The 72,089-nt window shown below is 39.3% G+C and overlaps 1 long non-coding RNA gene across 1 annotated transcript; it reads right to left on the bottom strand.

The window, feature by feature from the left end:
* Nucleotides 1-31,376: 31,376 nt before the first annotated feature.
* LOC128744439 (uncharacterized) lies at nucleotides 31,377-31,699 on the bottom strand. The gene is made up of 3 exons (XR_008412389.1): nucleotides 31,623-31,699; nucleotides 31,489-31,557; nucleotides 31,377-31,434 (listed from the first exon to the last, which is right to left on the bottom strand). It is a non-coding gene; the product is annotated as an uncharacterized LOC128744439 (long non-coding RNA).
* Between the last annotated feature and the right edge of the window lie 40,390 nt (nucleotides 31,700-72,089).

Here is a 72,089-nt window from a genome sequence, read left to right as displayed (position 1 = left end):
TTCTTCGTCATATAATTGCTAGAAATATTTATAGATGTATGTAACAAAATGCCCTGCTGAGAGTGAATTTCTTAGTACAGTAATTTGAAATTTTCTCAGCATTCACATGTTTAGTAGTTTACTCAGCAATCTTTAACAACTCTGGAAGTGCTTCATGTAAATAGGCGCCGGGCATAATAATGTTATTGTGTTGTGAATATGTTTGTGTAATAAGAGATAGACTCTGAAAACCTTCCCTAAATATTTGAAACAAAATAAACATAACCTTTTACTTTGATATTTAAATTTAAACCAAGTTTGCGAATAATTCATTACTTGTTTATAGTGACATAACAATCTATTAGTAACGAAAAATATTGAATAAGAAACTCCTTTAAAGCAATTCTTATATGCAGAGGGTATATAAAATTGCTCTCCGCGAACTCTCTGTCCGATATCCGAATTGCATATATCTATATTGATATCAGCGGATTCTCTCATTCAATGGCACCTAAAACGAAGTTCGAAACTTCGCCTCGAGATTTTCTCATAGGCAAACTGGTAGTCTTTTATAGAGAGTATCAGCATCCGCCAGCTGGCAGCAGATTGCCGAATAGAAACTTTATTGCATTGTCGAGTGTTGGCTGTATAAAACCTTAGAGAGAGACACGTTCGTTAACATTGCTAATTGAACCCTCGACCAAGTAACTTCTGTTGCACTTTTACGCGTTTGAATGAGTATCGTATATCAACGTATATCGTATATCAACGTATATCGTATATCTTCACAGAATGTTTTAAAGATAAAGTTAAATGCACAATCATATTATTCTGCCTCCGAGGGTACTGAATATATTACAAAACAGTGATCGACAATATCTAATGTACAGCCAGGAATAACTATAATATAAAGGAAATGTTAAATGTGATCCAAAAGTGTAAGTTGTTAGCTATTAATGTTTGAAAACTAGTAATGTGAGTTGATATAAAATGGTGTGTTCAATAAAATTAAACGTTCAGAGTTCAAAGTAATTTGAACATTCTTTTCCAGTGTCTAATAGTTATTCTGGTAAGTTTCAACCACATAACAAGTATGCTTCCCCATAATACACCACATAATTGTAGGTATGCTTCAATGTTTGTTCAAAATACATAGTTTAAGAACTTATATGTCATGAAAACAAAAGCAAATAGCAAATAACAAATTGTAGCATTAAATAATAACCCGAATTAATCCACCTAGCGGTCTGACCTGGCTTTCTTCTGAAACAATAATTATTTTTTATTTCTCAGGAACATCTTTACTGCCCATAAATGGAAGACAGTCACATATGCAAAAACTTGCAGCGGCGAAAAACGCATTTGAAACCGCTACAGTTTTTCTTTAATATTGAGTAAATTTTGGAAACAAATGGTCCAAATCATCATAATATTACTTGAATGTACATTATAGAATACTTTTATAAGCAATTTGTTCACAAGTGACCTCTAATTTGTTCCAAAACTTATAAAAACTACCGAAGTTACTGATATGCGTTTATTTGTGCTTGAATAAGCAAGAATAAACGCATAACAGTCACACTCACAGCATGCCTTGATCCTTGCGTTGCCGGTGAGCCGGTGACTGCCGGTGGAATATTTTCAAGACCACGTGTCGTTGTTCACGTTCACGTTTAATTCAACTGTTTCAAATGTCTGTACTGAACTATTTGAAATTTTACGGGAGTAAGGATAACTCTGAAGATAAACTTCCAGTTCCTAGCATTTTCTGCTTTTATATGTAATTTGTTATCGTGGGGTCGCATATGGGGTTTTGTTCAACTCAGAAACTGGTCGCTTTCCTGTGTCAGGAACACTCCCATAACGTGTCCGAGTGTGACCCAATGCAATGTGATCCTGGACATATTATATGACGACAAATGAACTATTCTGAGCTAGTTTTGCACCTTCGCGTACTTAGAGATGTCACATGTTGTATTTTAGTTCTATTCAGAAACTGATCCCCGTAGGGGTATCCGGAGCATTTCCTAATAGGTGGTTAGATATGGTCAATGACGTCTTGAACACTTTGTGCAACTACCAATAGTCTAGTTTTGCAAATTCGAGTACTTAGAGGTGTCGTATAATGGAATTATTGTTCATTATATTGTATTATATTGTATTGTGGTTCAAGTTCCATATATTCCGGAACTTGTTCCGACCATAGCTTCGGAACCGTCTATCCGCTCCAAATTTTCTTCAATAGTGTTCTTGTAGGCCATAAAATCTTTCGTTTGGTAGTTGTTGCAGTCAAATCGGTTCAGGAATTTCCAAAATCAAATGCTTATTCATATATTTTCACTACTGTGACTGTTATGCGTTTATTTGTAATATGAGACTGACATAGTTTAATATTTTTTTCCTCATTTTGGGAACAAACATAGCTTTTTTGTTTGAAATATTGAAAGAATAGGTAATTTAAAGATGATTCCCAGGTTTATCTCAAAAATGGTGAAAAGTCATTTGGGACTGTTATACGTTTATGGGCAGTTTAACACTAGTCAACAAAATAAAACAAAAAGCGTGAACTCAGTAAGCTGAAGGTGACTTTTCATGTAAAATTGGCCGCTGAATCTGAAAATGTGGTCAGAAAAATTTAAAGTAGGATAGTTTTTGAGATATGCATTAAAGTTGAAATTTTGCTTAAAGAAATGAAGTACATGCACTTAAATACAAATTTCTCCGGCTGAGGTGTACCAATTTCAAATCTCTTTCTTTCATATTAAAGAGAAGAGTTAGTTGAATATCATTTTTCTGTAAGAATAATAGTACTGTAGATATTTGAGAATTTGTTCACAACAAAACAAAAAAGAACGCATTTTTTGGAATAATTTCAAATTTATCAAAGGTTTTAGACAAGATTAACGCATTTCAAAAATTTCATTTCATGTGGGTCTCAAAGGCCGATAAAAAAACAAAGAAATCATGGGGTTAATGATAGCAATCGGTTGAAAATTGTAGAAGTTATGACCATTTTACTAAAACAGTAATATTTGCGCATTTGAATATCATGCTCATGATCATGCTTGAAGAGTGATTGAATTCTTGATAGTAAGAATTGTGAAAATAGTAAGAACAGTAAGAGAAATGAGCGTAACAAAGCATGAGTTTAAACGTGAAAATAATCCACAGAAACTCTGTTACGCCTGTGGAAACTATATTTTTACAACTCCGGTTAATTTCGCTGCTTCATTGCAAACTGCGTTTCCGATTGCGTGCGCATTTATATAGATGATAACAAGCAATTCGATATAGAGTAAGGCGGGGCATAAGTGCGATGTTTGAAGTTGTCATCAATTTTCGCGAGATATAAAGAAGAACAACAACAAAATATATTTTATAGTGATGCAGCTACTCAATGTCTTTACATTCAACTATAAATCATCTGGAATAATAGTGTTATTGAAAATAAATTGTTCATTCTTCTGATCAAGTGCCGATTCGCACTTTTACCCCACTAGCGGGGCAAAAGTTCGATTACCACGGGGCAAAAGTGTGAAGCTCGAATCCATGAAATTAGCACAGCAGTAGCTAACAAAACCATATTATCGTCAATCTGCGGTATGTTTCGGTAAGGAATATTCTCAATTTACACCTTTCCTATTTTGCGCTGGTGTATTGCAGCCTCCGACAGATCGAAACTTGTTGTTTGTTTCATCAGCGGAAAAACATCTTTTTTTTTTAAAAAATTAACCCTCCGCTCACCCCCACACCAAAAAGCTCACACAGAGAGCCCCCTGGTAATGGACACATTCAATTTAAAATAACAAAGTATAAAATAATAATAAGTGAGAAAAAGGAGTAGATTTCAATTACAACTAATTCTAATAATCAATGAGCACCCAGTGGAATTAAATTTCCTTTTAAGGGGCTCTAAATTACAGAAAACAACTAAGCTACTGGTTCAACAAAAAACAAAAATTGATATCCGGCTATCTTAATGTTAATTCTATTCTACGTGGGTTAGGTTGATGCGCTTAAATTATATAATTACTTATGTTTAACTTGAACAATTGCTTTAATTTGTATTTGAAAAGATCGATGTTGGTGATCTGTTTGATTTCATCAGGTAGAGTGTTATAAATTAAAGGGCCAAAAAACGAAATGCACGTCTGGCCAAGATTCGTGGTTGCTCTATTACGCTGTATAAAGTTTGCTCGTCGGGTATTTTGAAGTCTGTTGCCAACATTTAGAGACATATTATGATGGTAGTTTGGTTGGTGAAGGACCTTGTGGATATGAATAACCGTCTGCATATCACGTAACGCTAGGACAGGTAAGATGGTATGGTTATCATTCGAGTACAATTGAATAGTTGAGTAAAGCATCGGCAGTTGAAATATGGTTTTCAAACATCTGTTTTGCACGACTTGTATTTTTTTTTTAAGTTGTGATTTGCTGGCGTGACCCCATGCTAATGCTAGGTATTGGATTTGGGAATGAATGCAACCGTAGTAAAACAATAACAGTGTTTTTCTTGGAACGAAATAACTCACTTTCCTCATGGCTCCGGATAAAGTTGAGATTTTCTGCTGTAGATGTTTGATTTGCCGATCCCAAGATAACGTTGAGTCAAGGTAAATACCCAGATATTTAAAGTCATCAACTTTTTCTATCACAGTTTCATTGATACAGAGGCTTAAGTGATTAGTTATTTTTTTCCTAGGTGAATGGAATCTATACCTATAAATAAGGATTTCTGTCTGTCTGTCTGTCTGTCTGTCTGTCTGTCTGTCTGTCTGTCTGTCTGTCCGTATGTTCCTTATAGAATCGAAAACTACTGAACCAATCGGCATGAAAATATGCATGTAGAGGTTTTTTGGGGCCAGGAAAGGTTTTAGTGATGGTTAGAAACCCCTCCCCCCATTAAGAGGGGGGGCTCCGATACAAATGAAACACAAATTTCTCCATAACTCGACAACTAATCAAGCAAATAGAACAAAATTTGGCATGTGGGTGTTTTCGGTGACAAGAATTTATTCTATGGTAAATTGAGACCCCTCCCATCTTTATAAGGGGAATTATAACACCTCTCCTCTTTAAAAGGGGGGGCTCCCATACAAATTTCCTCATAACTCGAGAACTAATCACGCAAATGGAACCAAATTTGGCATGTGAAGGTTTTCGAGGGCAATAATATTTTCTATAGTAAATTAGGACCCCTCCCCACTTTAAGAGGGGGGGCTCCTGTACCAAAGAAACACAATTTTCCTCATAACTCGAGAAGTAATTAAGCAAATGGAACCAAATTTGGCATGTGAGTGTTTTTGGAGACAAAAATTTTTTCTATTGGGACCCCTACCCGTTTTAGGAGGGGGGGATCCTATACACATGAAATACAAATTTCCTCATAACTGAAGAACTAATCAAGCAAATGGAACAAAATTTAGCATGTGAAAAATTTCGAGGGCAAGAATATTTTCTATGGTGAATTAGGACCCCTCCCAACTTTAAGAGGGGGGGCTCCTATACAAACGAAATACAAATTACCTCATAACTCGAGAACTAATCAAGCAAATGGAACAAAATTTGGCATGTGGGTGTTTTCGGAGACATTATTTTTTTCTATGATGAATTGAAACCCCTCCCCACTTTAGGAAGGGGGGGCTCCTATACAAAGGAAATGCAAATTTCCCCACAACTCGAGAATTAATCAAGCAAATGGAACCAAATTTGGCATGTGCCAGTTTTCTAGGGCATGAATATATTCTATAGTGAATTAGAACCCCTCCCCACTTTAAGAGGGGGGGCTCCTATACAAACGAAATACAAATTTCCTCATAACTCGAGAACTAATCAAGCAAATGGAACCAAATTTGGCATGTGAAAGTTTTCGAGCGCAAGAATATTTTCTATGGTGAATTGGGACCACTCCCAACTTTAAGAGGGGGGGGGCTCCTATCCAAACGAAATACAAATTTCCTCATAACTCGAGAACTAATCAAGCAAATGGAACCAAATTTGGCACGTGGGTGTTTTTGGAGACAAAAATTTTTTCTATGATGGATCGGGACCCCTACCTACTTTAGGAGGGGGGGTTCCTATACAAATGAAATTCAAATTTCCTCATAACTCGAGAACTAATCAAGCAAATAGAACCAAATTGGGCATGTGGAGGTTTTTGGAGGCAAAAATATTTTCTATGGTGAATTAGGACCCCTCCCAACTTTAAGAGGGGGTGCTTCTACACAAATGAAATACAAATTTCCTCATAATTCGAGAACTAATCAAGCAAATGGAACCATATTTGGCATGTGGGTGTTTTTGGAGGCAACCATTTTTTCTATGATGAATTAGGACCCCTTACCTTTTTAAGAGGGGGGGCTCTCATACAAACGAAATACAAATTTCCTCATAACTCTAGAACTAATCAAGCAAATGGAACCAAATTTATCATGTGGGTGTTTTTGTAGGCAAGAATATTTTCTATGGTATATTTTCTATGGATTTCCCAACTTTAAGAGGGGGGGGGGGGGGCTCCTATACAAATGAAAAACAAATTTCCTCATAACTCGAGAACTAATCAAGCAAATGGAACCAAATTTGACATGTAAGTGGTTTTGGACGCAAGATTTTTTTGTATGGTGAATTGAGACCCCTCTCTTCTTTAGAAAGCGAGTTATGGCCCATCTCCCCTTTAAGAGGGTGGGCTTCCATACAAATGAAATGCAAATTTCCTCTTATCTCGAGAACTAATCAATCGAATGGAACCAAATTTGGCATGTGGGAGTTTTAGATGGCAGAAATTTTTTCTATGGTGAATTACGACCCCTTCCCCTTTTAAGAGGGGAGCTCCCATACAAATGAAATTCAAATTTCCTTATAACTTGAGAACTAATCAAGCAAATGGAACCAAATTTGGCATGTGGGAGATTTTGGAGTCTTGAATTTATTTTACGATAGTTAGAGACCTCTCACCCCTGTGGTAGGGGGATGTGGACTCTCATACAAATAAAACAGAAATTTTTGCGAAACTCAAAAACTAATCGAACTCGAGAAATTCGAGACTCTTCCATAAAACATTAGTCAATACAAGACCACAAAAACTATCTATAGTAACACTAGATCATTCAGGACGAGACGGTCGCGAGTGTTGCCGGTGACCCGCCGTCGGAAGCGCCGCCCACTGGGGGGCTTGCAAAACTCGAGATTGTGACAAAGATCATCCGAGATTCATGATTTATGTACAACACAGGTTAATTTGTGGCAATACGAAGTTTGTCGGGTCAGCTAGTACCATATATTTTGTTTTTGTCAGGTTAAGTGAAAGTAAATTTGCATTAAAGTAGTGTGACAGAACTTGCAGATCATCTTTCATTGACGATAATACACTGCCAATGTCAGCACAGGGGTAAAACAGTGCCGTATCATCCGCGAATAACCTTGGTATCCCATTTAATTTTAAATTCCCAATGTCATTGATATAAATTAAAAATAACAATGGACCAATGTTGCTACCTTGAGGTACACCAACTTCTATTTTTTGCAATGAGCTACGTGCATCGCCGATCGTCACAAATTGCATTCTATTTGTTAAGTTACTGCGAATGATATTATTTGCAACTCCTCTGATTCCGTATAACTCTAGTTTTTGCATTAGAATATTATGATTTAGCGTATCAAACGCTTTTTTAAGATCGAGGAATAATCCCCCGACAAGTTTTTTTGATTCGATTTCTTTGATTATGCAGTCTACTAGCTCTGTGACAGCTATCATAGTCCCACACTGTTGTCTAAAACCGTACTGAAATTTATAGAGCACGTTGTGAGTTTTGAAAAAATCTAGAAGTCGTGCGACGAGTAATTTTTCTAGAATCTTGTTAAAAACCGACAGTGTAGATATTGGACGATAGTTACATGCGTCGAAGGGGTTCCCAGTTTTGAAGATTGGCACTACTCTAGCTGTTTTTAGGCAGTTGGGGTATTTTCCAGTTTCAAGGATCTTATTAAAGGCTTGACTTAAAATGGATGCAAATGCTCCGGGATTGCTTTTAATTGTTCTTGCGGTTACGTTATCTGGTCCACAGCTCTTATTTGTATCTAATTCTTTGATTAGAGAAACAACTTCGTTTAAGCTAGACGGACGAAGAAAAATTGTATTGGCTACACATCTGACATTACTAACAGGGCTAGCATTCGTTGGATTTACTATGTTGCGTGCAAGATTTGCACCAACACTCGAAAAATATTTGTTGAAAATGTCGCAAACTTGTTGCCTATCGGAAACTTTATTTCCATTTTCAGTTAGGTTTATTTCTTGCTTCCCTTTTGACCGCCCAAAAATTATGTTGATGTTTTTCCACATTTTCGAGTGACAAGTGGTACTCAGAAGTGTTTCATAATAAGATTTCTTATTCTGTTTTTTCGTTATTTCTACTTTCTTAGTCACGTGATTAAGCATCGTTTGGAGGTTTGCATCATGAGGATTCCTTTTAACCTTTTTCAGGTATTTAGTTTTTATTTTCATTAATCTCCACAGATCAAAAGTCATCCACGGGCAATACTCATTTTTAGCACGAATCTCTATGTTAAATATTTTTGTGCATGAGGTAAGCAGCTGGTTGTATTTCCCGATGATTTCAGAAAAACAAGTTTCAACATCATCCACAGACGCAATATTGTTTATATATTCGTTGAACATTGTAGAAAGTCTCAAATTGTCCACAACTTTTTTAGTAAGAACTTGCTTTTGTTTTTTGCCGGTAAGACATATTGTGGTCAAAATTTGCGAATGGTCACTTAAATTGGTAGCAATTGTATCGTTACGTAGCCGAAAAGCGTCACTTATTTTACACACAACATGATCCAGGATATTGTTGCTCGCTGGCCGAGTTGAGTTTGAGTTGGAGCATATAAAGCCATATGATTCAAGTAAATTCTTATATTTAACCACGACGTTATTGTTGGAAAGGTTTACCGGAACGTTCACATCCCCCACAATGTAGCAAGGTGTATTTTTATTAGAGTTATGCAACCATTCCTCCAAAATGTCATGATATCTGTGAAAATCAAAAGAAGGGGGCCGATAGACACCAATAACGTCAAAACTAGTCCCATCGACAGTTAGTTCAACGTGGATGGAGTGTAATCCGTCAGAACTTTGGCTGTTTTTGACGTTATAATCTAATTTGTTGTTAACGTATAACGCCAACCCTCCGTGGGACGTTTCCCTGCACGAGAATACAGAATAGTAACCGGGAATTTGGAAAATTGAGGTACTATCTGCCTTTATCCATGTTTCACCGATTACAATGACATCAATTGTTTTCTTACAATCATTCAGGAAATATAGAATACTATCGAATTTTTCTAGGACATTCATACCACGAATGTTCCATTGAAGGATCCGTAAGCTTCTACCATTAACATCTCGATATTGAATTTTCAAATCGTCGATGCATTCATGAGTGTAGTTTTGTATTTGTGGATTAGTCATTTTTTAATATATATTAAACAAAATTCATAGCTTTAAAATCATCCTATTTTTTATTGTTTTTGTTTATGGCATTACTTTTGCTTTTAGGAGAGGGAGACGAAACCGAGAAATTCATTAATCGTGCCATATAATTTCCCAAGTCCATTCTATTTCTTATGATCTCGGGTTTGGCGCTATCATCCTTTTTCGCAAAAACAACCCCACCTCTGCCAGACCAAATATATTTTATTTTGAGTTTTTCTTGAGATTGTCGCAGTTCTTTTATAATCTCTAACGAAAGCGGTGTTAACTCGTCGCGAATCGAGACAATAGTAGCATTCCCATTGGATAAAAGTGAAGGGTCAATCGATGTTGAAAGCAACTGTCCCAATAACTTTTTTACTGAATACCTCTTCTTTAGCCTCCGCGTTCTTTAAAATTACTCTAATCGGGACTAGACTGCTAGATTTGTTGCTGGCATAAATTCTGTTAGATGATAACACTGAGTCAGCACCTACCGACACTCCAAGAGAAGCAAAAGTTTTCTGTACAAGATCAGATATATTTTCATTGGGCCTAGCTGGGACACCAAATAACATTATGTTGTTGGAAGTAGCCGATTGATTCGATCTATCAACGTTAGATTCGAGTTTGTGGACAATTTCAGTGAGAGCGACATTGTATTTTTTCAACGCATCTACCTCGTGTTTTAGCAACTGGTTTTCGGCCCGAAGTTCTGTGAAATCTGAAACGATTTCATCGAACTTCGAGGATAAAAATTCTTGAGATGTTTCAATTGCGGATGTGATGAGCTTTACTTCTCTTCTGATACCTTCCATTTCACAAGCTACAACGTTTTTCAGTTCAGCAGCAATTCCCGAAACCATCGATTTATTGTTATGTTTCATCTCAATAATTCGTTGGTACGTGGCTGAACAATCCGATGTGCAGAAATAGGCAGATTCTTTCAAACGCCTAACTGCATTGCCGATTATATTCCGGCATTTGAAATGCGCACTAGAAAAGCAATATAAGCATGTAATAACTTTATTGGCGTCAACCTCTTTTTTTTTTACACTCTACGCAAAAAATTTCGTCTTCAGTCAACATCATCGAAACGAAAAAGAGAAACAAAATAAAAGCAAACACCAGCCAGTAGCTATTAAATAAAATAAAATCTATCAATGAGTCGATTCGTATGGCAGTATAGTATTTGCGTGCGGTCTAACAGATGAGTGCGGTAGCACAAAGCAGATGTGGTAAGAATGCTTTTTGTACGGTGTGGTCTATCAGCTGGGAACAAATTACCATTTCAAATTGCAGCAGAGATGCGTGTGATAGAAAAAACCTACCTTGTACTTTAAACCTGTGTAGTTTAACTTACAGATCCTCGTGCTATCATACCATGGAGGCCGCAATTCGCAGCTACTGTATTGCTGTAAAAATCAAAACATACGTTCCTTCCACTGTCGTCGATTTGTTCTATCTGGGACTAAACAGATTACAACCGATCTATTGGATGTATAGCCGCATGCAACTAGAAGTCCTCTCAGAGAGTGCAAAAACATAGACGAGTATTCTATAACACAGCGCTGCGTGTACAGAGTAACAGAAAATCGAGCACGCAAATTATTTATAGCAAACTTAGCTTAGACCGTATCAACAATGACAGTAGGCGAATTGCATCCGAACTATTGGATGTATAGCCGTATACAATCGGCAGAACTTGTCATGAGATACAGACACTACATATGCTTACGTAAATACAAGCGTGCGAAGTAATGCTACTAGAGTACATTAGTATACTCATTCACACTACTCGAACCAAAGCTGTGTTTCTCACACTAACGTACGAAATTATACCCAAACTATTGGTTGTATAGCTGTGTACAAAACGAATTCGTCTGACTGAGAAAAGCACCACTCACACTTACGCAACCAGATGCATATTAAATTCTCAAACACTCAATTCTTCCACCACTTAGCAAACGCTCTACACGGAAAACCAAAGGTACCCAACAGCTAAGTTTAAGTAACCTAAAATTAGGTACTATTGATTCATCTTCAGCGTTGGGTAGTTTTGATATGTATACATTGAGTCAGATTTACTTAATAAAACGGTAATATGCGCATATGCAATGTTGAGTACTACACTCCAACTTAACGTTGAGTAGATTGTACCTAACGTTGGATGAAAATATGTTGAACTGTAGCGGCGTGCTTTGTTGATGGTGCGGATCGTTTTATTTCGTGATTCGTTTTATCCATGGTGGCAGCATAACGTTCGCGGTTTTGTTTTTCTGTGCTGTGCTATGCTGTAACGAGTGTTCGAAATTGGTAAGTGAGTAATTTATGTGTAAAGCTGTCGATTTTAAAACTTTATTTTCTGAAGGACAGCTTAAGGATGATGAAATTATCAACAGCAGCAAATGGAACAACAGTGTCAACCTTCTCATGGCTAAGATGGATCATCGAGACAACCGGACGTTTTTGTACCGACTCATGTAGCTAATTATGAACCTCAACAGCATACCAAACTGGGGATCGAATCGCGAGGTAAGCTAGTTTCAAAATACTATAATTTAGATGGAATATTTTTTATGGAAATAAGCGTGAATTCATATACAAACAGTCATAAAGCATCTGCGGTTTTATCATATAATATAGCACGAAGTACATAGAGTAATGTTGGAACTTCTTTGAAAACAAAACATGTCCCCTCACATGATTTTACCGCTTCCTGGATCTTCCAATCTGGAATGCAACCGGGTTCGAATCCAATCGCATCCGCGCCCACAATATTTTTGACGTAGAACTACGTCTGATTTTTTATACTGAGTATCACTTTATGAAAATGAAAATAGAAGACGGAATTCACGCAAACTCAACAAGGGATTAGCATGACCCTCTCAGATTTCAATAAAACTTTTGTGTGTTTAAGGAGTTCATGTAAATAAGAGACTGCATACTTAGTTTTTCCAAAATTGGTCTAGACTAACTTTTGGAAAGGGTTCAGCTTTCTTCTCTTTATTTTTATAATTAATACGGATTAATTCGAAAACTAGGGTAACCAACGTATTTTGTACTCCATCAGCAACTGTACATAAGGTGCACACTTCCACTGGATTTCGCTGTAAGTGTCCAAATTATATACAACTGCTGGTGGGATCCAACATACAACAAAAAATCATCTATGTGTGGCTTTTAAAATATATTCTGAATTTTCATAAAATGGCATTTTTTCAGTGGAAAAGATTTGATAAGATAAGATTTGCATGCAAGGGTTTTGGGGGCCAGGGAAGGTTCTTATGATAGTTACAGACCCCTCACCCTCTAAGATGGGGGGGCGCTCCCATACAAATAAAACACAAATTTCTGCATAACTCGACAACTAATCAAGCAAATAGAACAAAATTTGGCATGTGGGTGTTTCCGGTGACAAGAATTTATTCTATGGTAAATTGAGACCCCTCCCCTCTTTATAAGGGGAATTATAACTCCTCTCCTCTTTAAAAGGGGGGGCTTCCATACAAATTTCCTCATAACTCGAGAACTAATCAAGCAAATGGAACCAAATTTGGCATGTGAAGGTTTTCGAGGGCAAGAATATTTTCTATAGTAAATTAGGACCCCTCCCCACTTTAAGAGGGGGGGCTCCTGTACCAAAGAAACACAATTTTCCTCATAACTCGAGATCTAATCAAGCAAATGGAACCAAATTTGACACGTGGGTGTTTTTGGAGGCAAAAATTTTTTCTATGATGAACTGGGACCCCTCCTCACTTTAGGAGGGGGGCTCCTATACAAATGAAATACAAATTTCCTCATAACTCGAGAGCTAATCAAGCAAATGAAACCAAATTTGGCATGTGAAAGTTCTCGAGGGCAAGAATATTTTCTATGGTGAATTAGGACACCTCCCAACTTTAAGAGGGGGCGCTCCTATACAAACGAAATACAAATTTCCTCATAACTCGAGAACTAATCAAGCAAATGGAACCAAATTTGGCACGTGGGTGTTTTTGGAGACAAAAATTTTTTCTATGATGAATTGGGACCCCTACCAACTTTAGGAGGGGGGGGGGGGCTCCTATACAAATGAAATACAAATTTCCTCATAACTCGAGAACTAATCAAGCAAATAGAACCAGGATCGCGGTACATTGAGGGTAGAGTGGGGCTCGGTGATCTGCGTGAAATAAACACAGATAAAACTGAATTTTTTACGTAACTCAAAAACTAATCGAACTCGAGATATTTAGACTTCCATAAAACATTAACCATAAAACATTAACATTAACCCCACACTTTTCCCAGCAGGGTTAGAAAGTTGAAACTTTCAGGAAAATTCTCTTTTAGGTCAACTAAGAAAAAGCATGTCTTTTTATGTATTTTAATTTTGACCCTGTGTTCCGCAACGCTACGTTGCGAAAACGCAACGCTGGGCGTTAAGCGTATACCGTTTTTGCATACCTTCATCATTATGCATATAAATACTTCATACTTTTTTACCGTTAAATCAAACTTGGGATTTTTATGTTTCCGGGATATTTAGAACAAGCGAAAGATAAGATTTACATTCATTTGTTTACTAAAAAGCAACGACTTCAAATGAAACATCTGCAGCGAACGAACGAAAAAAAAACGTTCCCGTTGCAAATTTTGAATATCGTTTCTTCCTAGCGTTGCGTTTTCGCAACGCAAAGCTTAGAGCCTTTCATAAAATTACAAAAGTAATCAAAATTATGAAACAAAGTGTTTATTGGCAAGCAACCGATTCTTACTAACACTGATTAATAGGTCAGACGTAAATAGAGGTAAAATCAAGTTATACGAGCATTTTTCCTTAACTGTCTGAAAAATAGCAAAACCTGTTGTTTTGTCACAGCTGTAATTATGTTACATGTAACATCTGACCTTTGAGCAAAAACAGGTCGATTAGATTTTTTTCCAATCTATCTTTGTTTTTGAGGGTCCATGTTGATATCTTAAACAGGGCCTTCTCTAGAATCAAATGAAAGTGCGTTGCGTTTTCGCAACTAGGGTTGCCAAGTCCGAAAATTTCAAAAACCGGCCGGTCGGTCCTGCCTTCAAAAATTGCGGGGGGTTGTGGCAGCATATTACTAGAGGATTTGCCTGGAATGTGTAATGTGCGTGTGCGGTAATTATGCGGTAGTCGTGGAATCGAAACCACAACGAACATTGCATGGATTATTGAAGATACACTCGAGTCTTTTTTTACACGGTTTGTTTTTTTTGATTACTCAAGAACGGTGCAATTTAGGGACCATTTACAAAATACGTGACGAATGTCGGGCCTCTCCCAAACGTATTGAGAAATAAATGAATGGTCCCTAAATAACCCCGTTCTCAATATTCGAAAAAACAAACCGTGTAAAAAAAGTACTTGAGTGTACTAGAAGACAACTAGTTGCTTCTGGTGCTGATGGACAATTTAATGTATATTACCGCCAGAAGCAAAGTATTGTCACTGCAAAACTGGCTATCTTCAATGATCCACTGCTCAGGATTGCTAATAAATTTATCAGAAAATTCAACAAATCAGGAAAAAAGTACCAATCCAGCTTCCTATGTCGGAAAACCGGCTTTTTTGCAGGATTGACCGGCCACCGGCTTTGCTGGTGAAAAACCGGCCGGGCCGGCCAAAAACCGACCACTTGGCAACCCTATTCGCAACGCTGGGAGGAAATGGGTTAATCAATAACAAGACCACCAAAAACTACCTACAGTAACATTAGATGATTCATGGCGGGTGTCGCTGGCGACCCGCCGTATAAAGCGCCGGTCACTGTGGGGGGGAGGGGGGGGGGCAGCCCGCCTCAGAAATCACCACTGTCTAGGTTTACTTGTTTTTCTAGGTCTACTAACCTCGATTGTTTTCCTTCAGTTGGGTCCGAACGACCGACAGCAAGTACCTTGCGAAATGATACATTCTACAAAAAGGTTTTCCGTGAAACGGTACAAGAAGGTTTTTCGCGAAATGGTATTCGGCGAAATGTTATACAATCACGGCGAATATTGCTATCTGTTTTATTTTATCTGGCTAAGAAAGTGGGAATTGTTTTGTTGTCGATTGTTTTTCAATAGTTAAATAGTGAATTTTTATAAACAATTGCAATTTTTTCAAAGTTGGAACTTTTTTTCTCGATTTTTTTTTATTTTAAAATATTTGTTGATCTTTCTTGAAGAAGCATGCAAAGTATGGAAATGGAGAAATGAAAACTCTAGAAGCTATCAATTTTTATATCGAATCGCGCACGTTAATGCAAACGAGCGCACGAACGCGCGCGCTTCAACGACACGTTACACTTAATAGCATCAAAGGCGGCCTCGTTATGAAGCTGCCCGTGACTTTATCTACCGTCTGTAGTGGCGACCACGTCAAACTTGTAGCGCTTATCTGTTCATTTTGACAAATTTGAAAGTGCGACTGCACAGAACCGCGATCAAACTGCGACATGCTGAAATCACGTGGAACTAGAGGCATACGGAGCACCACAAGATCGGCCTCGATGATGACATGGCAGGGGGCATGGTCTAATTCCACAAAAGGCCGGTAGACACACCGACTTTTCCCGGAACTAGCCGGATGGGTCAACAGGCGCCACGGCGATGTCAACTTCCACCTGACACAAATTCTGTCAGGGCATGGTTGTTTTAGACAGTATCTGCACAAATTTGGGCAGGCGGAGTCCCCCGCGTGTCCCGAATGCGTGGACGTTGAGGAAACTGCAGAACTTGCTTTCTTCATATGCCCTCGTTTCGCGGGCGTGAGAAGCAGCATGATGGCAGTGAGCGGACAGGACACTACTCCGGATAACTTAGTCCAAAGGATGTGTTCTAGCTCGGACGTCTGGGGAGCGGTCAATGCGGCTGCTACCCAGATCGTACTTGAGCTACAAAACCGCTGGAAAGCCGATCAACGGCGAATAAACAGCCTAACTACCATAGTCCAGTAGTTATCTAAGAGTGTGCGTTAAGCACAATAGCCCCTCCCTGAAGTAATACCGATAAGGTGGTGCCAGGGAGGATTGAGGTTGGAGACTCGAGTAGGGTTTTAGTGGGTCTGGATCCTCACGCCCCAGTAGGGGGGTCGGGATACCAAACCCCACTCCCTGAGTTGTCTTCTCAGGTGTCTGATAGCAGATTTCCCTATTCGCTAAAAAAAAATGCTGAAATCACTGTGGCAAGAAAGAGGAAGGGCAACAATGGCAATGTTGCTGTTTCGTTCTGTTATACACATAGGCTTTAGGAAAAATAATCCATATTCAACTACCAGGCACAATAAAGACTTCAACAACTTTTTAATAACCAGTAACTGAATTATATAAATATTCATATACTGAGAAATTATAAAACAATTATTGTAGTAGAAAGGCCAGCTAACACCGCTAGGTGGATTAATTTAGGTTTTACAATAAAATCTAAAAGAAAAAAATTACTTGTCTAATTACATGGCTGATCAATCGATTTTTCCTTTCACTTCTAGAAATCCTAGCATCACTGGTTGGGCACAATCGTACCAGGTCACTGTTTGCTGGATCAGCTGGACAATCATGATAGCATGATAGGCATTCAGAACTATACCGATGCAATCGAGCTTGTCTACAGGGGCCACAGTCTATCTGTTTTTGGGATTACAGCCACTCCAACGTGGTGCAGGTGATGGTGAACAATGTTTAATACCCAGGTATCCAATAAGCATTAGTATAAGCAGTAAATCAATCGTTTATTAGCATCCCTTGCGTTTTATACTGCATGTTGCTGTTTATCAGCCTTTTGCTTGCATAATTGTTGTAAATTGGCATCCACAATTCTATTTAAATTTTTCTTGTCGGTAACTAGCTGCAAATAAGCATTGTCAGCACTATAAGAGGGCTAGCAGTAAAGTAGCCGCATATTTTGCCAAAATAGCATTTAGGCCAACTTAAATGCTTATTGGCTTGCATTTAATTGCATTGGAAATGCTTATTGGTTACCTGGGTAGTATCTAGGTGTTAAGATAAAATGCGCAAGTATCAAATCACCCTTTACCAATTCTAACACCAATGATTCTTCTCGTAGCAGCAGCGTTGATCAGCATCAAACTTCACTGACGAAGTTAATCATTCTAAAAATCACTCGTTACTCGTATCATTTATAAAATAAATTTACCTATCTCACGATTGTTGCTTTTCGAATGAGTCCGAACTTTTTCGTTATCTTTATCATCAGTTCTTCAACAGTCTTGGTTCATTCCATCTACTCAAATATGAGTTCTTGCGTATAAGTATAAGTAGAAATAATTTAAAATGTAAAAACAATGTAATATAAATCCGGAGTGATTCGCGATAAGGGCGCAACTAACAAAGTGTAAACAATGAGGAATATCACTGATGATTTGCCAGTACATTTTCAAGTCTTAATTTAAATAAAAGTTACAAAAATCAAGGTTAAAGACATAAATTTGTGTAGAATAAATCAATCTTATAATTTCACAACAATACTGCATAAAATTTGTGCATTCAAGCTCAAAATCTAAGTTTTATAGTTGAACCCCTTGGAATGAGCCTCAAAGCATTTTGACAATGAGATTCGCCCAGCCTTGTTTCGCCTTGTTATGATTTCTTAATTTAGTTTCGCCTGTTTACAATGCGCCTGTGTTTTGAAAACAATGCAGTTTCGCTCTTTGCTATCGCCTGTTTACAAAACGATTTGCAAATAAACCTGTCACTTCATAACAATGCAAGGGGCTAAACTGCAAATTGTCTTTTGTTTTGATTAAACACTTCTATCGCCCATCACTAAAAACTTGTTTTAAATAATTCTTACGATTAAAACAGAAGAAAGGATTCTTGCCAAGGATATTATCAGTCTTTTTAAGGCTGATGGTGTAATAAAACGATTTGTTTACAATTTGCCAGTGGAGCCCCAATCGCGAATCACTCCGGAAATAATCGCTGATTTGACCAGATTTTATCCAATTTTATCTAAGAGAAGAAAATGAACAAAAAACGTTTAAATACAGCTTATGGTTCAAACGCGCGTCTTTGATTTTTGGGATTTATCATTGTGTTCTGACAGACATTAAGAGCTAGAGCACAATGATACATTTTCGTGAGTATATCCTTTGTTTTGAGTACCGTGGACCCCCGTTCGTTTGACCGTTTTTAATCTGAACACTTTTTAATTTGAACCCCGCTGGTTTGCACGACGTGCAAATTAAAAATGGTTCAAATGTCATTCTCAACATGACATCATTTACTTATGCAGACAATGCACATAAACACGATTTGATTGTACTTACCTTGAGAGTGTAATTTGTTTCACATTCCGTTTTCCCAACGATTATGATAGAAATCCGATCGCAGAATGAAAATTCGTTGCTAGCAACTGCAAACAAATCAAACCAACAAAGCAATAACAAAGAGCAGGGCGACCAGTTCACACAAGTTTCTGCATATTAAGGGTTACCAGTTGTTCAAATTAAAAATTAACCCCGTTAGTTTGCATGAGTAATCGTTCAAACGAACGGGGGTCCACGGTATAAAAACTGCTTTTAAAAACCCAATAATCAATTCCGCGTGTTTGACACTTAAATAGACGAATTTGGGTTCAATTTACGTTTTTTGAGTAATTTTAACTCAATATGTAGTTTCAAGCATAAACTTAATGTTGGGTAATTTTAACCGAACATTAAGTAGATTTTACTCAATAGCTCGTTAAAAAGCATTACAATATTTTGGGTAATTTTAACCGAAAAGTAAGTAAATTTAACCTAATGAATGGTTTATATGCTTCAACTCAATGGTAAGTATTTTGAACTGAACATTAAGTAAATTTTACTCAATAGACAGTTCAGATGAACAAACTCAACATTAAATAACTTTAACTCAAAATTATATTTGAAAGCCTTTACCTAATATTAGGTATATTGAAAATACCCAAAATTGGCTTCCTGCACGCATGATACGAATTGGGTTGAAGGAACTTAATATTGGGTACTTTCAGTTTTCCGTGTACTCAATCAGAACAATTTCAAGTTGCATCCAAACTATTGGCTGTATAGCAGCATACACAGAAGTTGATTCACAAAGGAGCGACACTACAGCGACTATGCTATGTAATCCCACGACTATGTGACGAGCAGCAGCACTTAAGCACGTTGGTCAAGAATTTTCTGCAATATTTTTACTGCTGACGATTAAGAGGCCTTTATAAGCACCATAGCACAAATCTGTCCAACACTACTATTTTATATTGCTACGATGTAAGCACCACCACTGCTGCAAAGCGATAAGGCTTTTGACGTAGGACTACGTCTTACGGCAAGTTTGGAGATAGGGCGTCATTCCAAAAAATCGAAAAATGCGAGCGTCACGAAAAATGAAAGGTTTTGAGCGCTAATAGCTCAGCGGCTTTCCGATCGATTTTCAATATTCTTACACCAATCGATCGGAAAATCTTCTAAGAATTGACCCAAATGAAGAAAAGTATGGATTCTTCATGTTGAACTATTGAAAAATTGAAAATAATGAACCTATGTTTTACCAGAATTCTCGCTTCGTGATTGGTTGGAAGATCCTTTACGATGATCTAAACCTATACCAATTTGATATCTGTGCTTGGGAAGTAAGCCAAAACAAGCGACAAAGTTTCCTCATTTCAACAAGATTTCTTAACACCGCGGTTAAACCTAGACCATTTTGATGTCCTTGCTTGGGAAGTACGCCAGAGAGAGTGACAAAGCCCCCTCGTGCCAACAGATTTCTTACGAACGCGATTAAACCTAGTCCAATTTGATGTCTGTGTTAGGGAAGTGTGCCAGAAAAAATGACACAAATTCGTTGTCCCAACAGATCGCGTAAATTCTTTACAGCGAGACGATTAAACCTCGGCGAATTTGATATCTGTGTTGGAAAAATGTGCTACAGCTGAAGTGTTCGGTTATAATTCGATTCTGTATGAATGGCAAGCATGCGTATTCATTAGAAGTGTAGTGAAAAGATGTGCTGTTGATAAAATAGGATTGAATTGGTAAAATCCCTTCAACGTGGGGAACCATGAGTAATAAAAACAATCTTTAATTTAAGTAGGGTAGCAGGAAAGCAATAGTTTGTGTTCTTGATTTTGTTAAATTGTTTTCAAATGAACAATCTTTTGAGGATTGAACGTTTGCAATGTTACTACTTTGATAAATGTTACATACAACGCATGTAGCATGTATATATGTTGCATATAGCATGTATACATCAAGAATCGAATGATTATTGCCCCTTTTAGTCTACTGTGATAATCATGTAATGCAACGTACCGCATTTTGCACTGTTAATCTGACACTAGAGTGGCTTTTAGTTTGATCTACTAATGCGTTTGACTTCTTTTTCCTTCTTCCCCTTCTTTTTCACTTCATTTTCTTTGAGCGAAATCGTGTGCGAGATTCGACTGTGATAATCGTGTAAATCGGGGTAGTCTAAATAGGGGCAAATGTCGCAATACAAGCATGAATACATGCTACTATCACTACAAAGAGACTTACGTAGTCCTGCGTCACCTATATATGCGGTCGTGTCTTGTACACAACCCCTCTGATTTTTTGAATTTGAACTATAGAGCACAATTATTACAAGAAGCATTCATTTTATTCCAAATTTTTCAACTACTTGCACTCTATAATTTTAAACTTTGTGGCATATTAAAAATAGGACACTCATTAATCACGACTATACTGCATATATGAACCAAAACTACCAAAAACACTATTATTTTAATAAAAACTGTAGGAGACTTTGAGAAGCGCGCATCAACAGTAACCGTGCTGCCAGGAATTGACATTGTTTTCCTTCGACCAACATCTGTAGAGCACAGTTTTCTGCAGATCTTCCATTTCTAGTATCTGTAATATAGTGCCAAAAACTGTATATAATTAGCCAGACATTTTTGCCTCGTCCGTGAATCGCAATTTTGCCCCGTCCGTGAATCGCACCTTTACTCCGCTAGGCGCTTGACGGGGTTTGATTAAATTATGGAAAAGCGAAATATATTTTGTAAACTCTTTTCACCGTATTTTCAAAACAGATATGCGAGTGATGTAAAACTCTGCTACAAATTTTCAACAAGTAATATCCTCCTGTTGATATCGTATTACCCGTATAACAAAAAATTACATCAAAACCGCCCTAAAATAACATTTGCACATAACTCAGCAACTATGCTTCGTAAGCAACCAAAGTTTACGTTAGATTCAAGCAGTGAAAGTAGTCACCAATTAATGCCAATCTAGTCAATTTACTCGGAATCTGCACCGATGAATCATTAAATCGCATCCTTACTCTATAACAAAGGTAAAAATGTAGTTTCAACCACATTTATGGTTGTTTTACGCACAAACCGAAATTTCATTTCGTTTCAAACTGATATGTATGATTGAAATGAAAATATTTATTTATTTATAAATATTTTTAGGTTGTTATAAAAAGTTCGTTTGAAACAAGTGAATTTTTTCGCTCCGTGATAGAAACGAAACCTTTCCTCGAACAACCCCGTTGAGAATCGCGGCTATAACGCTGACGGACGAACAGCGTTGCGCGAATGCGCGCAGTAGCTTACAATAGGATTGGGCGATACCGTATCGATACCCGCGATATCGATACTCGAAGGCCGATATTTCGATATATTTCATCGATACTTACGACGTCGATATTATGCTAAATCGATAATTTCATCCCGATACTGTTCTGATAAAGCGGGATATGCAGCTGAAAAAATATAGACTAAAACTAGGTCAGAAAATGCTCAAAAAAACAAAATTTTTAGGATTTTTTCTCGCACTGTTTTCTTTTCAGGTAGCTACTAAGCTTAATTCTCAAATTTACTTCATTAGAAATGACCTCGACACAGCCGTTTTCATGCTAGACGACTTGAAACGAGCCGAACTGTGCCGATTTCGGTACAAGTGCCGAACTGCAAGATTTGTTAAATTTGTTATAATCTTAACGATCTGGCAACCGTGCGAGATGATTTTGACACCTGGCAGTGCTCCCATTTCATATGTAAAATTGAACCGGAGATGTGCCGCTTGATATCTTTGAAGTGCCACGGCACAATGTGCTGAGTGTCCGACCACTTGGAATTGACTCGTATGCAACACCTTGAACAATGTCACTTACATGTTTAACACTTATTGAATAGTAAGTGCGTACGATATGCGATTTTCAGCAATTCAAAACTGACCAGAGAGCACATAGAGTAGTATTGGGCGTTGAAGGCATAAAGATTTTCAAGCTTTTTACGCGCCATAATAGCGGTGAAAGTGGCAGAGGTGGGACAGAGATCGAGCAGAGCTAGAACCGGAAAGGAGCAACTCCCGGCGGAACTCTGCAGGAATGGCCAAGAACCGCCAGCAACGACACATCACTGGATGGTTTCAGGGGTTTGGGAGAGAGCTGCCGGATGAGTGGATTGAGGGTGTGGTTTGTCCCATCTACAGAAAGGGGGATCGGATAGATTGCTGCAATTACCGCAGCATAACGCTGGTCAAAGCCACCAACAGATTTTGTTACGTCGTCTATCCCCGGTGGCTGGAGAGTTCGTAGGGTAGTACCAGGTGGGCTTTTGAAGGCCCGTGCTACTACGGATCAAATTTTTACTCTTCGGCATGTCATCTAGATGTGTCGGGAGTACAACCCATCATATTTTTGTGGATTCCAGGACAGCATACGATTCAGTCGGGCGTGAACAGCTGTGATGCGGTTTTCCGTACAAAGCGACGTGTCCGAAATAGAGATGTACTGGAGCGAGTGATGTGTTGCGTGCGTGTTTTGGGGGCACTCTCTTTGCTCAACTTGTTTTTATTGATTAATTTTTATGAATCCCTTTTTTTGAGTAGCATTTCCTAATCCCAGAATGCCGCCTTAAATAGTATCGATAAATCTAATATCGATGCTTCACGAGCGATATATCGACGGTATCGATAAAGCGGCGGATTTGATATTGATATTCAATTATCGATACTTTCGGGAATTTTGCCCAATCCTAGCTTACAAGTCGTAAGGACTTGCATAGTGTCGTCGTCCCGTCAGTAAAATGAGTTAGATTCTCGATCCATGAATCGAACTTTTACCCCGTCAATAAATCGAACTTTTGCCCCGCTAGGCGCTTGGCGGGCTTTGATTAAATTATGGAAAAGCAAAATCTATTTTGTAAATTCTGCTCACCGCAATTTCAAGAGAGATATCTGAGTGATGTAAAACGCTGCTACAATTTTTCAATAAGTAATATCCTCCTGTTGATATCGTATTTGCCGTACAACGAAATATTACATCAAAACCGTTCTAAAATAACTTTTACCCATAACTCAGCAACTATGATTCATAAACAACAAATGTTTATGATAGATTTAAGCTGTCAAAGTACTCACCCATCCATGCCAATGTAGTCAATTTACTCGGAATCCGCACTGATAAACCATAGAATCGCACTTTTACCCGCATCGCACTTTTACCCTTCCTTACTCTATGTTATGCCAATTAAGACAATGCTTGTTAGTGTTTAAATATAAAGGGGCTATTCGAAGTTACTGTTTGGATGTAAAGGGGCTATTGGTGAGCCCTTTGTCCCAGCTGAATAGCGTTTGTTTATAGACAGCATTAAGCAGAGTTTGAAGACGATATAGTATAGGATACAGCCTCTAGTTTCTGAAAATATAAAAAAAAACAGAAGTTGGCGCTAGTGTTTCATCATGCGTCATGTGTGAAAATATGTTTGAAACTGTCAATGTTTCCCTGTTGAATACAGCAGATGTCGTTGCTTGGTAACGCATATATTGCTTGGTAACGCATAATATTGAAAATAACCCAATTTTACGCAACAAAAAATTTACTCAGCTTGGCAACAACACTCTCTCTTTCATCTCTGTTTCTTTAGTGTTTACCGTTAAAGGCGGTATAACCTTTGACATTTAAACCAACAAGTAGTTGGTAAATATTGTTTTTGTTTATCGCGTCCATGTCACGATATTTAATTTTTTTGAAATGAAATGTCGCAAAAATATCCAGCTCGCGGCTCTCGCACGGTATCAAAATCACCTTCCCGGGTTCACGGAAGAATGAAAGTAAGATGCAATGGAGAAGTATAGGAAAAGTTTAATTTATTATAGTTAGGCAGAAGTTATGAAAATTAAATAATATTAGATTAGGTTAGGATTGGGCAAAATTCCCGAAAGTATCGATAATTGAATATCAATATCAAATCCGCCGCTTTATCGATACCGTCGATATATCGCTCGTGAAGCATCGATATTAGATTTATCGATACTATTTAAGGCGGCATTCTGGGATTAGGAAATGCTACTCAAAAAAAGGGATTCATAAAAATTAACCAATAAAAACAAGTTGAGCAAAGAGAGTGCCCCCAAAACACGCACGCAACACATCACTCGCTCCAGTACATCTCTATTTCGGACACGTCGCTTTGTACGGAAAACCGCATCACAGCTGTTCACGCCCGACTGAATCGTATGCTGTCCTGGAATCCACAAAAATATGATGGGTTGTACTCCCGACACATCTAGATGACATGCCGAAGAGTAAAAATTTGATCCGTAGTAGCACGGGCCTTCAAAAGCCCACCTGGTACTACCCTACGAACTCTCCAGCCACCGGGGATAGACGACGTAACAAAATCTGTTGGTGGCTTTGACCAGCGTTATGCTGCGGTAATTGCAGCAATCTATCCGATCCCCCTTTCTGTAGATGGGACAAACCACACCCTCAATCCACTCATCCGGCAGCTCTCTCCCAAACCCCTGAAACCATCCAGTGATGTGTCGTTGCTGGCGGTTCTTGGCCATTCCTGCAGAGTTCCGCCGGGAGTTGCTCCTTTCCGGTTCTAGCTCTGCTCGATCTCTGTCCCACCTCTGCCACTTTCACCGCTATTATGGCGCGTAAAAAGCTTGAAAATCTTTATGCCTTCAACGCACAATACTACTCTATGTGCTCTCTGGTCAGTTTTGAATTGCTGAAAATCGCATATCGTACGCACTTACTGTTCAATAAGTGTTAAACATGTAAGTGACATTGTTCAAGGTGTTGCATACGAGTCAATTCCAAGTGGTCGGACACTCAGCACATTGTGCCGTGGCACTTCAAAGATATCAAGCGGCACATCTCCGGTTCAATTTTACATATGAAATGGGAGCACTGCCAGGTGTCAAAATCATCTCGCACGGTTGCCAGATCGTTAAGATTATAACAAATTTAACAAATCTTGCAGTTCGGCACTTGTACCGAAATCGGCACAGTTCGGCTCGTTTCAAGTCGTCTAGCATAAAAACGGCTGTGTCGAGGTCATTTCTAATGAAGTAAATTTGAGAATTAAGCTTAGTAGCTACCTGAAAAGAAAACAGTGCGAGAAAAAATCCTAAAAATTTTGTTTTTTTGAGCATTTTCTGACCTAGTTTTAGTCTATATTTTTTCAGCTGCATATCCCGCTTTATCAGAACAGTATCGGGATGAAATTATCGATTTAGCATAATATCGACGTCGTAAGTATCGATGAAATACATCGAAATATCGGCCTTCGAGTATCAATATCGCGGGTATCGATACGGTATCGCCCAATCCTAGATTAGGTATTGTTTAGGCAGGTAAACATAGATAACCGACAAATTTTGAGAAAAGCGTCATCTATGAAAAGCAACGGTTCATCTGGTATCCTATTACTACATCAGGGATACAAATAATCCTCGATTCCCGTAGCCCATGTTACAAGTATGTGAATAAATAAATACTAAAAATACTAACCATGAGTCAAATGGCTCTACATATAATAAAATACAGTTAAACATAATTGGAAAATTTGCTCCGACCTTAATATTGATGCGTGTGTGTTTGAAAAATAAAGAGAGGAAAGTTAGATAGAGAGAGAGGTATATTTGTGGCATGTGGACAAGTAAGAGGGTAAAAGCTTAAAGTAAGAGGGTATTTGCAAGAGCATGTTATTTAAATGGGCAAACATTACTATTTCAGTAAAATGGTCATAACTTCTACTATTTTCAACCGATTGTTATCATTAAACCAATGACTTCTTTGTTTTTTATCGGTCTTTGAGACCCACCTATAATGAAATTTTTGAAATGCGTCTAAAACCTTTGATAAAGTTGAACTTATTCCAAAAAAATGCCTTCTTTTTTGATTTGTTGTGAACAAATTCTCAATTATCTACAGTACTATTATTCTTACAGAAAAATGAAATTCAACTAATCAATAGCAAATTTTCCTCTTTAACCGTTATGTGTACGGGAAATTTAACACCCATAAGTGTTCGGATGGGTACCCGGGTACCCACCGAAATGAAATGCTTCTAACTTTATCAATTCTTGACCGATTTTGGATCTTGAACCGTCAAAAGATTGGAAAATTTGTCTATTTTTAGAGCATGAGACTTACCAAGCCTGGGACCACATCTGGTTCCCGTAAATCCGGATATCCGGGACCATGTTCCGGATCCAAAACAAATGTGTACAATTGTCAATAAAACCACACAATATTGGTATCAAAATTCATGAAATCACTCCAGGAGTTGATTTTTATCCATTTTGAGTCCATTTAACGAGTTATCTTCGGAATGGCCATTCCGGAGCAGGTTGCTGTGGGGCCCTATGAGACCAGTAACATGTTTGGATAGAAACCCTAGCAATATGTTCATCAAAATTCGTGAAATCACTCCTGGAGTTGAGGTTTATCCATTTTGAGTTCATTTGATAAGCTGTCCCCGGAATGGCCATTCCGGAGCAGGTTCCTGTGGGGCTCTATGAGACCAGTAACATGTTTGGTTAGAACCCCCAGCAATATGTATGTCAAACTTCATGAAATCACTCCAGGAGTTGATTTTTATTCACTTTGAGTCCATTTGATGAGTTGTTCCCGGAATGTCCACTTCGTAGCAGATTCCCATGGGGCCCTGAGGCCACTAACATGTTTGGGTAGAAACCCTAGCAATATGTATGTCAAAATTCATGAAATCCCTCCAGGAATTGATTTTTTTTCATTTAAGTCGATTTGACGAGTTGTCCTAGGAATGACCATTCCGGAGTAACTTACCGAGGGGCCCGATATGGCTACTAGCTTGTTTGATATAAAAAGAAACCTCGGCAGGTTGTATATCAAACCGCATGAAATCACTCCAGAATTTGATTTTTATCCATATTGAGTTCATTTGATGAGTTGTCCTCGGAATGGCCACTCCGGGGACAACTTGTCAGATGGACTCAAAATGGATAAAAATGAACTCCTGGCGTGATTTCATGAATTTTGACATACATATTGCGAGGGTTTCTATCCAAACATGCTAGTGGCCTCATAGGACCCCACGGGAATCTGCTCCGGAATGGCCATTCTGGAGACAACTCATCAAATGGACTCAAAGTGGATAACAATCAACTCCTGGAGTGATTTTATGAAGTTTGACATATATATTGCTGGGGTTTCTATCCAAACATGTTAATGGTTTCATAAGGCTCCACAGGAACCTGCCGCGGAATGGCCATTCCGAGGACATGTCATCAACTGAACTCAAAAAGGATAAATTTAAATTCCTCGAATGATTTCACGAATTTTGATATACATATTGCTAGGGTTTCTATCCAAACATGTTACTGGTCTCATAGAGCCCCACAGGAACCTGCTCCGGAGTGGCCATTCCAGGGACAGCTTATCAAATGAACTTAAAATGGATAAAACTCAACTCCTGGAGTGATTTCGTGAATTTTGATATACATATTGCTAGGGTTTTCTATCCAAATATGTTAGCGGTCCCGAAAGGCCCCACAGGAATTTGCTCCGGAGTGGCATTCCAAAGACTATAAGTTGAATGGACTCAAAATGGATAAACAATAACTTCTGGAGTGATTTCATGAATTTTGATACCAATATTGTGTGGTTTTATTGACAATTGTACACATTTGTTTTGGATCCGGAACATGGTCCCGGATATCCGGATTTACGGAAACCAGACGTGGTCCCATGCTTGGTAAGTCTCATGCTCTAAAAATAGACAAATTTTCCAATCTTTTGACGGTTCAAGATCCAAAATCGGTCAAGAATTGATAAAGTTAGAAGCATTTCATTTCGGTGGGTACCCGGGTACCCATCCGAACACCTATGGGGTAAAAAAATTCGAAGGCCCCCCCTTCGACCCCCCTGCTGCTACAGGCAATCTGTTGATGACAAATGGCTTATTCCCACTAGTTAGGAGCATTCTACGAGTTTTAGCTGGTTGAGTTGTCGTAAACCTTATTTTTCGAGGCTATAAAGTCTCAAAAGGGACCCGGGTACCCAGCCGAACACATAACGGTTAATATGGAAAAAAGAGATTTGAAATTGGTGCACCGCAGCCGGAGAAATTTGTATTTATGTGCATGTACTTTCTTTCTTTAAGCAAAATTTCAACTTTAATGCATATCTCAAAAGCTATCCTACTTTAAATTTTTCTGACCACATTTTCGGATTCAGCGGCCAATTTTACATGAAAAATCACCTTCAGCTTACTGAGTTCATAAATGCTGTTAACTAGTGTAATTAGTTTACTATATTTTTAAATATCTGTTCCTCATGTTTCAAAATCCTTATTCAACAGTAAAATTCATAAGAACGTACTGCGTGCAATATTTTCTCTCCCAACGTGCGTAAATATTTGTAAGGGACATTTAATTTATTTTATCATTATAGTTAAGTTTTACTATAGTTAAGTGATTCCTAGAAATATATTCAAAGACAAACGATAATTTTTGCACTTGAATGAATATATGTAGAAAATTATAAATTAACCGTTTAACAAGTAAGGCTTCAAGCCACATACGAATTTCGTTTTAATTTGACAATATGAAAAATGTGTTCAGAACCGATTTCTTGATATTTCAATATTATTGTCATAACATTATGATTATGCGTCAGAGTTGTCATCTTTTAAAAGGAATTCAGGAAAATTAAAAAAAAAATATTGCGTGAATATTTCATTTTTTATCTACTATATAAAAATGGATTTCTGTCTGTCTGTCTGTCTGTCTGTCGGGATGTTCTTTATGGAATCAAAAACTACTGAACCAATCGGCGTGAAAATTTGCATGTAGAGGTTTTTGGGGCCAGGAAACGTTTTAGTGATGGTTAGAGACCCCTCCCCCCACTAAGAGGGGGGGCTCCCATACAAATGAAACACAAATTTCTGCATAACTCGAGAACAAATCAAGCAAATAGAACAAAATTTGGCATGTGGGTGTGTTTGGTGACAAGAAATTATTCTATGGTAAATTGGGACCCCTCCTCTCTTTAGAAGGGGAATTAGGACTCCTCTCCCCTTGAAGAGGGGGCGCTTCCATACAAATGAAATACAAATTTCCTCATAACTCGAGAACTAATCAAGCAAATGGAACCAAATTTGGCATGTGGGTGTTTTTGGAGACACAAATTTTTTCTATGATGAATTGGGACCCCTCCTCAATTTAGGAGGCCCCCCCCCCCCCTATACAAACGAAATACAAATTTTCTTATAACTCGAGATTTAATCAAGCAAATGGAACAAAATTTGGCATGTGGGTGTTTTCGAGGGCAAGAATATTTTTTATGGTGAATTAGGACCCCTCCCCACTTTAGGAGGGGGGCTCCTGTACAAATAAAATCCAAATTTCCTCATAACTCGAAAACTAATCAAGCAAATGGAACCAAATTTGGCAAGCGGAGGTTTTTGGAGGCAAAAATATTTTCTATGACGAATTAGGACCCCTCCCCACTTTAGGAGGGGGGGCTCCTACGCAAATGAAAAACAAATTTCCTCATAACTCAAGAACTAATCAAGCAAATGAAACCATATTTGACATGTAGGCGGTTTTGGAGGCAAGATTTTTTTCTATAGTGAATTACGACCCCTTCCCCTTTTAAGAGGGGGCTCCTATACAAATGAAATACAAATTTCTTTATAATTTGAGTACTAATCAAGCAAATGGAACCAAATTTGGCATGTGGGGCTTTTAGGGGGCAGAAATTTTTTCTATGATGAATTAAGACCCCTCCCCTGTTTAGGAGAGGGGCAAAGGGGTCCCATACAAATGAAATTCAAATTTCCTTATAACTTGAGAACTAATCAAGCAAATAGAACCAAATTTGGCATGTGGGAGATTTGTTACAATTTTAAGATTCGGACGGAAGACGAACCGACTGTCGACCACTACACCGCACCGTACATGGAGAAGAGACTCTTATTTCGCTCTGACCAGTCAGCATACAATCGCAAAACGTATGAACACCCGAAAAGCCAATAACTTTGCTTGAAATGTCTGATTGGCCACACGAAATGTATCACAATAAGGAAACGATTTATACATTTTGCTTAGATCTATTTGGACGATTGTTCACATCTTCTACTCATTCTGGATCTATACTTATGCTAGCACATCACCTGTTATCGTTGGGGGCCCCTTAAGTTCAGCTAATTGTTTCCGGTATACTGACAGCGGTCATACGTTGAATCATCTCGATCGCCGACTCACAGGTGTAAATGATGGCAGCACTCCATCTGTTCCGTAACCCTCGTTCTGTCGACGCACGTTCTTCGTCCGACGTCGGTTGTATTCGTGGCGTACACGGCGACGCCAAGTTCGTGTATCTCGACGTTGTTGATCGACTCCAGCTAGGAATGGGGTGATTGTCCTGAGCTGTTCCTCTTCCTGGAATGACTATTCATCCGCCGAATGGGCCTACGGTAGTAGTATCGTCGAAGTGCGAAAAATGTGTTTAAGGAGAAAAGCCCTATAAAAACTTAGCGATAATCTTCTGTGACATGTATAAAGAATGTGGCCGTTTACCTCTTTTGAGGGCTTTTCGTCGGTCTCGATAAAGACACTGCCTAAATAGGCTTCGCAGAAGATCGCCGGTTGTGTGCTGCTTTTGATTCGCTTTGTTCTTCGGAGTGAGCTTGCTTACAATAGCAGTACTTCCTTATGCTTTGTGCTGCCGAATAGATTGTGGTTAGTTACAACCTCCCCGTGTGTCTCATAAGTTTACCTTTTAATCGTATGAATTTGGCTCCGTTGCCGTGACAATCGACCTTGAGCATCAACTGTTGTCTACTGCCTGGTTAATATAAACGAAAATCAGGTTGGAATTCCTATTCCAATACGAATTTATCTAAATCGTACCTGTTATGCTTATATCTCCGAAAATAACGGAGGCTTGATTCCAGAGATACGTGTACGGGCAAGGTAGTCACAACGATTAGAATCACCAGCTTGAAGCAAGGGAGTTACACTTAACGCGTTGCTTTCCCTTTTATAAAATGGGCGACAATCAAAAGCACAAGCACACTGACGCAGTGCGACTGTTCCACTTCGTGGTTTACCGGAAACTGTCTGATCTTGAGAGCAGTTTAGCGAGCATAGCCTGGTGAGTTCTTACAGATAGTCTCTTTTGAGAACTGCTATAATCTTGTTGGTACATTCTTTACTGTAGATGCATGGGCTGCGTAATTATAGGTATTGCACTGTGGGAAAATTGTGCGCACTTTGTCGGCATAATTTCGAAGTGTAACAGATTTTGGAGTCTTGAATTTATTTTATGATAGTTAGAGACCTCTCACCCCTGTGGTAGGGGGATATGGACTCTCATACAAATAAAACAGATTTTTTTGCGAAACTCAAAAACTAATCGAACTCTTGAAATTCGAGACTCTTCCATAAAACATTAGTCAATAACAAGACCACAAAAGCTATCTATAGTAACACTAGATCATTCAGGACGAGACGGCCGCGAGTGTTGCCGGTGACCCGTCGTCGGAAGCGCCGCCCACTGGGGGGAGGCAACCCCCCGCAGAAATTACTACTGTCTAGGTTTATTTGTTTTCCAAGGTCTACCTGGGTTTCCTGGAACGAGCGACAGTGAGTAAGGAGAGGATCGCGAAATGGGACTTTCCACAAAAAAGTTTTCCGTGAAATGGTACATTCCACTTTACGTTTTTCGCAAAATGATATTCGGCGAAATGTTGTACAATCATGGCGAATATTACTATCCGCTTTCTGGCTATGCAATGAGGGGACAGGGGAGTTGTTTTCTACTTTACTGTATAATTTGTATATTAAACTACCCATTCCTGGTAACTAATAAGCATTAACATAAGCAGCAAATCAGCGTATCTGGCATTTTATACTGCACGTTGTTGTATATTATGTTTTTGACTGCATAGGTGTTGTAAATTGGCATTTAAAATTGTATTCAAATTCTTCGTGTCGGTAATTAGCTGTTAATTAGCATTGTCAGCACTATAAGAAGGTTATCAGTAAAGTAGCTGTATATTTTGCCAAAATAGCATTTAATTAGCATTTAAGGCGACTTAGATGCTTATTGGCCTACATTTAAATACCATTGGTGATGCTTATTAATTACCTGGGATGCTTTCATAGTTACGTAACTGCCAAAATGAATCATCGAAGGTTGAACTCCTCAGAAACTTGCAAAACTCGAGATTGTGACAAAGATCATCCAAGATTCATGATTTATGTACAACACAGGTTATTTTGTGGCAATACGAAGTTTGTCGGGTCAGCTAGTTTTCGATAAAAATGGACATCTAGAACAAAATAATTGACCTCAAATTTTTTCTATGAATAATTTACATGCTTGATTTCAGATTTGTAATATATCTGAATTGCAAAAATAACTGGGTAGAGCATTAGATATGAAATAATAGAAAGAGAAATCGGACTTTTTTTAGTTGACGCTTCTTTTGAATATTTTTTTTGCATGAGAATCAAAACTGGAACTTCTTTTGAATACATTCATGTCTGTTTTGATGGCATGAGTAGTACGATATGCGCAAAATTTGCTTGAAATTTGTGTAAATTTATATGTGAAAATCCATTTACTAGCATTTTCAATTCTATACGCCACTATACCTCTATGCTTCAATCAACCTGAACACCGAAATAATGTTACAAATGTTAATAATATGTTAATGTTAATCTATACCTATAAAGAAGGATTTCTGTCTGTCTGTCTGTCTGTCCGTCCGTATGTTACTTATAGAATCGAAAACTACTGAACCAATCGGCATAAAAATATGCATGTAGAGGTTTTTTGGGGCCAGGAAAGGTTTTAGTGATGGTTAGAAACCCCTCCCCCCACTAAGAGGGGGGGGCTCCCATACAAATGAAACACAAATTTCTGCATAACTCGACAACTAATCAAGCAAATAGAACAAAATTTGGCATGTGGGTGTTTTCGGTGACAAGAATTTATTCTATGGTAAATTGAGACCCCTTCCCTCTTTATAAGGGGAATTATAACTCCTCTCCTCTTTAAAAGGGGGGGCTTCCACACAAATTTCCTCATAACTCGAGAACTAATCAAGCAAATGGAACCAAATTTGGCATGTGAAGGTTTTCGAGGGCAAGAATATTTTCTATAGTAAATTAGGACTCCTCCCCACTTTAAGAGGGGGGGCTCCTGTACCAAAGAAACACAATTTTCATCATAACTCGAGAAGTAATTAAGCAAATGGAACCAAATTTGGCATGTGGGTGTTTTTGGAGACAAAATTTTTTTCTATGATGAATTGGGACCCCTCTCCGTTTTAGGAGGGGGGGATCCTATGCACATGAAATACAAATTTCCTCATAACTGAAAAACTAATCAAGCAAATGGAACAAAATTTGGCATGTGAAAGTTTTCGAGGGCAAGAATATTTTCTATGGTGAATACATACCCTTCCCCACTTTAAGAGGGGGGGCTCCTATACAAACTAAATACAAATTTCCTCATAACCCGAGAACTAATCAAGCAAATGGAACAAAATTTGGCACGTGAGTGTTTTTGGAGACAACATTTTTTTCTATGATGAATTGGGACCACTCCCCACTTTAGGAAGGGGGGCTCCTATACAAATGTAATGCAAATTTCCTCATAACTCGAGAATTAATCAAGCAAATGGAACCAAATTTGGCATGTGAAAGTTTTCTAGGGCATGAATATTTTCTATGGTGAATTAGAACTCCTCCCCACTTTAAGAGGGGGGCTCCTATACAAACGAAATACAAATTTCCTCATAACGCGAGAATTAATCAAGCAAATGGAACCAAATTTGACACGTGGGTGTTTTTGGAGACAAAAATTTTTTCTATGATGAATTGGGACCCCTACCCACTTTAGGAGGGGGGGGGGCTCCTATACAAATGAAACTCAAATTTCCTCATAACTCGAGAACTAATCAAGCAAATAGAACCAAATTTGGCATGTGGAGGTTTCTGGAAGCAAAAATATTTTCTATGATGAATTAGGACCCCTCCCAACTTTAAGAGGGGGTGCTTCTACACAAATGAAATACAAATTTCCTCATAATTCGCGAACTAATCAAGCAAATGGAACCATATTTGGCATGTGGGTGTTTTTGGAGGCAACCATTTTTTTATGATGAATTAGGACCCCTTACCTTTTTAAGAGGGGGGCTCTCATACAAACGAAATACAAATTTCCTCATAACTCTAGAACTAATCAAGCAAATGGAACCAAATTTATCTTGTGGGTGTTTTTGTAGGCAAGAATATTTTCAATGGTATATTTTCTATGGATTTCCCCACTTTAAGAGGGGGGGGGGCTCCTATACAAATGAAAAACAAATTTCCTTATAACTCGAGAACTAATCAAGCAAATGGAACCAAATTTGACATGTAGGTGGTTTTGGACACAAGATTTTTTTCTATGGTGAATTGAGACCAGAAAGCGAGTTCTTCTTCAGAAAGCGAGTTATGGCCCATCTCCCCTTTAAGAGGGTGGGCTTCCATACAAATGAAATGCAAATTTCCTCTTATCTCGAGAACTAATCAATCAAATGGAACCAAATTTGGCAAGTGAGAGTTTTAGATGGCAGAAATTTTTTCTATGGTGAATTACGACCCCTTCCCCTTTTAAGAGGGGAGCTCTCATACAAATGAAATTCAAATTTCCTTATAACTTGAGAACTAATCAAGCAAATGGAACCAAATTTGGCATGTGAGAGATTTTGGGGTCTTGAATTTATTTTACGATAGTTAGAGACCTCTCACCCCTGTGGTAGGGGGATATGGACTCTCATACAAATAAAACAGAAATTTTTGCGAAACTCAAAAACTAATCGAACTCGAGAAATTCGAGACTCTTCCATAAAACATTAGTCAATACAAGACCACAAAAACTATCTATAGTAACACTAGATCATTTAGGACGAGACGGTCGCGAGTGTTGCCAGTGACCCGCCGTCGGAAGCGTCGCCCAATGGGGGGCTTGCAAAACTCGAGATTGTCACAAAGATCATCCGAGATGCATGATTTATGTACACAGGTTAATTTGTGGCAATACGAAGTTTGTAGGGTCAGCTAGTACAAATTAAATTTAAATTCAAACTTACAAATTTTGCGACTTTACACTATACACTCTATCTCTTTACAAACTAGAGATGGTCGGGTATGAACATTTGAATACCCGAACCCGACCCGTACCCGATTAAGAAAAAAATTAAAGACGCGTACCCGACCCGAGCCCGCATATTTGCTATTTTTGAAACCCGAACCCGACTGCAACCCGACAGGTACGGGACGGGCCCGGGTACCCGACCATCTTTAGTGTTAAATGTGGTAAATAGAGATACCCGACCCGACCCGTACCCGGTTTCAAAAACAAGAATTAAGAACCCGTACCCGACCCGAACCCGCAAATTATTTTTTTTTCAATACCCGAACCCGACCCGAACCCGGCGGGTACGGGTACGGGTGCGGGTTTCGGGTAAATTGTCCGCTACCCGACCATCTCTATTACAAACAAACAAACAATCAAAACGCAAAATTTGTAAGTTTGAATTTAAATTTAATTTGTATTATGTGTAATGTTGATTAATATAATATTTTAGTGCCCGCAGATGATGATTGAAAGCCAGTAAGTAACTCGAAACGTACAGATAAACTGGCATTTAATTTGATATTTATATTAAAGATCATCCAAGATTCATGATTTATGTACAACACAGGTTATTTTGTGGCAATACGAAGTTTGTCGGGTCAGCTAGTTTTCGATAAAAATGGACATCTAGAACAAAATAATTGACCTCAAATTTTTGACGTAGGACTACGTCTTTGTTTACTATATTGGGACTGGGTAGCACTTTGTAAAAACGAGAAATAGAAGTGTAACGTTTGAATGAAATATTTCAAACGCTAATAGCTACTATACTACTGAACGAAACATAACAGTTAATATGTCGTTGGATAGATAAAATGTCCAGCAATTTTATAGTAACATACTAATAATAATTTTTTATACGCTAAATAGTGAAAATGTGTGTAAAGATTCAAGGTCGAATTTTTCCATACATTTCCCTTGTTATCGCCTAGCTTCACAGGCACGGACGACAATTAGATACACCAAAGGATTTGGATCCAAATGATAACCTTGAGACCACTTTGTAAGCCACACCCCTTTTCCAATCCAATCGGCAACATCGATGGCTATTGACGGCAATACCGGTCCCAAAGACAAGCGTCGGATAATCATTCGAGCAGCAGCAGCAATTGATCTGGTTTCCCCCACCACCTCACTAGCTTACAAGCAGCAGCGGCAGTGCCAGTGACTATAAAATGGTACTCTTGGTTCGCCGTCTGTTCATTCATCGCACAATCGCACTGACGGACGGTCAGTATTTACCATCGACGGCTATTGGTGGCGAAAGCAACGACATTTGGCGGCAAATACCAGCGATCGGAGCCAACAACGATAGCAATCGGGAGGTAACGATAGCATTTTTGGCGGCTATTGGAGGCAAATCCAAGGACCTTTGCGGCATCTAATGTCATTTTCGATGACAATTCGAGGCACCCAATGGCATTTTGGCGGTTATTTTCGCAAACCAACAGCAAATGGAAGCAAATCGACTGACGGGCAGCAGCAAATTCAGCAGTAGGCCGTTGTGGTCTTAAACAGTTCTTATAAGAACTAGAGTAATTGAAGAAAGAAAAGAATTTTCTTCACTTTTCTAAATGGTTAACGTTTCAACGTTCCATGGAAAATGCTTGCTCATTCAGCGTCGGATAATCATTCGAGCAGCAGCAGCAATTGATCTGGTTTCCCCCACCACCTCACTAGCTTACAAGCAGCAGCGGCAGTGCCAGTGACTATAAAATGGTACTCTTGGTTCGCCGTCTGTTCATTCATCGCACAATCGCACTGACGGACGGTCAGTATTTACCATCGACGGCTATTGGTGGCGAAAGCAACGACATTTGGCGGCAAATACCAGCGATCGGAGCCAACAACGATAGCAATCGGGAGGTAACGATAGCATTTTTGGCGGCTATTGGAGGCAAATCCAAGGACCTTTGCGGCATCTAATGTCATTTTCGATGACAATTCGAGGCACCCAATGGCATTTTGGCGGTTATTTTCGCAAACCAACAGCAAATGGAAGCAAATCGACTGCCGGGCAGCAGCAAATTCAGCAGTAGGCCGTTGTGGTCTTAAACAGTTCTTATAAGAACTAGAGTAATTGAAGAAAGAAAAGAATTTTCTTCACTTTTCTAAATGGTTAACGTTTCAACGTTCCATGGAAAATGCTTGCTCATTCAGCGTCGGATAATCATTCGAGCAGCAGCAGCAATTGATCTGGTTTCCCCCACCACCTCACTAGCTTACAAGCAGCAGCGGCAGTGCCAGTGACTATAAAATGGTACTCTTGGTTCGCCGTCTGTTCATTCATCGCACAATCGCACTGACGGACGGTCAGTATTTACCATCGACGGCTATTGGTGGCGAAAGCAACGACATTTGGCGGCAAATACCAGCGATCGGAGCCAACAACGATAGCAATCGGGAGGTAACGATAGCATTTTTGGCGGCTATTGGAGGCAAATCCAAGGACCTTTGCGGCATCTAATGTCATTTTCGATGACAATTCGAGGCACCCAATGGCATTTTGGCGGTTATTTTCGCAAACCAACAGCAAATGGAAGCAAATCGACTGACGGGCAGCAGCAAATTCAGCAGTAGGCCGTTGTGGTCTTAAACAGTTCTTATAAGAACTAGAGTAATTGAAGAAAGAAAAGAATTTTCTTCACTTTTCTAAATGGTTAACGTTTCAACGTTCCATGGAAAATGCTTGCTCATTCAGCGTCGGATAATCATTCGAGCAGCAGCAGCAATTGATCTGGTTTCCCCCACCACCTCACTAGCTTACAAGCAGCAGCGGCAGTGCCAGTGACTATAAAATGGTACTCTTGGTTCGCCGTCTGTTCATTCATCGCACAATCGCACTGACGGACGGTCAGTATTTACCATCGACGGCTATTGGTGGCGAAAGCAACGACATTTGGCGGCAAATACCAGCGATCGGAGCCAACAACGATAGCAATCGGGAGGTAACGATAGCATTTTTGGCGGCTATTGGAGGCAAATCCAAGGACCTTTGCGGCATCTAATGTCATTTTCGATGACAATTCGAGGCACCCAATGGCATTTTGGCGGTTATTTTCGCAAACCAACAGCAAATGGAAGCAAATCGACTGCCGGGCAGCAGCAAATTCAGCAGTAGGCCGTTGTGGTCTTAAACAGTTCTTATAAGAACTAGAGTAATTGAAGAAAGAAAAGAATTTTCTTCACTTTTCTAAATGGTTAACGTTTCAACGTTCCATGGAAAATGCTTGCTCATTCAGCGTCGGATAATCATTCGAGCAGCAGCAGCAATTGATCTGGTTTCCCCCACCACCTCACTAGCTTACAAGCAGCAGCGGCAGTGCCAGTGACTATAAAATGGTACTCTTGGTTCGCCGTCTGTTCATTCATCGCACAATCGCACTGACGGACGGTCAGTATTTACCATCGACGGCTATTGGTGGCGAAAGCAACGACATTTGGCGGCAAATACCAGCGATCGGAGCCAACAACGATAGCAATCGGGAGGTAACGATAGCATTTTTGGCGGCTATTGGAGGCAAATCCAAGGACCTTTGCGGCATCTAATGTCATTTTCGATGACAATTCGAGGCACCCAATGGCATTTTGGCGGTTATTTTCGCAAACCAACAGCAAATGGAAGCAAATCGACTGACGGGCAGCAGCAAATTCAGCAGTAGGCCGTTGTGGTCTTAAACAGTTCTTATAAGAACTAGAGTAATTGAAGAAAGAAAAGAATTTTCTTCACTTTTCTAAATGGTTAACGTTTCAACGTTCCATGGAAAATGCTTGCTCATTCAGCGTCGGATAATCATTCGAGCAGCAGCAGCAATTGATCTGGTTTCCCCCACCACCTCACTAGCTTACAAGCAGCAGCGGCAGTGCCAGTGACTATAAAATGGTACTCTTGGTTCGCCGTCTGTTCATTCATCGCACAATCGCACTGACGGACGGTCAGTATTTACCATCGACGGCTATTGGTGGCGAAAGCAACGACATTTGGCGGCAAATACCAGCGATCGGAGCCAACAACGATAGCAATCGGGAGGTAACGATAGCATTTTTGGCGGCTATTGGAGGCAAATCCAAGGACCTTTGCGGCATCTAATGTCATTTTCGATGACAATTCGAGGCACCCAATGGCATTTTGGCGGTTATTTTCGCAAACCAACAGCAAATGGAAGCAAATCGACTGACGGGCAGCAGCAAATTCAGCAGTAGGCCGTTGTGGTCTTAAACAGTTCTTATAAGAACTAGAGTAATTGAAGAAAGAAAAGAATTTTCTTCACTTTTCTAAATGGTTAACGTTTCAACGTTCCATGGAAAATGCTTGCTCATTCAGCGTCGGATAATCATTCGAGCAGCAGCAGCAATTGATCTGGTTTCCCCCACCACCTCACTAGCTTACAAGCAGCAGCGGCAGTGCCAGTGACTATAAAATGGTACTCTTGGTTCGCCGTCTGCTCATTCATCGCACAATCGCACTGACGGACGGTCAGCATTTACCATCGACAGCTATTGGTGGCGAAACCAACGGCATTTAGCGGCAAGACCGGTTATTGGTGGCAACACCGATTGTTGACTGCACTGAAGAGGTTGATGTTACTTGTAACCAATGGCCCTTTTAAGGGCCGCAAACTAATTAAATGAAGCATAATCAGAATTTATCTCAAATGTGCAAAATGGTTTTGATTATTATTTGTAACCAACGGCCAGAAACTATTTGAAGGAAGTTGGTTCAAATATCAAACTACGCATAACATATTTATTACAATGATCTGTGGGCTGGCCATTCATTGCTATTTCAACCTTTGTGAAATACAGTAGTGATTTGTTAAAGAATTCGCTATGTCTAAATGGTTGCAGGCGTTATATTTACGTAACCACCGTAAACGTATTCGTGAACAAGTGGCTGGTGTAGTAACTGAACCAAGGATATCCTTAACAGGAGCAGAGCGTACTAGATTATCACGCAAACGAAAGCGTGAGAGTGCTTCTAGTTCGGCAGGTGAAGTTGCAAGTTTGTCGCACGAAGAGGCATCACCCGCAGATATCAATCCATCGCATACCGTTATAATTCCGTCACATGAAATGACAGGTAAGCATATTTATAGAAAATTATCGCATGCTATTTGAGCTGTTTAGAAAGAAGTTCATAATAAATTTCGTAGCGAAATTACAAAAATACACTACAACTCAGTGCATTGATGGCAACAAATGTTTGTTTATTCGTGAATCTAAAATTGAATCTAAAATTTCAACTTAAATTAGTTGTGAAAATCTGGTGAATACTTAAATTACATAGTGGATCGTGAAACAATGTTCAAACTATCTCTGCTCTCTTTACTCTATTTACTGCTAAATTGCTAGGGAATAGTAGGGAAGTGAACTGCTTGTATCCTCATGACTCAAGAAATGCACCGATTTTATTGTCCAGTCCCAGATATACCTGGCTGAGCTTCTATCAAGCAGTTATTAATAATTGTGTAAGACAGATTATCTAGTTTGACATATTATTTAATGAGTATTATATGACACAGTCCTACGTCACCCTTTCGTACAACCCTTAGGGCTGTATACCTTGTAGTTTTTCTATGAATAATTTACATGCTTGATTTCAGATTTGTAATATATCTGAATTGCAAAAATAACTGGGTAGAGCATTAGATATGAAATAATAGAAAGAGAAATCGGACTTTTTTTAGTTGACGCTTCTTTTGAATATTTTTTTTGCATGAGAATCAAAACTGGAACTTCTTTTGAATACATTCATGTCTGTTTTGATGGCATGAGTAGTACGATATGCGCAAAATTTGCTTGAAATTTGTGTAAATTTATATGTGAAAATCCATTTACTAGCATTTTCAATTCTATACGCCACTATACCTCTATGCTTCAATCAACCTGAACACCGAAATAATGTTACAAATGTTAATAATATGTTAATGTTAATCTATACCTATAAAGAAGGATTTCTGTCTGTCTGTCTGTCTGTCCGTCCGTATGTTACTTATAGAATCGAAAACTACTGAACCAATCGGCATAAAAATATGCATGTAGAGGTTTTTTGGGGCCAGGAAAGGTTTTAGTGATGGTTAGAAACCCCTCCCCCCACTAAGAGGGGGGGGCTCCCATACAAATGAAACACAAATTTCTGCATAACTCGACAACTAATCAAGCAAATAGAACAAAATTTGGCATGTGGGTGTTTTCGGTGACAAGAATTTATTCTATGGTAAATTGAGACCCCTTCCCTCTTTATAAGGGGAATTATAACTCCTCTCCTCTTTAAAAGGGGGGGCTTCCACACAAATTTCCTCATAACTCGAGAACTAATCAAGCAAATGGAACCAAATTTGGCATGTGAAGGTTTTCGAGGGCAAGAATATTTTCTATAGTAAATTAGGACTCCTCCCCACTTTAAGAGGGGGGGCTCCTGTACCAAAGAAACACAATTTTCATCATAACTCGAGAAGTAATTAAGCAAATGGAACCAAATTTGGCATGTGGGTGTTTTTGGAGACAAAATTTTTTTCTATGATGAATTGGGACCCCTCTCCGTTTTAGGAGGGGGGGATCCTATGCACATGAAATACAAATTTCCTCATAACTGAAAAACTAATCAAGCAAATGGAACAAAATTTGGCATGTGAAAGTTTTCGAGGGCAAGAATATTTTCTATGGTGAATACATACCCTTCCCCACTTTAAGAGGGGGGGCTCCTATACAAACTAAATACAAATTTCCTCATAACCCGAGAACTAATCAAGCAAATGGAACAAAATTTGGCACGTGAGTGTTTTTGGAGACAACATTTTTTTCTATGATGAATTGGGACCACTCCCCACTTTAGGAAGGGGGGCTCCTATACAAATGTAATGCAAATTTCCTCATAACTCGAGAATTAATCAAGCAAATGGAACCAAATTTGGCATGTGAAAGTTTTCTAGGGCATGAATATTTTCTATGGTGAATTAGAACTCCTCCCCACTTTAAGAGGGGGGCTCCTATACAAACGAAATACAAATTTCCTCATAACGCGAGAATTAATCAAGCAAATGGAACCAAATTTGACACGTGGGTGTTTTTGGAGACAAAAATTTTTTCTATGATGAATTGGGACCCCTACCCACTTTAGGAGGGGGGGGGGCTCCTATACAAATGAAACTCAAATTTCCTCATAACTCGAGAACTAATCAAGCAAATAGAACCAAATTTGGCATGTGGAGGTTTCTGGAAGCAAAAATATTTTCTATGATGAATTAGGACCCCTCCCAACTTTAAGAGGGGGTGCTTCTACACAAATGAAATACAAATTTCCTCATAATTCGCGAACTAATCAAGCAAATGGAACCATATTTGGCATGTGGGTGTTTTTGGAGGCAACCATTTTTTTATGATGAATTAGGACCCCTTACCTTTTTAAGAGGGGGGCTCTCATACAAACGAAATACAAATTTCCTCATAACTCTAGAACTAATCAAGCAAATGGAACCAAATTTATCTTGTGGGTGTTTTTGTAGGCAAGAATATTTTCAATGGTATATTTTCTATGGATTTCCCCACTTTAAGAGGGGGGGGGCTCCTATACAAATGAAAAACAAATTTCCTTATAACTCGAGAACTAATCAAGCAAATGGAACCAAATTTGACATGTAGGTGGTTTTGGACACAAGATTTTTTTCTATGGTGAATTGAGACCAGAAAGCGAGTTCTTCTTCAGAAAGCGAGTTATGGCCCATCTCCCCTTTAAGAGGGTGGGCTTCCATACAAATGAAATGCAAATTTCCTCTTATCTCGAGAACTAATCAATCAAATGGAACCAAATTTGGCAAGTGAGAGTTTTAGATGGCAGAAATTTTTTCTATGGTGAATTACGACCCCTTCCCCTTTTAAGAGGGGAGCTCTCATACAAATGAAATTCAAATTTCCTTATAACTTGAGAACTAATCAAGCAAATGGAACCAAATTTGGCATGTGAGAGATTTTGGGGTCTTGAATTTATTTTACGATAGTTAGAGACCTCTCACCCCTGTGGTAGGGGGATATGGACTCTCATACAAATAAAACAGAAATTTTTGCGAAACTCAAAAACTAATCGAACTCGAGAAATTCGAGACTCTTCCATAAAACATTAGTCAATACAAGACCACAAAAACTATCTATAGTAACACTAGATCATTTAGGACGAGACGGTCGCGAGTGTTGCCAGTGACCCGCCGTCGGAAGCGTCGCCCACTGGGGGGCTTGCAAAACTCGAGATTGTCACAAAGATCATCCGAGATGCATGATTTATGTACACAGGTTAATTTGTGGCAATACGAAGTTTGTCGGGTCAGCTAGTACAAATTAAATTTAAATTCAAACTTACAAATTTTGCGACTTTACACTATACACTCTATCTCTTTACAAACTAGAGATGGTCGGGTATGAACATTTGAATACCCGAACCCGACCCGTACCCGATTAAGAAAAAAATTAAAGACGCGTACCCGACCCGAGCCCGCATATTTGCTATTTTTGAAACCCGAACCCGACTGCAACCCGACAGGTACGGGACGGGCCCGGGTACCCGACCATCTTTAGTGTTAAATGTGGTAAATAGAGATACCCGACCCGACCCGTACCCGGTTTCAAAAACAAGAATTAAGAACCCGTACCCGACCCGAACCCGCAAATTATTTTTTTTTCAATACCCGAACCCGACCCGAACCCGGCGGGTACGGGTACGGGTGCGGGTTTCGGGTAAATTGTCCGCTACCCGACCATCTCTATTACAAACAAACAAACAATCAAAACGCAAAATTTGTAAGTTTGAATTTAAATTTAATTTGTATTATGTGTAATGTTGATTAATATAATATTTTAGTGCCCGCAGATGATGATTGAAAGCCAGTAAGTAACTCGAAACGTACAGATAAACTGGCATTTAATTTGATATTTATTTTCGCCGAAAACCGTCGATCACAAGAAGCAAAAAAGCTCTTTTGCAGTGACATCACAAGTTATAATTACTAGAATAGAAGTATAGTCAGTTTCGGGTTTGCGCAGCATTCTCCGGCCCGTTGAAATGGCGCATTTCAAGAACCATCAGCATCCTCAACAGCTTCGTTGTCCAGTGGCAATAAACAGACTTTTTTGACTGCTCGTTTGGTTGTTCCGTGTTGCGTCCGTAAACCAATTACTTGCGTAATACCATCGGAGCCGGGATACAAACCCCGAGCCGAGCCAGAACCCACTGAAGAGGTGGGGCATTGTCATCGACAATCAACACGAGTACGCCAACTTTAAACTGGGTGATATTGAAGTCTTTCTGGCGTCGCTGGAGCTCGTACAGGTAATCCTTCATCCAGATGCTCCAGAACCTCTATTTCAAATCCTGCACAAACTGCCATCATGATAAGCTTCCAGAGGGAATATGTTGATAAGAAGGTTCAGGAACTGCATCAAAGCCACGCCCAATTAAGAAATGCGCAGGAGTAATGGCACGGATATCATTCGGGTCATCTGATATGGGACTGATATGCTGATATGCTGATAGCGGACGCGAATTGAGTATCGCCTCAATCTGAGCCAGCACAGTGCAAAGTTCCTCATAGGAAAGTTTGTGTTCAGCAAGGACTCTCTTAAGGTGAAATTTCACTGATTTTACCCCGGCTTCCCAAATGCCGCCGAAATGCGGGCTCCGGGGTTAAATATAATGCCATTCAATTGCCTGCCGGGTGGAATATTCATTCAGCTTTCGTTTATGGTGTTCGTCTCAGAAAAGCGCACCTAAACGGTTCATTCGCGCCTTCAAAATTTGTCGCATTATCTGAATGAAGTCTACGGGGAATTCCACGACGGCCATAAATGCTTCTGACGTCAAGTTAGAAACGACCTCCAAATGCAAAGCGCGGGTAGCCATGCATATAAATACACAAACGTAGTTTTTAGTGAGCTGTGAGTTACGACTTGTGGTATTAGCTCGAATTTTGAAAGGACCCGCGAAGTCCAATTCAGTTTCTGCAAACTCTGGTGCTGGTTTAACTCGGTAGTCAGGAAGATCACCCATCAGTTGGGAAGCTCATCAAGGCGCCATTCGGAAGCATGGCACACATTGGTGTATCAACTGACGAATGATGCCCTTCACACGCAATGGCCAGTATCGTTGCCTAACAATTCCTAGAAGACCTCGCTGCCCAACGTGCATATTCGTACAATGAAGATGGCGCAATAAGGTTTTAGTGAATGGGTGTTTTTGAGGGAGTAACGCTTGATGTTTGCTTTCATACGGAATGCCAGCATGTTTCAAACGACCGCCAACACGGATAATGCCGTCGGTCGAACCAATAAACGGATTCAAATTACGCAAGGAATGATTCAACTGTTTAGAACCCTCCAAAAGTCGCCGTTCAGCATCGAACACTTCGTTTTGAACTAGCCGTATCATCAACTTAGAAGCTCGCTGAATTTCATCCGCGTCAACTGACCTCTAGTTAGTTTCTTCTTGCCACCTTTGATGTAATCGCAAAACCGAACTACGTATGCAATAGCATTCTGCATGATAGTGAAACGGCTTATTCTGTCGAATAGTTCCAGACAAAGATGCACTGCAACAACAGGCACCGCAGTTTTTCGCAACTCTGGTAACTCACCATCCAGTAGAGGTAAGAAAAGTTCAATAGGGAAACACAATGTTAACGATGACAGACTCGCCGGTGACAAGCCACGCGAAACAATATCTGCAGGGTTCTCTTTCGATGGTATATATTTGCATGTATAAATATCGGTTATCTGTTGTATTTTCCGCACTCGGTTTCCAACGTAACCCGACAAACTATCAGGAAAACGCAGCAGCCAGCATAGCACTATTTGCGAGTCACTCCAAAGTACGACAGAGTCAAAACGAATATTAAGCGCTTTCACCAATTTTGCCATCAATTGAGCCAAGAGTTCAGCCGCCAACAGCTCCGCATGTGGTGTTGTTATTTCCTTCTGCGTGCTCTTCTTTGTTAGTATAATTCTGGATTTGCTGCACACGAGTCGCATTTCGGTTACTCCAGTGTACGTACCAATCAAGTAAAAGCGCTCTAAAAGCCACATCTGAAGCGTCGGAAAAACCGTGAAGTTCGATCCGTTTTGCAGCATCGTCTAATATCCATCTTGGTATAGTCAAGTTGTTCAAACCTTCCAACTGATGACAAAAGGTGTTCCATACATGAAGCCTTTTCGGTGCAACTGGTTCGTCCCACTGTACTCCGGATGTCCAGAGATAACGCATGATAAGTTTAGCCGTTGTACCCACGGGACCAAGGAAGCCAAGTGGATCAAAGATTTTTGCAATTCGGCTAAGGATCGTTCGGTTCGTGGTACAGGTAGAATTGGAATCGGGAAAGCGAGGTACGATAAAAGTAAACTGGTCGTCTTTCGGTTTCCAAGCAACACCAAGAGTCGTCATTACACTGGGATCTATATCAACTTTGGTTTTGCAAAGATCCTGCGGGAGGTCCGCTAAGATCAATTCGGAATTAGAACAAAACTTATGCCCCTCAAAACCACCTTCTGCCAAAAGGGTGATTATTTTATTTTTCAGCGTATCCAGCGTATTCGCTCCAGTGAGTGCATCGTCTATATAAAACGAATTCTTCACTTCACTAGCAGCCAGTGGATACTTTTGCCCTTCATCGTCGGCAATTGTTTCAAGGTCATTGTAGCAAGGAAAGGAGACGAGGCTAAACCGTAGGTTACGGTATTCAAATCGTAGGTTCGTAATGGCTGATCTCTTTGATCTTTCTACACTATTCGCTGGTAACGCAAGTCGTCGTTGTGTACCATGATTTGACGGTACATTTTAGGTATGTCTAGTGTAAACACAAACTTGTGCGAGCGAAATTTCAACAAAATCTGAACAAGGTGGCTCTGCACAACCGGCCCAACCATTTGAACCTGATTGATCGAAATGTCCGAACTGGACTTCGCAAAGCCATCTAAAACTACCCTCAATTTTGTAGTCGTGCTGCTTGGTCTTGAAACGTAATGATGAGGTAAGTAGTATGCGGTATTCGGTTGGTCGTCTAATGATGAGTCATTTTGCACCATACGCCCGAGAAATTGATATTCGTTCAAGAATGCACTAAACTGTCGCTTAATTTCCGGTGTTTCGTCGAGACGTTTTTCCAAGGCAAAAAAATCTCTTCTCTGCCATTTTCCTGGAATCTCCCAACTGATGCTGCAAGCCGTTGAAAGGCAACCTAACTACGTATCGTCCTTCTGTTGTGCGCAACAGAACACAAGCCTCTTGCGTGGATTCTTCCGCCAATTCTAGATCACAGAGTGACTCAATCTCCCAAAGCGTTTTACCATCTCATGTAGATTTTTATCTTCAGTTGTAGCACAAAACGAATGAACAACTTTTGCCTCTTGCCTTTGTATCGGACCGTTTAAAATCCAACCAAATTTTATATTTTGGAGTACTGCTGAGCACCGAGGTAACTGTATGCGCTCTGATTTTAGTAGCTCAAAAAACACCTCAGCGCCCAAAAGCATATCAACCTTGTTTGGCACATGAAAGGAGACGACATTTGGCGAAGTATAAACCGAAAGCGCATAGTAGCGGAGGTACATGAATCAAGTGCAACAGACACTGCTTGGGGAGATTACCAACGTAATTTTGGCGAAAATCGGTAAACTCTTCATCAGGGCTTAACACTTGAGGCCCTGACGAAGATCCAAATCCGCGATCGAAACGTTGGCGTAAAAAGTAAACTCTAGCGTCTACTATAATTTAATGACTGAACGGCTAAACCACAATTATTCGTTACAAAATAAAAAAACTACAAGCTATACAGCCCTAAGGGTTGTACGAAAGGGTGACGTAGGACTATATCAGATAATCAGATCAAAGACTAATGCAAACTGCATTTCTGGCAGATGTATGTTTATAAGAATCTGTGAGTACCATTGTTTAAGTGAATGTTTAAAAGAAAAGAGAGAAATATTCAGATTCAATTCTTCATTGATTGCAATGGTGGCTTCGAAAATACGTGGACATTTTTTTTTTTTTTGGCAACCCTGTTAAGATTTTATAGTAGAGGTTTGTTTACGTCTCCCAATAAACAGTTTTTTTGCATTGAATTCGGGCTTAAAGTGGAGTGTTTACTTGGAAGAAGTCATCCGTAGTGTTTCTTACGTGCTGTGATTTCAAAAAGTCACCATATTAGTGCCTCAAACTGCAAATTCACGTTAGCTGATCAGCGTCGGACAAAGTGTATTGTTTTGTTTGTTTTGGTATCGATCAGTCGCTATACTGCATTTCAGTTCGATTTTCTCACGAAAAGCGACATCTGCATTTCAAACCACTAAGCTTTATCGATTTGCAAAAACCATTAATCGTAAGAGTGATCACCATTACCAACTAAAAAATGGTTTGTAAAAAGTGTAATAAGCACGTCAATGGAAATGACCAGATCGTCTGTCGTGGTTTCTGCGGCTCCAATATATCACGTTATCTGCGCCAACGTTGATCTTCCGTTGCTTGACGTACTCGGCGAATATGAACGCAATGTATTTTGGATGTGCAACGACTGTGCCGATTTGTTCTCCAACGAACATTTTAAAAATATCGCTCAACGGAAGAGCAATATAGATGCAGCTTCGGATACGGATATGAAGGCCATGAAAGCGGACATGGAAAAGCTAAGCTGTGCCATTAACTTGCTTACCGCTAAAGTCGACACTAAACTTAAAGTTTCTGTCCCAAGCGCCCCTATGCCATGGGAAGCTCCTAAGGACCTGATGCCTAATACTCCTAAGCGCAGACGCGGGAACAGCGACAACTCAGTTGAACCGTTGAAGAAAGCAAGCGGCACTCGTGGTACGAAACCCTCAGTAGGTTCAGTAAATACGGTATCACTAAGCGATGATCTTTTCTGGATCTATCTCTCGGCCTTCCACCCACGAACTTCTGAAGATGAGATTGCGGCACTTGTCCAAGATTGCTTGGGTTTAAATGCAGATACTAAACCAAAAGTGGTTAAGCTGGTGCCAAGAGATACGGATCTTTCCACATGGAGATTCGTTTCCTTCAAAGTTGGCGTCCGTCGTGCTTTTAAAGCTGTCGCGCTTTCTAGTGACTCTTGGCCAGACAATGTTCTTTTTCGGGAATTTGAGGATTATCGAGCAAAAAACGTCGTTGTCGGATTGCAGTTGAACCCGCAAGCCGCAACTCAACCCGGGCCACCGGAACCACCGGAAGAACATTAGAAACGCCAGAACCGGAATGCACTTTACCCAACTGTTGTGCAGCCCCCGTCTTACAAAATTCAGCCGCGTTGGTTGAATCTCACATTCATCGTAATCGTCACCGATCTACCAAAGAAGTATGTCTTGATCTTCCAACCCGTGAGTCAGAACGCACTGCCTGTCGCATTATGGGAGACCCTAAACCACTCGATGCAGTCGCGCTAACCGTTCGAAGCCGTTGTCATCGAAGTTGTACTGTATCCTGCCATCAGAGTCGTTCTGGCCCTGTAGCCGAGTCTGGTCAAGGGTTCTCCCAAACTTCATCCTCAGGCAAGTATGTACATACTGGCGACATTTCACTGCCTAATCAGATTCCGAGTTCTAGCACACTCTCTGGTTCTCAATGGCCTACCAGAACCACTCGTGACCGTTTTACTGCCAACCTGTTACTGCCAACGGACATGTCTCATCTCGTCAACATTCAACACCCGTGTCATCGTCCGAGTCATCATTTTTCACCACCGGGACGCTCATTGGACTGCACTTTGGAAGCTCCTGGTTCCTCTAGCCCAGTCGTACCGTCCCCTGCCAGTATCCAGCTAAGTCGTCCCGGACCTGTGGCTAGATGTGGATCAGGGGTCTTCCAACTTGCCCCCTCATGCAAGTATAGTCACGATATTGTTCATTCGCTGCCTGATGTTGATCCGATTCACAGTACTGTGGACTACGTTAATTTTCGCGAAAATGGTCCAGTTGCGCCATCTTTTGACAAGAGGATAGCCCAGCCCGCCGACGACGGCGAGAATCCTGTTTGCTTCAGCATCGAAAATGGACAACATCCACCTAACGTATTTGTCAGAGAAACGGATTGCTCCACTCCGAGCCGCAAGGAAGATATCATCGTCTTCTACCAAAACGCCGGTGGAATGAATTCTCATGTTGAAGAGTACCGACTAGCTGTCTCAGATCGCTGCTATGATGTCATTGCCCTTTGCGAAACATGGCTCGATTCCCGAACAGTCTCCAGTCAAGTGTTTGGATCCGATTACGAGGTCTTTCGTTGCGATCGGAACCCGAATAATAGCCGCAAAGCTATCGGCGGTGGTGTTTTGATAGCTGTCCGACGCGGGTTAGAAGCCAGGGCTATCGAGAACAATGCATGGAACTGTGTAGAGCAAATTTGGACGGCCATCAAGCTAAGTGATCGCACACTTTTTCTTTGCGCTTTATACATCGCACCTGATCGTGTCCGCGACAACGATCTTATTGATGTCCACTGTCAATCGGTGTACTCTATTATGAGAGGGGCGACTCCTCTAGATGAGATCATCATTTTGGGCGACTTTAACCTGCCAGGTATATCATGGAAACCTGTCCATAGCGGATTTCTCTTCCCGGATCCTGAAAACTCGACGATTCACGCTGCTGCAGTAAACCTTCTCGACAATTATAGTGCTGCAATGCTCCATCAAGTTAACCATGTAGTTAACGAAAACAACCGTTGCTTGGATCTCTGTTTCGTGAGCTCATTAGAAAAGCCCCCCTTCATCACCGCAGCTCCATGTCCGCTAATTAAGCCAGTTCTGCACCACCCACCCCTGATAGTCTGTATTGAGGATAAGCCCCTTCGCGACTTCATTGAATTTCCCGCGGCTATATCCTACAACTTCCGTAAAGCTGATATGCATAGTATTAATGGCGTATTGTCCAGTATTGACTGGACAGAGATACTTGACCCAGAGGACGTTGAAGCTGCGGCGCAAACCTTTTCACATGTTCTGTTATATGTTATAGATCGACACGTCCCGAAAAGAAGTCACCGCAACACTTCTCACCCCTCTTGGTACACGAATGAGTTGCGCAAACTGAAGTCATTCAAAAGAGCAGCATTGCGGAGATTCACGAAGCATCGCACGCTTTCGCTAAAACGTCATTATGCGAGAGTGAGCCACTTATATAGGCGAGCCAGTAGGCAATGCTTTTCATGGCATCAACAGAGCATTCAACGGAAACTAAAGCGTCACCCGAAGTGCTTCTGGAACTATGTAAACGATCAACGCAGAGAGTCCGGCCTCCCGTCTTCTATGGAGTATAACGGGGAAATCGCTGCCGCACCTCAGGATATATGCCGTTCCTTTTCCAGCAAATTTGCAAGTGTTTTCACTAACGAGGTATTGAGCGTCGACCATGTTGCCCTATCAGCATGCAATGTTCCAATTTATGGTCAAACACTAGGTGCCATTGATGTCAACGTCGAGAAAATCTCAAAAGCCGCTTCCATGCTTAAGTCGTCCTTCAACCCTGGACCTGATGGAGTACCTTCTGCATTCCTGAAGAAACACATATCCTGTTTGTTGACGCCATTGCTTTACCTATTCCGAATGTCTATCTCTAGCGGCGTATTCCCATCATGTTGGAAATTTGCGCATATGTTTCCTGTGCATAAAAAAGGTAGTAAACGAGATGTGAACAACTATAGAGGAATCACATCGCTCAGTGCAGTTTCAAAACTATTTGAGTTGGTAATCATGGAACCTCTATTGTCACACTGCAAACAATATCTAAGTGCCGATCAACATGGCTTCATTTCCCAGCGCTCTACCACCACTAACCTGCTGTGTCTAACATCATACACAACGGGAAGTATGGACCACCGTGCTCAAACCGATGTCTTATACACAGACTTGTCGGCCGCTTTTGATAAGATAAACCATGACATCGCAATTGCAAAATTGCATAGACTGGGCGTTAGCGACAACCTTTTGCGCTGGTTTCGCTCATATCTGACCAATCGACAGTTGGTGGTTGCCATTGGAGATTGTAGATCCGATAGCTATCTAGCATCTTCAGGTATACCTCAGGGAAGCCATCTTGGACCTTTGATCTTTCTGCTCTACTTCAACGACGTTAATTTGGCTATCAAATGCCCTCGACTCTCGTATGCAGATGACCTGAAAATGTTTTCCCAGATCCGTTCGACAGACGATTGTCACTTTCTCCAAAATCAGTTGGAGGCCTTTGCCGCTTGGTGCGATGTGAACCGCATGTTAGTGAACCCGGGGAAGTGTTCAATAATCACTTTCTCCAGAAAAAAAGACCCGATCCTGTTTTGTTATGAGCTCAATGGCACACCCATCGAACGTGTTTCGTATATAAAAGACCTGGGAGTTATCTTGGATCCGCAGTTAACGTACAAGGAGCATATCTCGTACATTATCGCTAAAGCTTCGAGGTCATTAGGCTTCATTTTCAGGATCGCGAAAAAGTTCTCTGATATATATTGCCTTAAGTCACTATATTGTTCGCTGGTGCGGTCCATCCTGGAATACTGTTCGCCCGTTTGGAATCCTAACTACAACAACAGTACAGAGAGAATTGAATCAGTTCAGCGCCGATTTCTTCGATTCGCCTTGCGTAGGTTGCCATGGAGAGACCCGTTCCGTCTACCTAGTTATGTAAGCCGCTGTCAGCTGATTGACTTGGAACCTCTCTATGTTCGTAGAGCTGCCTCTAGAGCTTTGTTTATTGCGGATTGCCTGCAGGGTAGAATAGACAGCCCTGTGCTTATGGAGCAGATTAACATAAATGTACAACCACGAGCACTGCGTAATAGCGCCATGCTGAGACTACCAGTTCGTCGCACTAATTACTCTATGAATGGCGCTTTCGGTGGCTTGCAGCGAGTTTTTAATCAAGTGTCGTCATTATTCGATTTTCATCTGTCGCGTCGAATACTTGGCAGAAGATTTGCAAGCTTTTTTTCGGGAGCAATAATCCGCGAGTGATGTAGACTTATATTTTAACTGTTTTTGTATTTGTATTTTACTCACTTGACTGTATTTTTATGTAGCTATCGACAATCATTGGGGCTATCTCGAGCCCGTTGATTTAATAATAAATTAATACGAAATTCATTGATTGCAATGGTGGCTTCGAAAATACGTGGACTGGGTTTCATAAGTGCAACGCCTGCAACCTTTGAGACATAGAGATTTCTTTTAAAAATCACTTGTGTGCATCATAAAGTTTGAAATGGTAAGGAATGACCAGTCCACAGATTATTGTGTGGAATACGATTATGCGTAGTTTGATATGTTTCAATAATCTTTCTTTAACTCGCTTGTGGATTTTAAACGAACCATTGGTTACAAATAACATTAAAACCAAAGTACGCCGTTTATCGCACATATAACGTGCCATTCGAATGTCCTTCTCTTTCGATTCACTGTCTACTGCTCCGAGAAGGTTTTACTAGTTTACTTTTACAGCTTACCGCTTGTTACATAGCAGAAAATATGGCACATACGCAAAAGTTTCTGTTTTATTTGTAAAAGAGTCCCTATTCTCCTACCACAGGGGTAAAGGGTCTCAAACCATCATAAAATAAATAAATTCAAAATAAATTCAAGCTTTCAAAAACGCCCACATGCCAAATTTGTTTACATTTGCTTGATTAGTTTTAGAGTTATGAGGAAATTTGTATTTCATTTGTATGGGAGCCCCCCCCCCCCCCCCCCCCCGAAGAAGAAGAAGGGATCTCAGTACACCATAGAAAAACATCTTACCTCCAAAACATTCCAATTTTGGTTCCTTTTGTTTGATTAGTTCTGGAGTTATGGGGAAATTTGTATTTCATTTGTATGGGAGCCCCCCCCCCTCCCCTAGAAGGGAAGAGGTCTCAGTACACAGTAGAAAGAAATCCTGCCTTCTGAAACCCCCACATGCCAAATTTGGTTCCATTAGCTTGATTAGTTTTCGAGTTTTGAGAAAATTTGTGTTTCATTTCTATAGGAGCCCCCCCTCTTACGCCCTCCTTAAAATTGCTCTCTCTTATCCACCTATAAAATTGCTAGTCATTTTATCTATCCAACGACATATAAATTGTTCAGTTTCGTTCAGTAGTTTAGTAGTTATTAGCATTTGAGTTATTGAGTTATTTTCATTCAAACGTTACACTTCTATTTTCGTTTTCACAAAGTGCTACCCAGTCCCAATATAGTAAACAAAGACGTAGTCCTACGTCAAAAGTCGCTTTAGACTTGGAGGAGCCATCTCGCATGTTCACTCCGTCTGTGCTGGTACCGATGGGGTTGTTGTATAAAACCGATTTTCTTACGACATGTCCGGTTCACCGGTAGTTTACCGATTTTCGCCAAAATTACGTTGGTAATCTCCGCAAGCAGTGTCTGTTGCACTTGATTCATGTACCTCTGCAAATGTTGGTGATCCGCGAAAAAACTGCGAGTGGCATTCAACTTTTTCTCGGTATATGAAACGACATCGTCTATCAATGTATTGCTATATTCATCGTACGATGCTGCTCCGTATGTGAGCACAATCGGCAATCCTGTGAGTTAGTTCTCTCTGTATTGTATCCTGAACGTATACGCGCCATGGGGAATGCGATTCACTCTCTCGTGATTCGCTCTGTGTGTAAATATCACGGAAAAGGATCGCCAGGCGATAATTTTCGCAGATGAGAAAGGATTGCGATCATTGGATGATTATCGTTCTTTTTACGATTGGAAAAAACTCAAGGTATACAGCCCTAAGGGTTGTACGAAAGGGTGACGTAGGACTTTATGTCTGATCATTAGGTCAAAGACTAATGCAAACTGCATTTATGGCATATGCATATTTGCGTATCTGTGAGTATCATTGTTTGAGTGTTTATTTGTAAAAGAAGAGCGAAACATTGTGATTTAATTGTTCATTGAATCAATGGTGGTTTTGAAAAAAACCGTTTGAAATTGTTTAGTGGCCCTGAAAAGAACTATGTTTGAGCTGATAGCACTTCTTAAAAATCAGTACTATAATTACTGTTGCCAATATATAGATGGATGTCGATATTCGGTCCTTTAGACTCTTGGATGATGGTTGCCCGCTAATACAGGAGTGATAGAAAATACTCAATCACTGTAAAGTAGAAATGGAGTAGTTTTATCAAAATACTGACCGTCCGTCAGTGCGATCGTGCGATAAATGAGCAGATGGCGAACCAAGTGTGCTATTTTATAGTCACTGGCACTGCCGTTGCTACTTGTAAGCTAGTGTAGGTGTGGGAGAAACCAGATCGGCTGCTGCTGCTGCTCAAATGATTATCAATCAAGAACCAAGTGTACCATTTTATAGTCACTGGCACTGCCGCTTCTACTTGTTAGCTAGTGTAGGTGGTGGAGGAAACCATATCGGCTGCTGCTGCTTAAATGATTGTCCGACACTGATTGAGCAAGCTATCGAACAATTTCGCATGTCTGCGTTGGAGATAATGCAAAATGTAACGTAAAGTGCATCGTGTGGGATTCACGTTGGCCATTGCCCGCTGATTCCGCTTGTCTTCGGGGTCGGTGTTGCCGTCAATAGCCATCGATGTTGCCAACTGGATTGGAAAAGGGGTGTGGCTTACAAAATGGTCTCGAGGTTATCATTTGGATCCAAATCCTTTGGTGTATCTAATTGTCGTCCGTGCCTGTGAAGCTAGGCGATCACAAGGGAAATGTATGGGAAAATGCGACCTTAAAACTTTACACACATTTTCACTATTTAGCGTATAAAAAATTATTATTAATATGTTACTATAAAATTGCTGGACATTTTATCTATCCAACGACATATTAACTGTTATGTTTCGTTCAGTAGTATAGTAACTATTAGCGTTTGAAATATTTCATTCAAACGTTACACTTCTATTTTTCGTTTTTACAAAGTGCTACCCAGTCCCAGTATAGTAAACAAAGACGTAGTCCTACGTCAAAAATGTAAGATTTTTCGGTTATGGATATTTTTGTTGCAATTGTGTTGGCGAATGGAGGATATGGTGATGTCTGATATTGTTTTAATATAAATACAAGGCAGCAACTTGGTGTTTAATAAAATGTCTGCAAAAAATATTATGGCTGAATTAAAGAAATGTTCAGAAAGTTTTGAAATTTAAGAACGAGGCAGCACGTGGAAAGCAAAGATTTGAATGGCACTGCACGTTTATAAAACCGCTTTGCGTACTCAGTTGTGTTGATACACTGTTATTCTGGTTATCCATCCATCCAAATCCATCTCTGTGAATTTAGGGCCATTATACAGTGGGATTTCACATTTGGCATTTTAGTAACAAAATAATCCGTTTTTGGCAACATAAAATATTTCACTTCAAAAAATATGCTTAAATAACAGTCAGTTTCCGTATACAAGCCTAAATGACGAAAAATCAGAGGGGTTGTGTACGAGACACGACCGCATATATAGGTGACGCAGGACTACGTAAGTCTCTTTGTAGTGATAGTGGCATGTATTCATGCTTGTAATCATTCGATTCTTCATGTATACATGCTATATGCAACATATATACATGCTACATGCGTTGTATGTAACATTTATCAAAGTAGTAACATTGCATACGTTCAATTCTCAAAAGATTGTGCATTTGAAAACAATTTAACAAAATCAAGAACACAAACTATTGCTTTCCTGCTACCTTACTGAAATTAAAGATTGTTTTTATTATCCATGATTTCCCACGTTGAAGGGATTTTACCAATTCAATCCTATTTTATCAACAGCACATCTTTCCACTACACTTCTAATGAAACGGCAAGCATGCGTATCAGGGCCTTTAATTATCACCGAATTTCAAACAAAACAGAAAATCGTTTTTCTTAGCATACATTATTTTTTATGCCACTGAGTTTCGTATGTACAACTGCATAGTGATTTTCATCATAGTATACAAGTTCAATATATCGTGAAAATAGAACAGGAGAAAGTGATTTTCAAACCCAGAAGGTGATATTCACTTGAGGAAAAAAACAATTTTAAATACAGTAAATGAAAAGAAAAATCTTATGTCCAACAGTTGAACGCAATAGATGCTAAATAACAACATAATTTTTTGACGTAGGACTACGTCTTACGGCAAGTTTGGAGATAGGGTGTCATTCCAAAAAATCGAAAAATGCGAGCGTCACGAAAAATGAAAGGTTTTGAGCGCTAATAGCTCAGCGGCTTTCCGATCGATTTTCAATATTCTTACACCAATCGATCGGAAAATCTTCTAAGAATTGACCCAAATGAAGAAAAGTATGGATTCTTCATGTTGAACTATTGAAAAATTGAAAATAATGAACCTATGTTTTACCAGAATTCTCGCTTCGTGATTGGTTGGAAGATCCTTTACGATGATCTAAACCTATACCAATTTGATATCTGTGCTTGGGAAGTAAGCCAAAACAAGTGACAAAGTTTCCTCATTTCAACAAGATTTCTTGACACCGCGGTTAAACCTAGACCATTTTGATGTCCTTGCTTGGGAAGTACGCCAGAGAGAGTGACAAAGCCCCCTCGTGCCAACAGATTTCTTACGAACGCGATTAAACCTAGTCCAATTTGATGTCTGTGTTAGGGAAGTGTGCCAGAAAAAATGACACAAGTTCGTTGTCCCAACAGATCGCGTAAATTCTTTACAGCGAGACGATTAAACCTCGGCGAATTTGATATCTGTGTTGGAAAAATGTGCTACAGCTGAAGTGTTCGGTTATAATTCGATTCTGTATGAATGGCAAGCATGCGTATTCATTAGAAGTGTAGTGAAAAGATGTGCTGTTGATAAAATAGGATTGAATTGGTAAAATCCCTTCAACGTGGGGAACCATGAGTAATAAAAACAATCTTTAATTTAAGTAGGGTAGCAGGAAAGCAATAGTTTGTGTTCTTGATTTTGTTAAATTGTTTTCAAATGCACAATCTTTTGAGGATTGAACGTTTGCAATGTTACTACTTTGATAAATGTTACATACAACGCATGTAGCATGTATATATGTTGCATATAGCATGTATACATCAAGAATCGAATGATTATTGCCCCTTTTAGTCTACTGTGACAATCATGTAATGCAACGTACCGCCTTTTGCACTGTTAATCTGACACTAGAGTGGCTTTTAGTTTGATCTACTAATGCGTTTGACTTCTTTTTCCTTCTTCCCCTTCTTATTCACTTCATTTTCTTTGAGCGAAATCGTGTGCGAGATTCGACTGTGATAATCGTGTAAATCGGGGTAGTCTAAATAGGGGCAAATGTCGCAATACAAGCATGAATACATGCTACTATCACTACAAAGAGACTTACGTAGTCCTGCGTCACCTATATATGCGGTCGTGTCTTGTACACAACCCCTCTGATTTTTTTATTCATTTTCACTGCTCAAACGTGAATATCAGTTTGTTACAATATCACAGGGCGCTGATATTCATGCTTGCTGTATATAGTTATTATGTACGTTTGATCAAAGCAAGCAGATTTTCAATGCAAGGCAGACTGATAATCCAGAAGTGAACTCTATGCTGATGAATATTAACAGCACTGATGCGTATTCGTACAGAGTCGTATTACAACCGAACAGTACAGCTGTAGCACATTTTTCCAACACAGATATCAAGTTCGCCGAGGTTTAATCGTCTCGCAGTAAAGAATTTGCGATCTGTTGAGACAACGAACTTGTGTCATTTTTTCTGGCACACTTCCCTAACACAGACATCAAATTGGACTAGGTTTAATCGCGTTCGTAAGAAATCTGTTGGCACGAGGGGGTTTTGTCACTTTTTTTGGCGTACTTCCCAAGCAAGGACATCAAAATGGTCTAGGTTTAATCGCGGTGTTAAGAAATCTTGACATGAGGAAACTTTGTGACTTGTTTTGGCTTACTTCCCAAGCACAGATATCAAATTGGTATAGGTTTAGATTATCGTAAAGAATCTTCCAACCAATCACGAAGCGAGAATTCCTGTAAAACATAGGTTCATTATTTTCAATTTTTCAATAGTTCAACATCAAGAATCCATACTTTTCTTCATTTGGGTCAATTCTTAGAAGATTTTCCGATCGATTGGTGTAACAATATTGAAAATCGATCGGAAAACTGCTGAGCTATTAGCGCTCAAAACCTTTCATTTTTCGTGACGCTCGCATTTTTCGATTTTTTGGGATGACACCCTATCTCAAAACTTGCCGTAAGACGTAGTCCTACGTCAAAAATGAATGTTACGAACAGTAATATTTTTATTGCCGTAGGACTACGTCTTGCCAAAAACTTACTTGCACCGGACGGATAACTCTTGGCGGACTTGCAATCGTTGATTAATAATATTTAGTCAATTTCTAATGCATCTACATTCAATATTTTCATATCCAAAAAGGGTCTCGATTTGGCGCGGTTTCGATTTTGGCAACATAGGCGACTTGCAAAAACGCGTGAATTCGCGTAAAAACCACGTAAATTCCGAAATTCGCGTTAAAAAAACTTGTAATTTTCAAACCTAGGTACGTATAAAAAAGACGTTTTGAGCACATCCACGTAAATTCTGAAAATCACGTAAACCGCGTAAATTCCGAAATTCGTGTAAAAACCGGATTTAATCCACCTGCTGGTGAAAGGAACCTTTGCTATACAGTTGGACTTCGAATATGGTATGGTTCGATTTTGGCAACAAAAGTATCCGTTTATGGCAACACAAGATATTTCTCTTCCAAAAATATGCAAAAATATCAATCAGTTTCCGCATACATGCTTTAAATGACGAAAAAATGATGCCCTGAGTATGTTCATGAAAAAAAGTTATGTGGTTTCGAACAATATTTTTATTGCCGTAGGACTATGTCTTACCGCAGGGTGTCAATAACTTATTTGCACCGGACGGATAGCTCTTGTTGGACTTTTTAAACATAAAATGGTTGCAATCGTTGATTAATGATATTTAGTCAACTTCTAAAGCATTTACATTAATTTTTTTCATATCGAAAAAGGGTTCCGATTTTGGCACGGTTTCGATTTTGGCAACATAGGCGACACGCATTTGTTGCCAAATTCGAAATCCTACTGTACCATCTTACATGTTATTTGATTTGTAGAACTCGAAACATCTTGGGAACTTAATTCAAAACAGCTCAGCGGTTTTCCGATCGATTTTCAATATTCTTACACCAATCGATCGGAAAATCTTCTAAGAATTGACCCAAATTAAGAAAAGTATGGATTCTTGATGTTGAACTATTGAAAAATTGAAAATAATGAACCTATGTTTTACCAGAATTCTCGCTTCGTGATGATCTAAATCTTAATGATGATCTAAACCTATACCAATTTGATATTTGTGCTTGGGAAGTAAACCAAAGTAAGCGACAGTTCCCTCATTTCAACAAGATTTCTTAACACCGCGGTTCAACCTAGATCATTTTGATATCCTTGCTTGGGAAGTACGCCAGAGAGAATAACAAAGCCTCCTCGTGCCAACAGATTTGTTACGAACGCGATTAAACCTAGTCCAATTTGATGTCTGTGTTAGGGAAGTGTGCCAGAAAAAATGACACAAGTTCGTTGTCCCAACAGATCGCAAATTCTTTACTGCGAGACGATTAAACCTCGGCGAACTTGATATCTGTGTTGGAAAATGTGCTACGGCTGTAGTGTTCGGTTATAATACGACTCTGTATGAATACGCATGCCTGCCGTTTCATTAGAGGTGTAGTGGAAAGATGTGCTGTTGATAAAATAGGATTGAATTGGTAAAATCCCTTCAACGTGGGAAATCATGGATAATAAAAACAATCTTTAATTTCAGTAAGGTAGCAGGAAAGCAATAGTTTGTGTTCTTGATTTTGTTAAATTGTTTTCAAATGCACAATCTTTTGAGAATTGAACGTATGCAATGTTACTACTTTGATAAATGTTACATACAACGCATGTAGCATGTATATATGTTGCATATAGCATGTATACATAAAGAATCGAATGATTACAAGCATGAATACATGCCACTATCACTACAAAGAGACTTACGTAGTCCTGCGTCACCTATATATGCGGTCGTGTCTTGTACACAACCCCTCTGATTTTTTACTATAAATTGCTGAGTAAGTATAGGAAAGTTGTATTTAGTTACGTCCTTTTAAAGGGCAGATTGCGCTTGAAGGTGTTATAAGGCGAGCGGCGATCGAAATGCGGGGCACGATTTTCAATAAATCCAGTCAATTTATCTGCTTTGCTGACGACGTGGATGCTGTCGGCAGAACATTTGAGGCGGTGGAAGATCAGTACACCAGACTGAAACGCGAAGCAGAGAAGATTGGATTGCAGATAAATACGTCTAAAACGAAGTATATGCTGGCTGGCGGGACCGAGCGCGACAGGGCTCGCTTGGGCAGCACCGTGGTAATCGACAGGGATGAGTTCGAGGTAGTCGATGAGTTCGTATACCTTGGCTCGCTGGCAACAGAGGACAACAATACCAGCCGTGAGATTAAAAGACGTATTATCAGCGGAAGTCGGGACTACTACGGACTCCACAAACACTTGCGGTCGAACAATCTGAGCCCCCGTACAAAGTGCACACTGTACAAAACGCTAATTAGACCGGTTGTCCTCTACGGGCACGAAACGTGGACATTGCTAGAAGAGGACCTACGAGCACTCGGAGTTTTCGAACGGCGGGTGCTAAGAACCATCTTTGGCGGAGTGCAAGAGAACGGTGTATGGAGGCGAAGAATGAACCACGAGCTCGCGCGTCTCTACGGCGAACCAAGTATTCAGAAAGTGGTTAAAGCTGGACGGATACGTTGGGCAGGACATGTTGCTAGAATGCCGGACAACTATCCTGCAAAAATGGTTTTCGCATCAAATCCGGTAGGAACAAGACGAAGAGGGGCACAGCGAGCGAGATGGCAAGACCAGGTGGAGCGAGATCTGGCGAGCACTGGGTGCCCGCGGAACTGGAGATCAGTTGCCATGGACCGAAACAGATGGAGAAATTATACTGCGCAGGCCTTGTCATAAGACGTTAGGCCAATTAAGTAAGTAAGTAAAGGGCAGATTGCTCATATAAAGTAAATAAAAATAATCAATTACACTTTCGCAATGAACATAAATCGCAGTCTGTATTGTAATTGTTTTGCAAAATATGCCCATTGGCGAGAAGTTTTGAGCCGGATTAAGTTGCCGTCGAGGGAATGACTACATTACGACCTGAACCGAATCACATCATTCCTGATCTCAAATCACACTAGAAATATTCAAAATTCAATTGTCATGTCTTCCTCTTTTGCATCCACCAACGCGATTCGATACAAATCCACCTGCAAAGGCAAATCACACGTTAAGATAGCAATTTCAAACCTAGTAAAATATTTTAAAATGAAGTCTATTATGTTAAAAGACATAGTCCTACGTCAAAATTATCAAGCTCATTTTTATTGAATAACGGTCATCTTAATGTTTACACAGCTGTGCTAGTGGTATACGGCTTCTATTTGCCAATTTCAATTCAAAATTATGCGTAGGTACCCGCCGCTCGTGGATTGTTTCCTGTGTTTGCTGCTTGCGATAAAATTTTATTCCGATCGCTGTACTGCATTATCGCCGAGTGATTCGATCGGAAGTTCAAGACTCATCACTCACTCGTATCGGGAAACGATAATTATCGCCGATCCGTTCACTCGGAGAGAATCTAGTATGACACACGTAAGCAGCGATACACACACAAAGGTTTATCGGCGATAGAGGTTCACGTGTTGTTCTTTCGCCTTATAGGGTAGGACTGTCCAGAACGCACCGTGGGGGTAGAATGGCCCATGGTATTAATTGCTTAAAAACGCGGAAACTATTTGGTAAAATTATGAATGCGCATTTTATTTTGGTGTAAACCACGCTAATTCATAATTATGTAGCATTTAAAAGCATCAAACATAGCCACATCCAATAAAATCAAGCGATTATCCGCGATCTCATTCCACATGAAAGAAATCACGGTTTTCTCTTAAGCTTTTACCACTAGTCGGTATGCAAATTTCATAATAAATACAGTCTATCTAATTGATATACTGTCATACTCGATGATTCACCACAAAAACGGCATTAACTATGCATATTTTTCACATATATTGCAAAAAACTTCAAAATACAAAACAGGGGCAGAATGCATCACAGCGGGATCGAACAGTAATAAAATATTTTTAATTTGCAGTACATCTGTTTGTTTTTGTTTCGGATTATTTATGAAAAATGTAGCAATATTATGTATTGTATAGGACTTAGAATTTGCCTTAAACCTAATTGTACATTGTTTAACTTACAATATTTCATCACACATCAGTTGGAGAAAAGTAGATGATTAAATTTTATTGCCAATTATGTTGAGTAATGAACCCATTATGTCCCTGTAAATAAGCGTTTGCAACAAACGCTACAACGAACGCTTTCGCCATTTCGGCAGCCTAGTTTTAGGAGTTTATCCAACACGTGATTGAATGGTAAATTTTTTGGTTGCATTTAACGCCTAGCTGGGCAAACTTGGAGCGTTTTGTCCACGGGCTTTAGCGTTCTGCCTCACATAATGATTTTGACTCTTGCCAAAAATCGTCAAAAATAACAAAAAATACTGGTTTTTGTTAGGAAATTTCACCAGGAGTAAGTGTAAAAAAGATCCCAAAATCTTCTAGAAGTTGAAAAACGTGGAACAAACACGCCGTTGCTCTGCAAAATGATGTTTCGCTTAAGCAGTGCATTCTGCACCACCTTACCCTACTTTTGCGTCTTTGGTTCTCTTTTCGCAAGAAGATACAAGCATGTCGTGATCTGCATGTATTGAATCGGCAAATGAATGGGGAGTGAGTGAGTTTTGATCCGATTCGAACCAACATTGGTACAATGTATTGTAAAATATTGCGTACGCATTCAGTAATATGACTGTCATCAACATTTAACACCAATTTGAGCAAGGCCCTGTAAAACCATGGTGGGCGGCTTTACCCCGGCGGGCGTTGTTACCCCGTTTACCCTTACTCATCGAACGCTTTAGAGACCAACAGTGCAGGCTGAAAACTCCAAGGCAGCCCAACCCAAAATATCACAATGCAAAAATATACTCTGAAAACGGTAACCGAAGGGCAAAATCGTTTAACTGAATAAGGCTTATACAAATTTGAAAAAAAGTTTATGTCACCCCCCCCCCCCCCCTCTGAAAATTTTCGAAACGTACAGGGGCAAAAAAATGAAGTGTCATACCTATTAGTCTGCTGTATTTTTTAGTGACAAGCAGATTTTTTCACAGTTCAATGAGTTTACATCTCTAAATTATCCAATATGTGCAAAGTTATAGTTATCTCGTTAGTCTCGATTCTTTTACCAACTAAGCTTTCTGATTCTGCTGCAAGTCACAGGCAACTATTGTGCTTAATCTTTAAATTCCCGATTATTTACCTTGTTTTAAGAGAACCGAATTAGATGGAGGCAACAATCAATTAAACAATATATTAGTGAAATTTGGTACCGCTTTTGACGGAGATACTCCGATTTTTGAATTTCAGTGGGATTATTTTTTTCCGTCAAAGGTACTAGATAAGATGAAAATAGAAACACAATTTTTCGGGTTTTTGGGGCTCAAAATTGGTCGTTTTACTCCGTAATGTCCAAGTAGCTACCCTAATTTTGAAGGTAGGGAACGTAAAACTCAACGGTACAGTTTTTACCATTCATTGGATGCATGCATGCAGGATGTCACTGAACTGTTCGAAACTTGAAATTTTCGAAACGGTGTGCATCCTTAATATACAAAGGTAAACACGTTATTGTTGGAGAAGAGGCATCAGCTAAGGAGAGGCCTGATATTCATGACTAAAAGGTTGACCAAGAAACGTGAATAGCTTCAGAGATTTGTTTTCTTAAAACATGTCGATAGCACAGCATAAGCGTAATAAAGTGGCAGGGACCTAGACTGCCATTTTCACACTATGGTTAGATTACGATACTATGTCGTGGTTACCGAGTTCTGAACTAGTAAGTGACACGGATTTCGATTATTAAAAACAGCAAGGTAACTAACCGAGTGACACGGACGTTCAAAACAAAATTCAAATGAAGGTCAAGTTATACGTTTGTGGCTCTCTAAGGTGATCCTGTGGCACTCCACTATTATCAAACTGGTTCATCTCTACCAGGATGCTTACTTTATGTGCTTGGATCGAAAAATTTCGAAGTTTGAAAGGCTTGAACTAAAATTAAAGTACTGTACAAAATATCTGTATTAAAATTGTAATAATATGGAAAAATAAACGCTGGTTTCTTCTCTTTTGCTTGGTTATTGAAGGTTTAAAGTTATTATTTTTTTCTTGCCCCCCCCTTCAACAATATTTTGAGACCAGGACATAAACTTTTTTTCAAATTTGTATAAGCCTAATAACCTAAAAATAGCTTCCTAATAGACTTTTAATTGTATTTGGTTTATACGTACATAATTTTATTCATCAGAACAAGGAAAAAAAACCCGATTTAATCCACCTAGTGGTGAAAGAAACCTTTGTTATACGGTCTTACTGGCTATTTATTATCTCATTCTTTAAGATATTCATTGCCTAGTAAAGGTCTAGTTTATAGGTTTTTTAACTATGCATAATTTCCTTTCACTTTCGTATCTTCGTGCAGTCCATGTCCAGTATATACATTACATTATTAGCATAATTTCCTGTAATGCCATTCTACTTGATTCACATCAATAAAGATTTCTTGAATAAATTTCATCAATTTTTATTAACCTTCGGTTACTCACACTGTTGTATTTTGTACCACACGTGTAGGTTTTCCAACGCCATATTGTTATAAAGTTACAAATCGTTGTTTAACTAACGTAGATTCTTATGAGCAAAATGTCATAATTATTCAATGCATTAATAATTTAAATTGTTGGGAAAATAGATCAGCATAAACCGCCATCACAGAAACGAAGCAATCAGCATATGAGGTGTACCAGAATTTGGCACAAATTGGAATTTTCTCTTGTTTCTTCATATTGAAAAATGGTGTCTGTCTGCAGCAAAACTATCAGCAAATGTAAAATGTTTAAAATGTATCCGTCTGCTGGTAGTCGAGTAATTCGGAGTCAAAATTAGGGTATTTTTTATAATCAAAATTCCACAGTTCCTAAACAAGCAAACATAGTGGTATACTATATTCAGCAAAGTTGTGTATTTTTACTATTTGTACAATTTTGTAGTACATGAAAAAGTCATACAACAATTACAAAAAGAGCAAAAATAGAAAAACTGAATTTACAAAAAACATCGCTTTTCGGCCTAAAGGCTAAGATCAAAGTGTAGTGATTTTACAAATTCATATACAATAAATAAGATTTTTCTAACTTCGCTGCAGAGATAGAAGGTTATTGTCTTCAGTAAAATTTCTTGTAATAATATGATCTATAACTTTGCAGAATACATTAATGTGTTATATTGACACTGAAGAAAAATAATTTTTTTATCTCACTTTTAGGGGGATTAATCAAAATTTAAATTCCACCAGACGATAGAGCTTACAATTTCTAGAAACTCTTCCAAACGTTCGATAAACTTAAAACCAAGTTTTCTCAATCAAAACTCTAGTACGCACGTTTTCTTTGGTTTGGGGCTATTGTGCACGCGAGTAACTGTGTTACAAAAGTTGGCGCGAGTGTTCGAGGGTTAATATCTTTTGACCGGTAAAACCAATTCTTATGAAATTTTGCACATATATTCTTAGTGTCAAAACCTCTCGTTTGATTTTAAAATAATTGAAATTAGGTAAATTATCTTAGTTAAAACCATTATAAATTATTGTTAATTTTGGTGTGGTGTATACGGTTGCTCATAACTTTCAAATTAAACGTCCAATCAAAAAATCATTCATTAGTGATCTATTAGGATATACTACCTTTCAAATGAGACTAATGACGCATAAATCGGTTTGGCCAGCTCTGAGAAACAGGCGATAACTATTACCTTGTCAAAACAGCTTTTTTAAGCTTAATTTTTAAACTACTTGTTTGTTTTCAATAAAAATTTCTAATAAATAAAATAAGCTTTAACAAGAGCTTTCATTTGATACTAAGATCGTTGAAATCGGTCATGTAGTTCCGGAGAAACCCATGTCATGTAGTTTTCACATTTCTGCTTATTACTTTTAAACGAAACGTCGTATCACGAAACAACTCAATAGTGATCTACTAGACAAAAATACCTTTCAAACAAAAGTAATAGCGAACGATTCGGTTCAGCCATCTCTGAGAAACAGGCGATAGAAAAAATCATTACACACACACTTTATCGATTGGTATATGTAACTTGACCCTCCGGGCCTCGGATCGCTTTCGTGTTTTTCGACCAATTTTTAAACCTTTGTTATAGTAAACCCGATTTAATCCACCTAGTGGTGAAAGGAACCTTTGTTATACCATCTTATATGTCATTTGACATAGGCATTTTCAGTTAAAATATTATTTGTGATTTGTATTTGAATTTGTAATTTTCATAAAACTGACAGAGTCAAATACTAAATACTACTACTAGAACTAAATTCTTATATAAACTGTTTCTTAGGCCCAGCCGTTCTCAGTATCCGATAACCGTGTAATCGACTTTCACGGATTTGAACCAAATTTTATCAGATTGTTCATTTTAGGTCAGAAAGCAAAAATCTTAAATTTGGTGCCGATTGATATCTCCATTAGTGGTACGATTAATGGTTGTACCTCCTTTTTAAACAAGACCCGTTTTGTCAAACCTTTTTATTTTTTACTTACAGATAAACATGGAAATCTCGACCAACATGTCAAAAGGTCCAATGTGCAAATGAGAGATTCTCTTTGCGTTTCTTCTCTTATGCTTATTACGGTGGCATAAACACATTGCAACCCAATTATTCTAAAGGATAAGCTTTCCAATAACACCAGTAACCGTTTCATGCAAAATAGACGCATTCAAGTGCATTTATGCCGCCGTAATAACCGTAAGAGATGAGTCGCAAAGAGAATCTCTCATTTGCACATTGGACCTTTAGGAATGCTGCTTGTCAAATATTAGGTTTAGAAAGAAAGAAAGTAATTTTGCAGAAGGTCTTTAAACGTTTTGGAGATGAATTGGGTCCCATTGTCGGTCAGTATTATTTCCGGTATTCCGAATAATCGGAATATCATGTTTTCTACAAATTCCGTTAGCGGTCCTGCTGTCGCATCACGGAAGGGTTGCACGAGGACGAATTTGCTAAATACGTCTGTTGCGACTAATAAACATGTGCATCGATTCCTACCAGATGCAGGTAACGGTCCAATGTAATCCAGTGTCACAAACTGCCACGGGTATTCGACTGGTTTCTGCGACCCTATTGGTGGAGTGACATTACTGTTGCCGGCTTTGCTAATTTGGCAACGATACCATTCGCGACAATACTTCCGTATCTGTTCGTTCATCTTGGGCCAAACGTAGTGTTAATAGAGGCTAACGTCTTTTCGAACCCGAAGTGGGCTACATCATGCTTCTGTTCAATGATTTCATTCCGTTCCTCCGGTTCGGGAAATTGTTTCCACGCAAACCGCGGATCCGTCTGTCGACCTAGATTACGTACATATTTCCATTAGGATTGGGCAAAATTCCCGAAAGTATCGATAATTGAATATCAATATCAAATCCGCCGCTTTATCGATACCGTCGATATATCGCTCGTGAAGCATCGATATTAGATTTATCGATAATATTTAAGGCGGCATTCTGGGATTAGGAAATGCTACTCAAAAAAAGGGATTCATAAAAATTAATCAATAAAAACAAGTTGAGCAAAGAGAGTGCCCCCAAAACACGCACGCAACACATCACTCGCTCCAGTACATCTCTATCTCGTTGTAACCAGTATGTGCACACGTCTTGTCTGGATATTTCAAAGTAAGAGATAGATGTGCTACAGAAGAATAAAAATGCCGTGTATGTGTGTGATATCTGTCTTGCTTCGCACGTGTTTGATAATAGAGCAAAGGTTGAAGAAACTATGAATGAAATAGTGTCGAAAGTCAATGAGCTACAGCGTGTGCTCGATTTCGTGGATCAGTTTGAATCGAAAGTGAGGAAAATAGTAAAAGAAGAATGCGCCAAATCTGTGATTGAAAAGATAAATAAAGATCATAGTGAAATCCCGACATCTGGTCGAGTACTACGATCAGCAAAAAAGCGAAAAATGATGGAGCAAGGGGAGAATATTGTGATCGGCAATTCTGTGGAAGTTTTAGAAACTGTGAAAGAAACACCGAAATCGAGTATGACAAATTCATTCGCGGATGTTGTCAAGCGAAATGCGAAACGAGTGCAAGTTAGTAGTGCTGGTAGTGTTGATAAAATAAATGAAAATGTAAAGCCTAATCCTAAGTTGGTAATAAAAGCCAAAATGAAAAATGACGAAACGAATATCAGTAAAATATTGAAGCAAAAGGTCGAAAGAAAATCTTTGAGTATTCAGGATGTAAAAAAACGGCATGATGGAGCAGTGGTAGTGGAGCTTCTTAATGATGAGTCAGCTAATGAATTAAAAATGAGAGTGACGAAGTGTATGGGTGATATATGTGAAATTGAATTACCGGAGGCACCTAAGCCTACCGTAAAAATGATTAACTTGAGTGATAACATGAACGAAAAAGAACTTAAGGAAGCATTAGCTCAGGACAATTCCATCATGAGTGATATTAGCCATTTTAAATTACGCAAATGTTATGCCGTGACAAAAGGAAATCGTCAAAAGTACGATGCGATTTTCGAAGTGGATGCAGTAACGTATCATAAAATTATGGCACAAGGAAAATTATTGTGTAATTGGGATAGCTGTCGAGTATTCGATGGGTTGGATGTGTTGAGATGTTATAAATGCTGCGGCTATAATCACAAAGGGGCAGAATGTACAGAAAATAAAGAAATATGTCCACGGTGCGCCGGTTCCCATTCCGTCAAACAGTGTGAATCTACATTGCTCAGATGTGCGAATTGTGCTAAAATTAAAAACGTAAATCCTGCTACTATTAATCATGCGGCATGGAGTGAAAAATGTCCTGTTTATGAAAATCTTAAGAATAAAAAGAAGAAAACCATAGACTACAGTATATAGCAATCAGGTATCGAAGTGATATATGCAAATGTTGCGATTTGCAGTCATATTGATGAATTGAGATTGATAGTTCAGCAGCGTAATCCAAAAATCGTCATCTTATCCGAAACTCATTTGACACAAAATCACGATATTACACAGCTTGAGATAAGTGGATATGATATGATAAACTGTCTATCACACTCCAGCCATACGGGTGGAGTGTCATTTTACGTAAGTAAACGACTAATTTGGAAAGTAATTTCCAATGAATCAGAATCTGGAAATTGGTTTTTAAGTATTAATGTACTTCGAGGAGAAATGGCAGGTATTTATGCAGGTGTCTATCACTCGCCAAATGCTGGAGATGCATCGTTTTTAAATTATTTTGAACATACTTGGTTGCCCAAAATTATTGATGAATCAAAGCAAATGATCTTAGTCGGAGATTTTAATATTGATTGGCTAAAGGATAATGATAGACGAGAATTGAAACATGTTATAGAATCAGTAGCGCTAAACCAAATAGTAAATTTTGTCACTAGAAGAAATATGCGAAGTAGTACGATGATCGACTTAGTATTCACTAATAGTTATAATCATATTGCTATAGAATTGGTCGATGATAAAATGTCTGATCATGAAACTATTGGGGTGGTCCGAATGCATATTCAAAGCGAAATTGAGTCCCCGGCCAAACTAAAGGTAACGTCGTGGAGAAACTACTCTAAAGGAGAGCTTCATCATGATTTACGAAGACGGTTAGAAAATTTCGAAGGGATTTCGGATATGAACTATGCAGCTAGTAACCTTAGCGATTCTCTTGAACAAAGTGTGGCAAGCATGATTCGAGAAAAGGAAGTAATCGTATCTAATCAATGTGAGTGGTATACAGCTGAACTAGCCAAATTGAAAACCGATCGCGACCAGGCCTTAGTGAAGTCTAGAAGGACTGGACAGTTACGACATTGGAACGAATATAAGCGAATGAGAAACCGGTATGTAGCGGCAATAAAGCAATCCAAGCGAAGAATCATACAAAATGAGATTGAATCCTGTCGAGGCGACTC

This window comes from Sabethes cyaneus, chromosome 3 (genome assembly GCF_943734655.1).
Source record: "Sabethes cyaneus chromosome 3, idSabCyanKW18_F2, whole genome shotgun sequence".
Lineage (NCBI taxonomy): Eukaryota > Metazoa > Arthropoda > Insecta > Diptera > Culicidae > Sabethes > Sabethes cyaneus.
This window is presented reverse-complemented; position numbering and strand designations above follow the sequence as displayed.